Here is a 62,661-nt window from a genome sequence, read left to right on the forward strand (position 1 = left end):
GTCCTTGTCTAAACTGGGGACAGATTGAGAAGGGTCCAGATTCAGATCTTCCAGGCCTGGAAATTCATGTCTGAGTCCCACGTTCCCATGGGACCCCACGCACGGGGGCATTTCCGGAGTCACCTTGGCACCAGGACCTCCGGACCAGTGCCCCCCTTCTGTCCCGAGGGACCTGTCAGGGCGGGGGCAACACATCCCAGCCGTGGGAACGCACCCGATTCCGGCCAGGGATTAAAATTAGCCCGGAAAGTTAAATTTAGCAAGTCAAGCTGGAGCTGGGGGGCCAGGGCTGGGGCTCCCGTGGGTCCTGGCTCTGCATAGTTATGACTGCTCAGAGACCCAGACCAGAGAGAGTGGAGGGCACACCTGGGGTCACACAGCAAGCCAAATACGACAGCGTCTAACACTCCTGGGCCCTGGGACTCTGGAACATTGGGTGGGGGGGTCCCACCCAAACCCCTGGAGCTGGAGTCTGGGAAGCAGGTATGGTTGCTCCTGGAGATGGACCCACATTTTCCTACACTTCCCAAGAACTCATTCCCAAGCCTGTGTCAGGTGCTCTGCATTTCATACCCAGCCCCTCCACAGAACAGCACACTGAGGCCTAGGGAGAGGCCTCCCTTGCTGAGGATTGCCCAGTGGGTCAGAGGCTGTCTGGGACCTGACCGCAGGCCCACCTGACCCTGGGCAGGCCACTCACCGGAAGCCTCAGTCACCTGTGACATGAGAGGGGCCGGGAGGTCATGTGGTCATAGACTTGGTGGAAGGGTCTTGGATGCCTTGGGGTGGCTGTCTGTACAGCGGGATGAATGCTACACGGTGGGCAACGTGACTCCTTCATTCCAAGGAGCCCTGCAAGGGGAGAGCTGGGGAAGGCCTGGACCCGACATGCTGCATATCTTGGGGACATGCTGTCCTCCACAAGTCCATTCTCACCCTTGAGCACGCCTCCAGGGAGATCCAAGGTCCTCAGGAGAAGGGTCCAGGGTTTCTCTCAAGCAGACCTCAGGCCCAAACCCCAGTGGTGAGCTCTAAGCTTGAGGTCTTTTCAGGGTGTCCTGACCTACTCCCACCTGTTATTCTTTTTATTTTTTAAAGATTCATTTGTCCATTTGAGAGAGAGAGAGAGAAAGAGAGAGGGGAGGGACAGAGGGAGAAGGAGAGAAAATCCTCAAGCAGACTCCCCGCTGAACCTGGAACCCCCTGCAGGGCTCAATCCCAGGACCCTGAGATCAGAACCCAAGCTGAAATCAAAAGTCAAATGCTCAACTGACTGAGCCCTCAGGTCCCCCCTGTTATTCTTTTTATTTTTTTAAAGATTTTATTTATTTATTTATTTGACAGAGATAGAGCACAAGCAGGGTGAGGGTCAGACGGAGAAGCAGGCTTCCTGATGAGCAGGGAGCCTGGTGCAGGGCTCGATCCCAGGACCCCAGGATCATGACCTGAGCCAAAGGCATACACTTAACCAACTGAGCCACCCAGGCGCCCCAATTCTTTTTTTTTTATAATTTTTTAAAAAGATTTTATTTATTTATTTGAGAGAGAGCACATGAGAGGGGAGAGGGTCAGAGGGAGAAGCAGATTCCCCGCCGAGCAGGGAGCCCGATGCGGGACTCGATCCAGGGACTCCAGGATCATGACCTGAGCCGAAGGCAGTCGCTTAGCCAACTGAGCCACCCAGGCACCCGCCCCAATTCTTTTTAAATGGATATAATCTATAATCACTGAGAGGGGAAAGTTAGAAAATTCAGATAATCAAAAAGGGAAGGAAAAAAAAAAGACACCAAAGGTCACACATTGTACGTTTCCATTTACATGAAACCTCTAGAACGCACACGTCCATAGTGACAGCAGATCTGTGGTTGCCAGGGTCTGGGGAGGCAGGATGGGGAGTGACTGCTAATACACATGGGGTCTCCTTTTTGGGGGATGAAAACTTTCTGGAGCTAGGTGGAGGTAATGGTTGTACAACAGTGTGAACGCACTAAGTGCCACTGAATTGCACGCTTTAAAATGGTGATTTTTAGGTGGTGCAAATTGCATCTAAATTTTTTACAAAGGGGGAAAAATTCACCCATAAATTTCCACCCAGCAGTGACTCCTATCTTGCTCATTTCCTTCTAGTCTTTTCTACTCTCAATGCAATTTTTAAATATATGTTTTCTTATAACCACAGCCCTTGATCTTGCTTGTTGGGGAGCTGTTTTGAATTGAATGGCTTAAAGGTGTCTGATGTGCGGCGTACCAGGCTTTAAAAATTTTTTTTCCCAGTGGCTCAAGATCAGTGATTCAGTGAGCGATGTTTCCTGAGCGCCGCCAGGTATCGGCATCAGATGTCCATCCAACCTGGCCCGTCAAGGGCTTTTAGGCTGTTGCTAGTATTCAGAACAGCAGTGCATATGTAGCATCTTCTGTGTGCTGGACGGATCTGAATGCTGCACGTGGGTTAGCTCACTTTATCTCCCAACAACACCGGGCTGTGCGTGACACTGTTATCCCCACTGCACACACACAGGGGCTTAGGAAGGTCAGGCTCCCCCGAGGTCCCACAATTACCAGCTTGTTTTGTTTTGGAGGCAGGGGTGGGGCATCTGTACCCCGATCCTTTGCCCTCGATTAGCCTTCTCTTCATGTGGAATTGGTCCAAAGGTGTTCACTGAGCATCTACTGCATCTGGGGCCAGTTGAGAGTGGGGATTGTGGGGGGGACCCAGCCTGCCTTGATTTCCCCCCATCATCTCCCCCTCAGAGCTTGGCAGGGGCAGGTGGAAGACAGAAGGGAGGCTGGGTGTCCGGTCTCACTTTCCATCCACCCACTCTGTCCTCTTTTCCTTCCCCGCAAGGCCAAGGTCGCTCCAACCAGCCTGGCACAATGGGGAGGAAAAAAATCCAGATCTCCCGCATTCTGGACCAAAGGAATCGGCAGGTGAGTTCACTGGGCGGGGAACAGTGGCTGGGGGAAAGGTGTTCTTGGCAGCAGACCCAGCCTGGGCAAAGGCCTGTCCATTTGGGGGAGCTGCAAGGGCATGGGGAGTCCGGAGTTTGATATGTAGCATTTGCTCATCTTCATGATGATTTATTCATTTATTCTCCCTGACGACTGGAGCCCCAGTCACGGGAGAGATGAAGTTTGACACAAACCCACCCAACTCAGAGGGCTGGTCCAGAGGGAGGCACAGAACTGACGAAGCTCAGAGAAGGAATTTGGGCCCTGTCCTGGAGACCCAGGAAAACTTCCCAAAGGAGAGGACATTTGGACAAGGTTTTGAAGCACCAATAGGAGTTGGCCGGGTTGAGAGGTGAGAAGTAGGGGAGCAGCCAGGAAGGACAGCATGCACAAGGCACAGAATCTTGAGGCATGCTCAGGGAACAGTTAGGCCCCTCCATCTCCTCCTTGCCACCCCCAATCCATGTCTTCTCCCACCCCGTCTGTGCGTCCCGGCTCCAGGTGACATTTACTAAGCGGAAGTTCGGGCTGATGAAGAAGGCCTATGAGCTGAGCGTGCTCTGCGATTGTGAGATCGCCCTCATCATCTTCAACAGCGCCAACCGCCTCTTCCAGTATGCCAGCACGGACATGGACCGCGTGCTCCTGAAGTACACGGAGTACAGCGAGCCCCACGAGAGCCGCACCAACACCGACATCCTTGAGGTACCCCTGAGGCACTCCTCCCAGCGCCCTGCGCCTGCTCCGAGCCTAGGGACTCCTGGCACAAAAGATGAATGTTGCAACCTGGCTTTACTGCTGGTAAAAGCAGCTTTGAGGCAATGTGGGGTCTCTCCGAGGGGCAGCTGCCCCCACAGTAGAGATAAAAACATCCACTGTGTGCCCCGCACACACTTCATCTCACTGAATCCTGTCCCCTGTTTGGTGAGGGCAGAGAGCAAGCAGACCTCACGGAGGGCCCGGAGTGTTTTTGTCTGAGCTGCTGTGTCCCCAGGAGAAAGAGACAGAAGCAGCCGGGCACTAGCTGATTCGTCCCCCACACCCGCCACTCAGGCTGGGCGAGATCACTTCCCTTTGGACATGGGAATCTTTTCCCAAGATGGGAAGCTGAAGCCCCAGAGATGGAGATGGAGAGACCAGCAGGCCTAGGGCTGCACATGGTGACCCCTAATGTTTCAGGAGGGTGGGGGAGAAGCTGTCAAAGGAGAGGCAGGGCTCCAGGAGTGTGCAGGTCCTGGGGGAAGCAGCTCAGGAAAGCCTAGAAGGTTGTCCTCCAACATTTATGAAACACCTACTGCACTCCAGGCACGGAGGCTGCACTCCAGTGCGGAACGGAGGTAGCAGGGTCGTATTCAGGAGGAGTGTTAGGACAGTGCCAGCAGGGCCAGTGGATCTTGGCCCCCACTGTGTGACCTGGGCCTCTCTGGTCCCAGGGCAGGACAGTCCCTCTCTCACACACATTTGGAATTTGCTAGATGATAACTCACTAGGGTTTTTGATCAATGGGATTTGGCTGGAACAGGCTGTGCCTGCACTCCGATCCACCCACAGAGCTGGGCGGGGTAGATCTCTTCCCTCTCCCATAGAACCAGGTTCCCTGGCTAGGATCGGGGGAGGGTCACCCTGTTGTCTCCTCTCCCCACAGACACTGAAGCGGCGGGGTGTGGGCCTCGATGGACCAGAGCTGGAGCCAGATGAAGGGCCTGACGGGCCAGGAGAGAAGCTGCGAAGGTTGGCAGGTGATGGGGGTGACCCAGCCTTGCCCCGGCCCCGGCTCTATGTAAGTGACTTCCTGCACCACCACGAAGGGGCCCTCCCTCACCTCCTAGGCCCAAGTGGTCAAGGCTGAGACTCAGACAAGGACCTAAGGCCAAGAAGCCTAGAGTTAGGGAGCAGGTCTCTGCCTAGGTGGGAAGGGAAGCTTTCCTGGAGGAGTGGGCATTATAGTTGGGGTTTTGAAGGATGAATAAGAGTTCAATGGACAGCCATTTCTTCCTCCTTTATTTCTTTGATTCATCAAACACCCTGGGAAGCCCCCTCAGTGCCAACCCCATGCTGAGCAAGAAGCCTCAGCTCTGGGCCTGTCAGTGAGTGATAGCACCAGACAAAGGCTCCTTCCATCATGTGGGGTTAGGCCAGAGGGAGGAGTAGCAAGGGCTTCCAGAGGTGGAGGCTGCCCCTGATTTTCTGTCTTGGATTTAATGTCCTCATCTCCATGTTCCTCCAACCAATCCCGTCCTCTCTGCCCTCAGCCAGCAGCCCCTACTATGCCCAGCCCGGACATGGTATATGGGGCCCTGCCCCCACCAGGCTGCGACCCCAGTGGGCTTGGGGAGGCCCTCCCCGCCCAGAGCCGCCCATCCCCTTTCCGGCCAGCAGCCCCCAAAGCTGGGCCCCCAGGTGAGCATGGGCCACAGGCCCTGGGGCAAAAGGGAGTGGGAATCCAAGGGGGGCTTGTAGAGGGATCTTGGCTCAGGCACTGCTTGTCTGTGTGTATTACCTCTGGACCTCAGACTTCATTAGATTACATGGCCACATGCCCTCTCTCTGGGGGTTTCCTGCTCCTCAGGCCTGGCACACCCTCTCTTCTCACCGAGCCACCTTGCCAGCAAGACACCACCACCCCTGTACCTGGCAGCAGATGGGCGGAGGCCAGACCTGCCTGCTAGCCTGTCGGGGGCCCGAGGGGGACTGAGCACCTCAGTGAGTGAGGGGAAGGTGTAGCAGGGCTGTTGGGGGAGGGCAGGATGGCCTGGGTGTGGGCCTCAGTTTCCCCTTTACCCTGTCTCCCCACAGAGAGGCCTCTATGGTAGCCTACAGAGTCCATGCTCTGCCACAGCTCCGGGACCCCCACTCGGGAGTTTCCCCTTCCTCCCTGCAGGCCCCCCAGGTATGCACCCCCCCATGTTCCCTGCCATGGGAGGCATCCATACACCTGCCTGCTGGGGGTGAGGGGTGGGGGGGTGGTCAGCATTTCCCCACCCACCAGGACTGAAAACTGGCTGGTGGGATAGGTCAAGCTTGGGCAAGGGGCTCCCTGAGGTCAGGGCCTCAGTTTATTCCTCCTACCCCCCAGATTATGGCCTGGGAGACCCACCTCCGCCCCCTGGCCTGCTGCAGCCCCCCACCCTGGCCCCCTGGCAGCATTCCAGGGGTGATGGGCCCCCAGCCGCCCCTCCCCAGCCCAGGTAAGTGCCCCAATTGCCCCTCCTCTCTCCCCTCCGTATTTCGGGTCGTTGTGGGGGTCCCTCCAAGTCTTCCGAAGCCCCTAGCCACTGCTGACCTCTGGTGGCCACTCCTGGTTCTACACTCAGCCCCTCCCGTCTGTTCTTGGTGGGATGGGTGGCTATTTTGGAAACCCCAAGAGGGACCGCCACCCCCTCCTTTCCCAAGGTCCTCCCGCCGAGCCTTTGCCCAAGCCATACCACCTCCCTGGCTTTCCTCCCTTCCTTGCTGAGCTCACAACCCTCCTTCTCTCTCTCTCTCTCCCTGCAGTGGGAGCCGAAGCCTGAGTGAGGAGGGTCCCCCTGCCCGTGGCGCCTCCCCACCAACCCCCCCAGTCAGCATCAAGTCCGAGCGCCTCTCGCCAGCCCCTGGGGGCCCCGGCGACTTTCCCAAGACTTTCCCCTATCCCTTGCTCCTGTCCCGGCCCCTGGCAGAGCCCCTACGGCCCGGACCCCCCCTACGCCGTCTGCCCACTGCCGACGGCTGGGCTCGGTAGTGGACCCAGGGGTGGCATGGGTCCTTCCTCCCACGCGGGGCGAGGGCACGTGGGGTCCCAGTCTCCCTCCCCGCGTCGTTAGAGAAGAGCCAGCAGTTAACGTCCCTCCAAAGTGAGGGCCTGGAGTTCAGATCCACGGTCGGGGGTGCTCCTTTCTCCCTTTCCTGTGTGTGTATCCACCAATAAAACACGCGTGGTGTCCATGGACGAAACTATCTGTCGCTACTCAGAACCACCACCACGTCCGGGTCCTCCCATCTCTTCCCAAGAGGTCTGTCTTGCCTTGTCTCGGTTTGGAGTACCCCCTTCAGAATCCTATCCTGAGACTAGGATTCAAAGGTGGGTATCCCGGAGGAAGGCAGTTGAGGGGTAGGGACGTGCCGGGGAAGAGCCCTGCAGGGGGCAGCAGCGAGCAGGTGACTTCGTGGGCAGCGCTGCCCACCTCCTCCGCCCCTGGGGACCCTGGGGGAGCGCTTAGAGCACGCACCTAAAGTGGTTCCGCTTCAGGGTTGAGAGGCTGGGCTACCACCTCCTGAGGATGTCAAGTCGTGTGCTCAAGGGGAAGTTTCCAGGCTGGGTTGCAATCACTTGCAGCAAGAAGCAGCTGGGAATCTTGAACATTGTTCAATGGGGCAGTCACTACACCATTCATCTTTTAATGGGCATATCCCTTGATCCCTTGACCCAGCAATTTCGATCCACCAGAGGCAGGAGGGAGCCGGGCGTTTATCTACCCACTGGGGGGGGGGGGCACAAACTCCCCCCACTCTGGCGGGCATCCTGAGGGCAGACTTGGGTGTCCAGGAGCCAGAGGGAGCTCCATCTGCTTCTCCTGTCCAGTCACTCCCCAAGGTGGTCTTGTGGGATGTTTATAACACTCAGATCTGATCCCTGACCTTTCCGAGCTCCTCAGCTGCCCCCACCCCTCTACTCCGTCTGCCCCTGTCACCCACCATGTCCCCTGCCGTGAGTCCCCCTAGAAATACTTCCAGTCCCAAGCCTTGGTGGGGTGAAATGGAGGCAAGGCTGGAGAGGGTCCCTTCTTAGCCTCTGGATCTCACCCTCATGGGGGACAAGAAGCCAGGCCAGTCCCTGAAGTTAGTGCCCACAGGTTAAGCACCCCGTGTCGGGTTCTTAAAAATGTAGGCTGCTTTCAAAGATTGGGAGGTGGGGGCACGGGCGGGTGGGTATGGTTCTGCATGCCCATCCTGGGAGACTGCACTTTCGCCACCATCCATTAGGTGGCGCCCAATAGTGTGCTTTGGATTCTGCACTCCCCGCTCAAAAGTAAAAAATAAAATAGAAATAGTAATTAAAAAAAATAAAATCCCTCTTGGCTTTCAGGGGCTTCATCCCATGTTTTCAGGGTCTGAGCCTGGGGACTCAGAAAGGTCTGTGTCACCTGTTGCCTGCATATGTATAATTACACTGTAGAGCATGGGGTGTCCCCCAGGACATGAAAGGTCAGTGAGCAGGCTACTGGCTTCTGGAAACACCTTTGGTCCAAACTCTAGCTCTGCACCTGCTGGCTCTGTGGGGGTGTGTGTGTGGGGGGGGGTGGAGCAGCGAGGGTTGTGTGAAAGTGTCCTCTACCAGCCTTTCTAAGGACACCGTGGTGATGTCAGTCAGGGCTATTGTCACCATCAGAGGGACCCTGAGTCTCCCAGGAGCTCAGTCACTGGTTGAAAGCATCATGGGAATTGTGGCACAAATGCAGTCATGGAAGTCTGTGTGTATGATGTATACATATACAGGGGCCTGGAGGTATGAGAGATGCATTTTCAAAAGCATCACACATACAGAGATGGTGGAATGGTCAATGTGGAGAGAGAGTGTGGACTTCAGTGTAGTCAGAGAGGCTGGGCTGTTAATGCAGACAGACATAGGGAGTGTCTTGAGGATCAGGGACCATGGAGTACCCAATGCAGGACAGAGAATGTGGATTCGCCCAGTGGAGAATGGAGAACAAGGAACGTCCAATGTGGAACAGACAACATGCACATCCAACGTAGAATAGAGAGTGAGGAGTGTCCATTTTAGAACAGAGGAGGGACATTGGCTAAGTGTTAAGAGGTGTCCTTAAGCTGCTCTGGGGGAAAATAGACTGTGGGGGCTGAGGTGAGGTGTAGGGGTGGAAGCCAGAGATCGGGGAGCTGGGGACTGCAGGGGAGACATGATGGAAGTTGATTGGGTGGAGGTTGTGGGGTTGGTGAGACTGGCCACACTTGGAAGGTGCAACCATCATCAGGAGGGGCTGATAGATCAGGTATGGGCGAGAGAGGAGTCAAGGCCATCTCCAGAGCTTGTGGATAACCTGGAGGATGAGGAGTTGCGGGAGGGAAGATGAGGACCTCCTGAGATGAGGACGTGTGAATTTCCTGTGGTTCACCACATGGGCGCCGCTGTGACACCTAAACTCATAAGCCCTGGGTGCAGGAGGAGAGGTCAAGGTGTGCCGTAGAGATTTGGGTCTCCCAGAGCCTCAGTGTCTTCATCAGTGAAATGGAGATGATTGTCCTGCCACCTCAGCATACTGGAAGGAGCACATGAATCAACCACCCCACCTCCCCAGCCTGGTATGCAGTGGACCTGCAGCAAATGCCTCTCCTTTCTTTCTCGGTCCCTTTCTCTGACACCCTCCCCAAATCCCAGCTTCCCTGGATCCCTCATGGATTCATAGATTGGCTCATGGCCCGCATGTTGGTCCAGGGAAATCCCAGTGACCCTCACCACCACTGTCACCTATACTCTCTCCAGGGGACACTCTGAGTCCAGAAGACCAAGCCACAGTGAATCCCCTGCAAACAGACATCCACATGCGCTCATAAACAAAGACAAAAACACCCACAGAGACAAGGTAATCAACTATACGGGCCCCACTCACAGGCCCCATAAAAACCCTCAGACATCTGGGGCGCCTGGGTGGCTCAGTCAGTTAAGCGTCTGGGCTCAGGTCATGATCTCTGGGTCCTGGGATCAAGCGCCACACTGGGCTCCCTGCTCAGCGGGAAGTCGGCTTGTTCCTCTCCCTCTGCCCCTCCCCCCAGCTCGGGCTCTCTCTCACTTGCTCTGTCTCACAAAAAAATAATTAAAATCTTTTTTTTAAATATATTTTTTTAAAGATTTTATTATTTATTTGAGAGAGAGAGAATGAGAGAGAGCACATGAGAGGGGGGAGGGTCAGAGGGAGAAGCAGACTCCCTGCCGAGCAGGGAGCCCGATGCGGGACTCGATCCAGGGACTCCAGGATCATGACCTGAGCCGAAGGCAGTCGCTTAACCAACTGAGCCACCCAGGCGCCCTAAAGTCTTTTTTTTTTAATTAAAAAAAACACCTCAGACACCTAGTCACACCCACATATATGTCCACATTCAGGCAGACACACTTTATCCATAAAAATGCAGATGGCAAAACTTAGGTACCCATGCTAGAAGCCCTTTCCTCCAAGCCTCGAAACTCAAAACATCAGATTCTTGAGACTGACGCTTTTTTGTCCTTGATCTAGACATGCCTGAAGCTCACTATGCTTTTAAGAGTTTTTTGTCACAAAATTTCCCCCCTTTTTTTGCTAGAGCCCATTTGAGTTAGTGTATGTGTGTGTGTGTGTGTGTTCAGAGTCCTGGCTGATAGAGATGAATAAGGCTTTGCTAAATGAAAAAGATTGAGAAAGGAGGTATTCCAAGATGAAAGATAGCATTTACAGGGGCCTGGAGGTATGAGATAGCACGGCCAGTGGCAAGCTGTATTACAGTGTGTACGATAGTGCTGGCGGCCGATTGAAGTCAGGTAGAGGTGTAAGAATTCAGTCTGAGCACTTGGGAGTCTAGTCAGTGGGAGCCACCGAATGTTCTTGATCAGGGGAGTTCCACACTCAGAACTCTCCAGCGGGAGGCAGTGCGTGGATAAATGAATGTATTTGCCTCAGACCTGCGCAATAGGTGCGGATGCTAGGAGACTGAATCTCAGAGAGGACAGCCACACAGGGTACCAGAGAGTCCTGACTCAACCGACGTCTGAGCTTGCCGAGCGTCTTCGAACTACAACTTCCGGCATGCAACGCGAGCGACCTCGCGTCCCTCGTGGTTTGTTCCAGCTGCAAGCCTGACGATTGGTCTTAGGGGCTGTTTGTCAGAACAGAATCGGGCTCTGATTGGTTGTATTCCTGCGAGGTGCCCGGAGCCTCAGGTTGGTCGACCGCGCTCCCGCCGGCGACATGGTGAGCCGGCAGCCAGCCACATGGGGGGTCCTTGCCTGAAGGGCAGGAGGTTCCGCTGAGGGGGTCCAGGGAGACACCGAGGGGATTGGGATCCCTTTGTGGGGATTGAGAGCTCTGAGGGACTCTGGGTCGCGCTGAAGGCCGTGTGTCCCTCTCTGGGTTCAGTCTCCCTGTGGGACCTACGTGGGGGTTGGGGGTTCTGTCTAGGGGACTGGATGCCCCTGAGCATTCGGGAATTCTGGAAAATCCCTGGGGGCCCTCTAGGGGCCTGGGGTCCTGCCGAGGGGTCGCAGCCCCGCGGAGGGGACTGGGAACGTACGGATCCTCGCTGGAGAGGTTGGGGGTCCCTCTGGAGCCCACGCTGGCGACGTGGGTCCTGTGGAAGCATGGGGTCGCTGCGTGTATTGAGGTGTGTGGAAGGGCCAGGGAGAGCCCTGAGAGGAGGAGCCAGGCCAAGGGGATGTGGATGGCCTCGGGGAGGGCGAGGGTCCCAGAATTGGAGACAGCACAGTTGGAACCTTCAGGTCTCACGCGGCTCTGGGTCCAACCTATTGAGTTTATTCTTCAGACTTAGCCTGGCCACTGCAGGGCGAGAACGGGAAGTCCCAACCCCTAAATGTTCGGACTGGGCAGAGGGAGGGGCCCTGGAGGACGACCCGACCCTGCCTGGAGGATTCCCCAAGGACGGGCGTTGGAAGTGCACCTGAACATGAAAAGTGGACGTGGTTCCAGGCCTGGGTGCCGGAAGCAATGGGAGATGAGAGGAAGGGTTCTTGAGAACAGGATGGAGGAAAGTCTCATTGCTGTTAGCAGGTAGCAGGATTCTCCTATTCTCGGATTGTAGGTCCAGGGAAAGACTTTGAGCAGGAAAGGGACGTGGTCTGATGGGAGGCTCCAGATATCTTTGGAAATCTGCAGAGCCAGGACCTCAAGACCAGGGGCTGCTGGGGGGTGAGGCTTGAAAAACATCCTTGGACCGACCTCAAGAGCCTCAGGTGGAGGGATGCTTTTCTTTCTTCCCTCCTTCCCTTCTCCTCCCCTTCCTCTTTGCTCATTCTTCCCTCCCTCTCTCCTTCCTTCCTTCTGTCCTTCCTCTCCTAGGTGCTGGGACCGAAGTTTGAACAACAGTCCCCTCCCTGGGAGGTGTCAGAGGGTGATAGGGGTCTGCAATGGAGAGCCCAAGGATCTAGAAGGGCCTCTGAGACCCAGTAGTTTGACGCAGGGAGGGCTACCTAGAGAGCCGGGCAGTGAGGCAGGGTGTCTTGAGCTGGGCCCTCCAGGCGTTGCAGACTGCGAAAAGGAGTTGGATATTGACTGACCTCATGACTCGCTGGAAAGGGCCGAATGCTGTGTCCGTGGGAGTGACAGGCGGGTACTGGGGACTCCTGAGATGATGGCGTGCAAAGCATAGAGGTCCAGGCTAGAGGTGCTGCTGTGCTGGGGTCATGCTGGGCCGTCGGTGTTTAAAAACCTAGCAGGAGATTGAGTCACAGGGTGGAGGCCATGGAGGGAAGAGGAAAGTCAGCAGGGGAGCCCCAGGATCTGATGTCTGGAGAGGCGCCAATGGGAGGCTCTGGGGTGTGGGAAGGGGCTGAAGAGGATCCTAGGAGGAGGCCTGGGCCCTCGGACACCCGCCTCACTGGGCTTGGAAGGTGTTCCCTGACCAAGACCGTGCCCACGGTCTTTAGTGACCAATAGCCAGTCTGCACTTGGGGGTTAGGGAGGGCGAGCAGTGAGAACAGGAGATTAGTGAGATTTAAAGACCAGAAAGATAGTGCGCCGACCTCATTACTGAGAAAATGTTTCTGGTTTACAAGTTACAGGCATAGAGAAAATATCCTGTTTGTTATCTTAATGATGCATTTCTCAGCAGTCATTCTGAATTACTGTGTTGGCCAGATACCCATCACACTAGAGCTTTTCCTATTAAAGTTAGTATATTCTTGCCTGATTAAAGGATAATTTTAATAATTAATTTTAATATTAAAGTAATCTTTATTTCACTTTAGTTGTTAATTATAATATCATAATACTAGTCGACAGCGCTCCTGAGCACATAATTTTATATAATTACATAATTACTGATACCAAATTGGTATTTACTGCATTGAAGCAGGAAAACCCAGCTTCAGACTGATTACCAAAAGCATTTCTTCTAAAACGTTTTAAAACTAATATATGAAAACGTGTTATGAATTGGTAAAAAGTTTGTTATGTAGAACTTAGTGAGAAATTCCTAATTTAAAAAGTTATCCCACTCATATGTGTAAGTCTTTGTCCTGAAACTGGTAGTGGCCAGAAATAGGCTTTCCAAGGAGGTTGATTACCCAGGGAGGGAGGAGGAGAGGGCGATGGGATCATCAGGCTAATTTCCGGTGGGAAAGACGAGACTGAGCTGCCAGGGGGAACTATGATGTGTGGGTGGGACCGTGGGAGGGGAGCCTCTTTCACTGGCTGTGCTCCTTGTAGGTCCGGATGGTGGTCTTGACAGCACATGAAACAAAACAGGCAGCGCCCCATTTCCAGATGGGGAAACTGAGGCCTCAGGGAGATGAATACCTGAAATCCATAGCAAAGGCCAGAAGTGAACCCCAGCGTGTGCTCTCCGCCACCCCACATACCCCAGCTAGGTGGTGGTGGTAGGGAGTGCGGGAATCCACACACAGCAGGGGCTCCCAGGGTTGAGGCTGAGCCCACCCCAGGCCCCTCCTTCAAGATGCCGCTGGAGCCCCGGAGGCCCTCCCTCCCTAACCTGGCCCCAGCCTCTCTATAAATAGCCTGAGTTCCGAGGCACGGAGCTTGTGACCTTCTGGCAGGCACTGCCCTTCCTGTCCCCTCCCCGCAGGCGGTCCTGGGAGTGCAGCTGGTGGTGACCCTACTCACCGCCACCCTCATGCACAGGCTGGCGCCACACTGCTCCTTCGCCCGCTGGTTGCTCTGCAATGGCAGGTGAGCCACAGCCCCGCCCCGGGCGGTGGGAGGAGCCCCACCGGGCCCCGCCCCCTCTGCTTCCTCCAAACCCCGCCGCGTGCCCTCCAGAGTGTTTAGTTTTTTTAAAGAAAAAACAACTATTCAGATATAACTGACATACAATAAACTGCAAATATTTGAAGCACACAGTTGGATCAGTTTTGACAGGGGTACGCACACCCATGAGACTGCCTTTCCACACTGGGAAGAGCAGCTGCTTTCCCCTACTCCTGCTTCCAGCAATCTAACCCCCCCTTCCACACTCCTCTTGCTGTAGATCTGTTCCCTGCAGTGCTTTTTGTCCCTGTTCGGATCTCGGACCCTTTCTGAGACCTGGTGGAAACTGTGAACTTTCCCTTCAGAACAATGCACACGCCTGCTCCGCCAGAAGAGCTAGCCAACAGATTCAGGGGTGTCCGGGACTCTGGGCCACCCTGCCCTCTGCCCGTAGCTTCTCAGTGCACTCCCCCCCCGCAAACCCCCAGCCCACCCCCCAGGCCTTCCCCTGGCCTTGCATGGCCCCTGCCCATCCTGTCCCCATGCATTTCGGGTCCAGCTCTCCCCCTGACTCCAGTCCTGGGTTTGAGGATTCACTGCCTTGAGCCCTCCACGCCGCGGGAGCTTTCCTGACTTCCCGTCTTTGCCCTCAGTCTCTTCCGATACAAGCACCCTACTGAGGAAGAGCTTCGGGCTCTGGAGGGAAAGCCGAGGCCCAGAGGCAGGAAGGAGCGGTGAGTGAGCCCCCAGCCTTAGGGGAGCCGCTCCCCTTCCAGGCGCATGCAGTTCTGGGCACCTAGGAGAGTGGTGGACACCCCAGGTTGAGATGTCACTGTCATTCATTGGTTGCCTTGGACTGACAGCTAACGCTTATTGCTTATTGGAAGTTTGCTCTGGGCCATCCCTGTGAGCGGCGGCGTCTGCAGCCTGGTGTGCGGAGACCCAGGCTGGGGAGAAGGTAACTCCCAAACCAGCTCCTCCTGTGCTCTGAGGGTGGCACGGTGGAACCTTCCAGGCTGGTGTGGGGCGGGCCGCCATGTCTGGCTGGGGAGGAGAGAACAGAGGATGCATTCCCCCTCCCCTGACCGCCTCCCCCCCCCAACAGGTGGGCCAATGGCTATAGTGAAGAAAAGCCCTTGTCTGTGCCCCGAGATGCCCCTTTCCAGCTGGAGACCTGCCCCCTCACAGCGGTTGATGCCCTCGGTAACAGCCCGGCTGGGTCCCCGACGTCCCACCCTCAGCCCACACCCGGCAGCATTGGCGAGGGGGCTGTCCTGCGCTGGGCTGCAGACTGAGCCGCCCGCTCCCCGCAGTCTTGCGCTTCTTCCTGGAGTACCAGTGGTTCGTGGACTTCGCCGTGTACTCGGGTGGCGTGTATGTCTTCACAGAGGCCTACTACTATGTGCTGGGCCCGGCCAAGGAGACCAACATCGCCGTGGTCTGGTGTCTGCTCACCGTCGCCTTCTCCGTGTATCCTTCCTCAGGCTGCCCAGCGGGTCAGGGAGTAGGGAGGCATGTGGGAGCGGGACTCGAGCTTTCCTTTATCCCCTGTCCCCAAATTGGCATATCAGCTATTGTCTGCTGTCCCACAAAACTCCCCAAAACTGGGTGGTGTAAAATGGTCACTATTTCATTCGCTCTCCTCCTGGGGTGGGCTCAGCCCAGCCGCCTTATCTCTGCTCTAAGAGGGCCCACCTTCCAGCAGGCCAAGCCAAGCTTCCTCCTGGTAGCAGAAATACCAGCAAGGAAGAAGGGGTGCTGTGGGCCTCCTAAGGCTTTGCAGGAAGTTGGTCCACCCCCATCCCTGTCCATTCTCTTGGTCAAAGCAAGTCACCAGCCCAGATGCAGGGGCAGGAAAAGAGATGCCCCCTCTGCTATGTTTTTTTGTTTGTTTTTTAAAAATTATTTTTAATTTTTTAAAAGAGATTTTATTTGTTTGTTTGTTTGTTTATTTATTTGACACAGAGAGAGAGAACAAGCAGGGAGAGTGGCAGGCAGAGGGAGAGGGAAAAGCAGGCTTCTCGCGGAGCTGGGAGCCCGATGTGGGGCTCGATCCCAGGACCCTGGGATCATGACCTGAGCCCAAGGCAGATGGTTAACTGACTGAGCCACCTAGGTGCCCCTCTGCTATGTTTTTTTATGAAGCTGCCCAGGGAACAGAGGCAAACCTCTGACATTGAGAACCCAAGTCTGAGAAAATGCCCTTGTGGGATGGGCTTGTGAAGAAAAGTCCATCTTGAAGCCCACACTGGTCTGGAAAGCCCCATGGGTCTCTTTGAGGACAGATTCGAGATACAGCCCTCGTATCTCTGATAGCTTCTTAGAGGAGCCGGAAATTCACCTGCTGTGAATGCAGCCAGGCTAGGTGGGTCAGGGAGGCCAGACCTCCTGAAGAGACAGACTTGCTGGCTCTTTCAGGGAGAAATGGCCACAGGTAGGGGTGCCTGGGTGGCTCATTTGGTTGAGTGTCCAATTCTTGGCTTCAGCTGCGGTCATGGTCTCGGTGTCGTGGGATGGAACCCCCTGATTTGGGCTCTGAGCTTGGCATAGAGTCTGCCTGAGATTCTTTCCCCCTTCCCCTCCCTCCTCCTCTGCTCCTCCCCCCACTTGCTGTCTCTAAAATAAATAAATGGAAGGAAGGAGGGAAGGAAGAATTAAAGAAAAGAAAGAAAGAGCCACAGGTAGTGTGCTGAGGCCGAGCCGGAGGCCCAGGTGCTCCTGCCACCCACACACCGCAAGCCTGCTGACAGAGGCGTGAGCAGTGCTGGACCTTGTGTCCTGGGCTTGTGCGGCGGCTCACTCTTCTCCTTGGTCACCGCCCTGCTCCCCGAGACTCCAAACCCCAACGCTGGTGTTTGGGTTCTGGAGCTGGGGGAGTCCCTGGCTGGGAGTGGGGCACTGCAGCTGCTCAGGGCTTCCTTAGCCCTGCGCCCAGCAAGATGTTCCTGGTGGTGACCCGGTTGTACTTCAGTGCAGAGGAGGGGGGCGAACGCTCTGTCTGCCTCACCTTTGCCTTCCTCTTCCTGCTCCTGGCCATGCTGGTGCAGGTGGTCCAGGAGGAGACTCTCGAGCTGGGCCTGGAACCAGGTATGTGCGGCGTTTGGGGCACGGGGTCACCACGCGGATCACTCCCTCGTGGAAGTGGGGTTAAGTGGCTCGTTCCACCAGCACATAATGGGTGAAGGGGGAGGTACTCCTTGGGCCTGAGCAGTCTCTGTGGCTGCTTGCTGCCCTGCGCATCTCCTGGGGCTTTGGGGCAAGAGGATATCTGGTCTCGCTGCCTCTGAGAGCTGCCTGCAGCTGCAGTTCTTCGCAGGGCACTTCTGTGCCCCCCATCTGCCCTGTCCCCGGCAGCCATAATGATTTAATATTTACCCATTCTAATTTAACTTGGTGAAGGAAATGGGTAAATGGCACAACATTCATAAAGTACAAGAGACTATACATAGAGTAAAAATCACCCACCCTGATTAGCTCTCCTTCCAAGAGGAAAACTGGGAGACCACTTTCCTTTTTCCCCATAAAATGGTAGTGTTTATGGCTCTCCACCTTGTCTTTTTCCCTTAAAAACATTAATTTGGAGGTTGTCCCTTGATGCTACATACAGTGCGGGTTGGTTTATTTGTTTTGTAATACCCACATAGTATTTCATTTTATGGAAGTTCCATGATTATTTAACCAGTCCCCTACTTCTGGACATCTAAGTCTTTCACTATTAAATGTTGTTCAAAACCACGTTGTGTTACAACAGTGTCGTATGGGAATAGCCCTGCACATGCAGCCCTGTGCGAGGAAGTGCATTTGTAATTTTGATAATGTTGTAAATTGCCATTTAGGAAAAGATTAATGAAGTGCCTATTTCCCCACATTCTCTCCAATGTGTTTCCTCAGACTTTTTTTTTTTTTCCTTGGGTAACCTGATGGGTGAAAATATAAGCGAGGTTGAGCATCTTTTCCTATGTGGACAATTCATTTCTATCTGCCTTCCAGAAAAGGTCTGTTCTTTTGCCCAGTTTTCTACTGAGTTGTTGACCCTTCTATTGATTTGTAGGAGCTCTTTATATATTAGAGACATTAGGCTTTGTGTGTGATAGTAGTTGGAAATATTTTTCTTAGTTTCCCATTTTTCTTTTGAGTTTATTTATTCTTTGGATGATCTTTAAAAATATAATTTGGATCACATCACTTCTCTGATACCAGATTCTAGTGGTCTTTGGATAAAGAGCAAATCCTTGACCTTTATCTTCACCAATTCTCCCTGCTTTTCAATTAAAAAAAAATATATATTTTATTTATTTATTTGACAGAGAGAGATAGTGAGAGCAGGAACACAAGCAGGGGGAGTGGGAGAGGGAGAAGCAGGCCTCCTACCAAGCAGGGAGCCTGATGCGGGGCTCAATCCCAGGACCCTGGGATCATGACCTGAACCGAAGGCAGACGCCTAACGACTGAGCCACCCAGGTGCCCGAGCACATCTTCATATGCTTGTTGGTCATCTGTATATCTTCTTTGGAGAAATTATCTATTTTTTTTTCTTTTACAAAGATTTTATTTTTTTAAAAGATTTTATTTATTTATTTGACAGAGAGAGACACAGCGAGAGAGGGAACACAAGCAGGGGGAGTGGGAGAGGGAGAAGCAGGCTTCCCGCGGAGCAGGGAGCCCGATGCGGGGCTTGATCCCTGGACCCTGGGGTCATGACCTGAGCTGAAGGCAGATGCCTAACAACTAAGCCACCCAGGTGCCCCCAAAGATTTTATTTTTAAGTAATCTCTGCACCCAATGCGGGGCTCAAACTTATGACCCCGAGATCAAGAGTCACATGTCCCACCAACCAAGCCAGCCAGGTGCTTCCTTTGCCTATTTTTGAACCTGTTTTTTTTTTTTTTTTTTGTGATGAGTTTTAGGAGTTCTGTGTATATATTCGGGATATTCATCCCTTATCAGATATATGATTTGCAAATTTTTTTCCCATTCTGTGGGTTACCTTTTTACTCCATTAGTATTATCTTTTGATGTACAAATTTTTTTAAATTTCCATGAGTCCAGTTTGTCTATATTTTCTTTTGTGGCTCATACGTTCGGTGCTAGATCTGACATCATCACCAAATCCAACGTTATGTAGCTTTTCTGGGCTGTATATCTTTACTATTTTTTTTTCTTGTTGATTTGTAGGGTTTCTTTATATATTGTGGGAACTGATCCTTTGTTACGTGTGTGGCACATACTTCCTCCTATCAAATCTGACACACCATTATTTCCTGAACCACAGAAAAGAGATTAAAAGCACTGTTATTTAAACTATTGCATGCCATCAATGGTCATGTGTATCTCAATTTTAAAGAAGTTAAAATGGGGGGCAGTGTATCTTCAAATTTGTGGCAGGGCTTTTCACTTTCTTTGTGGTTTTTTTTTTTTTTGCCTCTTAAAAAAATTGTGGGGAGGGCGCCTGGGTGGCTCAGTTGGTTAGGCGACTGCCTTCGGCTCGGGTCATGATCCTGGAGTCCTGGGATCGAGTCCCACATCGGGCTCCCCGCTCAGTGGGGAGTCTGCTTCTCCCTCTGACCCTCCCCCTTCTTGTGCTCTCTCTCTCTCAAATAAATAAATAAAATCTTTTAAAAAAAAATTATGGGGCATCTGTCTGGCTCAGTCGGTGTAGCATGTGACTCTCGATCTCGGGGCTGTGAGTTCGAGCCCCATGTTGAGTGTAGAGATTGCTTAAAAATAAAATCTTTTTTTTTTTTTTAAGGTTTTATTTATTTATTTGACAGAGAGAGACACAGCAAGAGAGGGAACACAAGCAGGGGGAGCGGGAGAGGGAGAAGCAGGCTTCCCGCTGAGCAGGGAGCCCGATGCGGGGCTCGATCCCAGGACCCTGGGATCATGACCTGAGCCAAAGGCAGACGCTTAACAACTGAGCCAACCAGGCGCCCCTTAAAAATAAAATCTTAAAAAAAATTGTCCTCAAATGTTTTATTTTGAAAAATTCCAAACCTGCAGAATGGTTGGAAGAATCCTCTAATGAACTCCCATATGCCCTTGACCTAGATTCATTTAGCCATGTTTGCATTATTCTCTGCACATGCACACACCACACTTTTTTGGGCTCAGCCACTGAATACAGTTGCAGCCCTCCCCTCTGGTTTCTTTTGATGAATAGCAGTTCCTTATTTTAGTTGATTTCTGTGTTGAAGATATTCCCCACAATCAGAAAGCCATTTTATATTTTCCAACACAATATTTCAATTTTGCCTTTCACATAAGCCCTTAAGCTCCTGGTCGTTCACTACTGTCTTATGAGGTAGGGATCAAACTGAGTGTTTTCCATGGGATAACCTTGTTGTACAATTGTATTTTTAGTGAATTGTGGGTTCTTTTGATTTTTGTTTCATCTTTTCCAATCTTTTTTGTGTGGCTAGGACCTCTGGCTTTTATAGCACTATTCTGGTAGGCTTCTTTTTCTTGTTTCCAATTTCTTTTTTTTTTTTTTAAAGATTTTATTTATTTGACAGAGAGAGAGAGAGAGATAGCAAGAGAGGGAACACAAGCAGGGGGAGTGGGAGAGGGAGAAGCAGGCTTCCCACGGAGCAGGGAGCCCGATGCGGGGCTCGATCCCAGGACCCTGGGATCATGACCTGAGCCAAAGGCAGACGCTCAATGACTGAGCCACCCAGGCACCCCACTTTTTTTTTTTAAAGATTTTATTTATTTATTTGACAGAGAGAGACACAGTGAGAGAGGGAACACAAGCAGGGGGAGTGGGAGAGGGAGAAGCAGGCTTCCCGCTGAGCAGGGAGCCTGATGCGGGGCTCAATCCCAGGACCCTGGGATCACGACCTGAGCCGAAGGCAGACGCTTAATGACTGAGCCACCCAGGCACCCCTTGTTTTCAATTTCTTAGTTGGCTATTTAGCTCACTAATTTTCAGCTTCTTCTATTTCTCTTTCTAGCATTTCTAGCATGAAGGCTATATACTAAGTCCCACTTTTGTCCACTTCTTAAGTTTTGACTTGTAATTTTCATTATCAGGCAGTTCTGGATATTTTTAAGTTTCCATTGTGATTTCTTTCTTTTTCTTTCTTTCTTTTTTTTTTTAGAGAGGGGAAGGGGCAAAAAGAGAGGGAGTGAGAGAATCCCAAGCAAGCTCCATGCCCAGTGCTGAGCCCGGTGCGGGGCTCGATCTCACAACCTTGAGATCATGACCTGAGCTGAAATCAAGAGTTGGATGCTTAACTGACTGAGCCACCCAGGCGCCTTAGTCAGTGTTTTCTTTGTATGTTTTGTGGCTAATTGACAAGGTGATTACAAGTATAGAATTTCTATATATACCTGGTGAATCAACCATTTTATCATGGTATATTGACCACTTCTGATTCTAATAATACTTCTGTCTTACTCTAGTTTATCTGGTCGTAATATAGACTTTTCAGCTTTCTTTTTTTTTTTTTAAGTTGAGATATAATTGACATATAACATTTTTAGTTTTAGGTATACAATATAATGATTCAATATTTGTATGTATTACAAAACAATCACCACAATAAATCTGCTTAACATCCACCACCATACATATACAACTTTTTTTCTTCTGATGAAAACTTTTAAGATCTACTTTTAGCAACTCTCAAATATACAATACCACCTTTCTTTTGATTAGTATCTGTCATATCTTTTTAACATCCCTTTTCTCTCAACCATACAGGAACCTTGTGTTGAGGTATGTCTCCTTTAAAAAACATACAGCTAGGGGCGCCTGGGTGGCTCAGTCATTGAGCATCTGCCTTCGGCTCGGGGTCCTGGGACCGAGCCCCGCATCGGGCTCCCTGCTCTGCGGGAAGCCTGCTTCTCCCTCTCCCGCTCCCCCTGCTTGTGTTCCCTCTCTCGCTGTGTTTCTCTCTGTCAAATAAATAAATAAAATCTTTAAAAAAACAACCACCACACAGCTAGATATTTTCAAGTCTGACAGTCTCTGTCATTTAACTTCAAAGTTTAACCCACTTACATTTATTATCACCGACATATTTGGCATTGTTTCTACCATCTTACCTTTTCACCTTCTTTTTGTTCTTTTTCTGTGATTACTGTTGACATTGGCTGCCAGTCTAATTGTCTTTCCTCTATAGATGATCTATCTTAAATCCCTGGCTGCTTTACGATCTCTTTGTTTTTGGTGTTCCAGTTTCACTACAGTGTCTAGGTATGGATTTCTTTGTATTATTCTGGTTTGATATACTTTGTGTGTGTCATTCATTCCACAGTCTTTTCAACTATTCTATTCCAAATCTCCTCTCCTCCTTCATTCTCTCTTCCCTTCTCTCTCTGGGGCTCTTATTTGACTTATGCTGGACTTTCTATTCTGTCCTCCTTATCTCTTAATCTCCCTTCATATTTCCTACATTTTATCTTTCTGAGTTGGAATCTGAGTGATTTCTTCAGATCCAATTCATTCATTCCTCCTTTGCTGTTTTGAATATGCCATTTTACAACCTATCATTTCAATAATTGTATTTTCCCTTTGGAAGAGCTTAATTGGTTCCTTTGCAAATATATCTGGTCATCTGAGGTAGCCTCATGTTGCCTGTTCTGTGATCCACCTTTTATTTTCCTCAATAACTTCACACATGATAACACCTGCAAAATTTCTGTAGTCAGTAGGGTCTAAACTTGTCTTTTTTTTTTTTCCCCCCCCTGCTTTATGGTGATTTGTTCCCTGGTGTGTTTGGTGATTTGGGTTGTGAGCTCATTTTTATTTGCTTTTACTCTATGGAAAATCTGAAGGCCTGAACTGAGGATTCTTTCCAGGACTTTGACTTTAACCTATGGGAGTCCTTCATGCCCCTCTGGAATCCTGGTATAATCCAGGAAGCTCAGACGCAGTGGTCCACCGCCCCCCGCCCCTTTCTCCCAGTCCAATCAAGGGTGTCTGCCTGGTACATTTTCCTATTCTTTAAAACAAAAAAACCATAACCAAAACAAAAAAACACATAATCAGAGCACAACAAAAGTTTTCCTTTTGCCTGGCCCTGGGCCTGGCACCCACTGGTGTATTCCTACCTGGGGAGCAAAAGTCTATCTGGTAGGGGGGCAGAGCAGACACTGAGGCTCCAGGGGTCTATTAAACACTGCCCTCTCCTTGTCTTCCCCAGGCCTGGCCAGTATGACCCAGAACTTGGAGCCACTTCTGAAGACGCAGGGCTGGGACTGGGCGTGAGTCCTGGGAAGTGAGGTGGGGCAAGGGCAGTCTGGGACTTGTAGGGGGCTTGCTGACGGGCTTTGGGGCCTCCTGACCCTTCTCTTCTCCCCCAGGCTCCCTCTGGTCAAGCTGGCCATCCGCATAGGGTTGGCATTTGTGGGATCCATGCTGGGTGCCTTCCTCACCTTTCCAGGCCTGCGGCTGGCTCAGACACACCTGGACGCACTGAGCATGTCGGAAGACCGGCCCATGCTGCAGTTATGCAGACTGCCAGATGGGTGGTGGTGTGGGGGGTGGGAATCTAAAGGAGAGGCTAGGGGGATGGTGGGTGCCCGGGGCCTCACTCTTCTGTGCCCTTGTTCTTAGGTTCCTTCTGCATACCAGCTTCCTGTCCCCTCTGATCATCCTGTGGCTCTGGACCAAACCCATTGCACGGGACTTCCTGCACCAGGCACCCCTGGGGGAGGTGCCCTTCTCCCTGTGCGCATGGGGGGTGGGTGGGAGGGAGAGCAGTGGGGGCCCTTCTGTGTACCCCAGTCTCTGAGGCTCAGGGAGGAGCCTTGGATCCTGGGGGAGATCCTGCAGCAGGGGCGGCCTCCCTAGCCCCCTCACTCCCCTCCCCAACAGGCTGTCTGACTCAGCCTTCGACTCACTGCGCCTCTGGCTGCTGGTGGCCTTGTGCCTGCTAAGGCTGGCCGTGACCAGGCCCCACCTGCAGGCCTACCTGTGCCTGGCCAAGGCCCGTGTGGAGCAGCTGCGGCGGGAGGCCGGCCGCATAGAGGCCCGTGAGATCCAGAGGCGGGTATGGGCACCGAAGGTTGGGAGGGAACATGGGGCGGAGGGTCCCCCCACCCACCACGTAGTCACGGCTACCGGCCTACCAGGTGGTGCGAGTCTACTGCTACGTGACAGTGGTGAGCCTCCAGTACCTGACGCCGCTCATCCTCACCCTCAGCTGCACGCTGCTGCTCAAGACGCTGGGTGAGGAGCGGCACGGGGCGGGGGCCTGGTGCGGGGAGGTCGGGGCGGCGGGGAGCGACGCCGGGTGGGGATGGAGGCGAGCGAGGTGGCGCCAGGGCGGGACTTGGTAATACTGGGGGGGAGGGAGCCTGGAGGGCCCGGAGGAAGGGAGAGTAGGAGGCGGGGCCCGAAGTTGGGGTGGGGGCAGGAGATAGAGTTGGGGGGGGGGGGGGGGGTAGGAGGTGGAGCCTAGGGCTAGGCGGGGGTCCCAGAGGTCAAACCCCGCCTGCATCTCTACCCATCCCTCCCTCCACCCTCCGCTTCCCACAGGCGGCTACTCCTGGGGCCCGGGCCCGGTCCCCATGCTGTCCCCCGCCCGGTCCTCAGCCCAGGATCGCCTGGGGGGCCCCGGGGAGGATGAGGCCCAGCAGACGGCGGCCCGGATCGCTGGGGCGCTGGGCAGCCTGCTCACGCCCCTCTTCCTCCGCGCGGTCCTCACCTTCCTCATCTGGTGGACCGCAGCCTGCCAACTGCTCTCCAGCCTCTTCGGCCTCTACTTCCACCGGCACCTGGCGGGCTCCTAGCCGCCTGCAGACGTCCCTAGGCCCCAAGGTCCCGGCCTGAGCTAGCGGCTTAAGGACCGTCTCCTCCGTGTGTGCCTGTGTCCTCAGGTGCAAGGTGGGCCCGGGAGCCCCCGCAGCACCTGCTGGGCCCGCCCACTTCACCGCAGTGCCTGAGCCCTGGCCCCCTCGGATCCCACGCTTCTGCCTCCAAACTGTTGCCCCGGGCCCAGGGCCACTGTTCTCGGATTGCATGCCCTGCCTCCCCCGCATTTGAGACAGAGGTCGCGGGTCATTCTTCTGAACAAATAAAAGAACAGGCTGATTTCTACTATCAGGATTGGAGTGGTTTGGGAGGTGGCTTTCTGCATGTTGGCGTTTGGTGCTGAGTGAAGGGAATGACCCGGAAGAGCACAGGGCGATCCAGACAGTAAGCAAAGGCCTGGGAGCAAGAAGTGAAGGGGGGGCAGGAGGAAGAGGGGTTCCGGGCTGAGAGGGTGGTAAGGAGAAGAGGGTGGGGAAGAGCGCAGGGAGGGGCCTTGAGGATGAGAAGGGAGGGAGATGGAGATGACAGATAAAGTTGTAGAAATCTTGCAGGAGGGGGCGCCTGGGTGGCTCAGCCGTAGGGGGTCTGCCTTTGGCTCAGGTCATGATCCCAACCCTGCTCCACAGGAAGCCTGCTTCTCCCTCTCCCACTCCCCCTGCTCGTGTCCCTTCTCTAGCTTGGTCTCTCTCTGTCAAAGGAATAAAATCTTAAAAAAAAAAAAAAAGAGGGCGCCTGGGTGGCTCAGTTGGTTAAGCGACTGCCTTCGGCTCAGGTCATGATCCTGGAGTCCCTGGATCGAGTCCCGCATCTGGCTCCCTGCTCGGTAGGGAGTCTGCTTCTCCCTCTGACCCTCCTCCCTCTCATGCTCTCTGTCTCTCATTCTCTCTGTCTCAAATAAATAAATAAAATCTTTAAAAAAAAAAAAAAGAAATCTTGCAGGACGAACAAAATGATAAAAGATGGAAAACAAAGGGGTGGGGGTGGGTGCCAAGGAAATCAGAGAACTGGCCCAGAAAAATCTTCCAAAGAAAGAGAGTTCTGGGAAGAGGCACCGGAGCAGAGGGGGACCCCGATGGGACCAGGTGATGGGAATCCCCTGGGACCCCAAGCTTCCAGGCGCTGCGGGACAAGAGCCCCATCCCAAGGCACGTGTCTGGGAAGTTCCAGAATGAAGACCAGCTCCCCGCCAGGACAGAACGGGTCACACCTGGAATCAGGAGATGACGGAGCGTTGTCTCCCAGTTCTGCCCATTCCACACTGTGGCCGGTACCCCAGGGATCCCTGAAACCGGAGCCCCCCTCACCCCTGCACCGGCATCCGCTGCAGCGGTGGTGCCTCTGGTCACCTGGCCCTTTGCTTGCTCAGCCAGGGCCATGCGTGCTCTCTGCTCTCAGAGCACAACACCCTGGGGTTCAGGGACACAGAGGAAGGTGGAGACACGCAAAGAAAAGCAAGAGCGTGAGTGGCACCGTGCCAGGCGCAGCGGGGGCGATGGGGTGCGGCGCCCCCTGGATGGCCACCGGCTCTCACTGCCGTGGCTTAAACCACAGACATCTTACATGTTCCCTTTGGGACACATTTCACAGTTTAAAAAAAAAATGAGAGAAACAAGGTGGAACCACAATCAGAGAAAAATCGGGAAGATAGAAGGGGCTGGTCAGGGTGCTGTGTTTTCAGGGGCAGTATTACATTTCCGTTAAGTGGCATCAGTGATCACCACCACCCATGGGCGCTTCCGCACAGGAGGGGATGATTCTGCCCCAAAGGGACACTAGTCAGTGTCTGGAGACATTTTTCTGGAGACAGTTTTGGTTGTCACGACTGAGGGGAACAGGGACGCTACTGCATCTGGGGGGGGGGGGTGGAGGCCAAGAATGCTGCTCGGCACCCTGAGGTGCCCAGATGTCAGCGGTGCCCAGGCCCAGAAGCCCTGTGTTACAAGAAACAGAGGTATCAGGGCGCCTGGGGGGGCTCAGGTTGTGATCCCGGGCTCCTGGGATGGAGCCATGCGTCGCACTCCCTGCTCAGCGGGGAGTCTGCTTGTCCCTCTGCTGGTCTCCCTGTTTGTGCTCTCTCTCTAATAAATAAATAAAATCTTGAAAGAGAGAGGAAAGAAAGAAAGAGAAAAAGAAAAGAAAGAAGGAAGGAAGGAGAGAGAAAGAAAGAAAGAAAAAGAAAAAGAAAAAAAAAATCCAATGACAAGTCAAACTTTCAACTCCAGAGAAGTGAGCAAAGGAAAAAACCAGTGGAAAAAAAGACACAAACCAGAAGCGGGACCCAAGATGCACCCACACACCTCGCGCCTCGGATCCACTCTCGTCCAGGTCCCTGGGACCTCCACCTGGTCAAGCCCTTGGGCATCCTGACCTTGCTGTCTCTTCCCCTGTGGCCGCCTGGTCACCACCCAGCCCCTGGCCGCCCTGCTGCTTCCCTGTCAGAATCGTGAAGATCTACAAGGCTGGTGACCGGCTGTTGGTGAGGGGAATTACATTCCCGCGCTGAATTATGTTCTCCCCAAATTCTATGTTGAGGTCCTAACCCCTGGGATCTCAGGATGGGACTATATGTGGATACTGAGTCTTTAAAGACGTGATTAGGTTAAAATGAAGTCATTAAGATGGGCCCTGATCCAGCAGGACTTACATTTTTTTTTTCTTCTTTTCTTCATTATAAGAAAATTGGACACAGACATGCCCAGAGGGAAGACAATGTGAAGACAGCCGTCTGACCAGCTGCAAGCCGAGAGGCCTGAACAGACCCTTCCCTCATGGCCTCGGAAGGAATCAAACCTGCTGACACCTTGGTTTTGCACTTCTGGTCTCCAGAACTATAAACGGAATAAACTGGTTTTCAGTCCCCAGGACGGTGCTCTGTTACGGCGGCCGCAGGAAACTCAAGACAGCGAGGGTATGCGCTATAAATGCTCCCGTCGGGGCGCCTGGGTGGCTCAGTTGGTGAAGTGGCCAACTCTTGGTTTCGGCTCAGGTCATGGTCTCAGGGTCCTGAGATCTGGCTCGGCTCAGCGGGGAGTCCGCTCAAGGATTTTCTCTCTCTCCCTCAGCCCCTCGCCCTGCTCATGCGTGTGCACACTCTCTCTCTCTCAAATAAATGAATAAATCTTTTTTAAAAAATGCTACCATCTCCTTACAGGAATATCTGGCATTTGTATTCATCTCTGGATAGATCCCCCCCCCCAAAGGTGACCCTGTCATGAGGACTCAGGGCCCATGGTTTACCTGGGAGCTCACCCCAGGGAGACTCTTTGGGGGCAGAGACATGAAATAGGGAGGAGCCCTGTGGGGGTGCCAATGAACAGGTGACTAAGCGGAAAACCTGGGCTTGGTCCTGTTGGGGGCCTCGGGGGACAGTGTGGATCTCACTTGAGTGACCCACTCCAGTGGGGAGGGGCTGTCCGCAGCCATTGGCCAAGGGCCGCTCCTGAGGTGTCGGGTCATGCTCCTTGGGGGAGGCCCCCAGACCGGGTTGAGCGGCTTACAGCCAAAAGCAGCTGGGCTTAGGGAGGGGCACTGGCTGCGTCAGCGAACACAGTCCCTGATCTTTACTTAGCAGTTTGTTCCTGGAACACCACACACTCGTGCATGAATGCAAAGAGGCACATACAAGATCTGTTTCAGAAAGTGCCAGGAAGCTCAACCCTAACTGTCTTCAATAAACAGAATAAAGCCATTCCTATTGCCGGAAGTTGAGAGGCAGCTGAAAGCTTCAGGCAAAGCTGGATCCAGCAGCCCAGACAATGTCACCAATAATCCAACTCCTTTCTTCATCTCTGCTCCATTTTCTGTGGTGTCAGCTTCACCCTGGGATCGCTTCCTATCTTGTGAACACAGGATAGTCCCAACAATTGCCTGTGCTGGTGTTTCTTCCCTTAGGGCCAGTGGGAGAGACGGAGGGTGCTTCCAGAAGCTCTCCCTGGAAGTGCTTAGCAAACATCTCTGCTGTCCTGGGCCCAAATGGGGTCACGTGCCCACCTCTATATTTTACGGGATGCCATGGTGATTGGGGGGAAATGGGGAATTGACCCCCACCCTCCCAGGCTCAGGGGCTGGGACTGCCCAGAAATCGGTAGGACGGGAGAGGCAAGCTGGGCAGGCCCCAGGAGCCGCTACCACGTTGTCATGGCAACAGATCACTGATAATCCCGATGGCCATCAATAAAGGATGGGTAGATGTCATCACAGGCCACCACCCCGGGGAAACACCCAACTGTTCCTAAACAATGAGACAAACCATACACACAAGGAGCCAAGGTGTACGAATCCGGTGGGATGAAAACAGCAGGCAAGCGGCTCCGGCCCCGCGGGGCAGAACATACGTGAAGCACCGCCCCCTGCAGACTGCGCCCGCCCACGAGAGGCGCACGTGCTCACCCAGTCGCCCCTCCCCTGGCATGTGGAGGCTCCCACTCCCCGCCTCTGGTCGGGGCGGCCCTACAAGTTGGTCCAGGAGATGGGCTGCAGCGGAGCAAGTCTGCATGGCCACCGTGAGACCTCTGGTGGCCTCGATCTCGGGCCCCCGCAGACAGCCACACTCGCTCCTAAAGCCTCAACCGGCCGAAGCCGGGAGGCCCTGGCACTCGACAGGCGGGCAGGGCACCGGAGACAAACAACAGGACTTGGCGGCCCTGCTCGCTGCGGCAGGATGCAACCCATTCCGACTGGTGACGTGGCTCGCCCCGTATGTCCTCAGAAGGGACAAGTGTTTATGCACAGGATGTCTCCGGAAGGACACGTGAGAAACTGGTAAAAGAAGACACCTTGGCGGAGGGAACTGGCAGGCCGACCTTCTCACCACAACCCTTTTGTGCAGCTGGAGTTTTCTAGAAGACCTGTATGTAGTAATAATTCAAACAAGAAACACAGTAAAAAGGCTTATTCAAGGAGTGCCTGGCTGGCTCAGTCCATAGAGTACGCGGGCTCTTTTTTCTTTTTCTCAGCGAGGGAGAGGTAGGGGTGGGGCAGAGAGAGCCTCCCAAGCAGGCTGCAGGCCCAGCACAGAGCCTGAGGCAGGGCTCGATCCCACAACCTTGAGATCACCACCTGAGCCGGAACCAAGAGTCGAAACCAAGAGCCGGACGCTTAACCAACTGAGTCATCCAGGTACTCTGAGCAAGAGACTCTTGACCTCAGGGTCTTGAGCTCAAGCCCCACATTGGGCGTGGGGCCTACTTAAAAAAAAAAAAAAAGTATATTCAAGAATATATTAAAAAATCTGTCAAAATAGCCTCAACCCTAACCCTGTTTTTGGTTCACAGGGGGTGGAGGTTGGGGTTTAGAGCCGAAGAAGGACAGAAAAAAACGTCATTTTAATTTTTATTAAATATACTCTCTTGGCACAAATCTTTAAAATATATAAACATTATATATAAACAAAGTGTCTTCATGGCATCAAAATGTAACTCCATATCAGGATGGACACCAGTGGGAGGGGTGTAGCCGCGGAGGGCACTGCCCAGCTGTGTGCAGGGCTGGGGGGGGGTTGCTGCTGAGGCTCACTCGGCTGAGAGCCACCTCGAGGAGGCACACCAGGGCCAGCAGGACCTGGGGGCCCTCCGCTCTGCGGCTCAGAGAAGGGTGCCGCCCAACCATTCATTTGGTCTCACCTGCCGGGGGTGGCCCCCCAGCCCATCTCCCTGTGAGGGGTCCCTGCCTCTCCTGCCTCTCTGGGCCCTGGGCACTGGGCACTGGGCAAGGCCGGCAGAGGAGGTGGGACGCCCCCCCAACAGAACAGCCATGGGACCCTGGGGACGAGCCTCAGGCCGGCCAGTGGACACATGCAAGGAAGGACAGAGAGGGGTCTTCACACCCGTAGGTCCAAGGTAAGAACAGTAATGGGACAGAACGCAAGGGAGAAATGAAAGTCACGACTGGAAATGTGCGTGGGGCAAACACGCCCTCTCAGACCCTTTCACGCAGGGTGGCTGTGGAGCGATCTGGTCACCCCCCGTCACTCTCCGCCTGGAACCAGATGGGGCCGGTCAGGGTTTACGGTGACGAGACCCAGGGGCAGCCAGATTGAAAAGCAAAACCAAAAGAAATCAAGAAACTCCACACGTCATTCGGAAATGGGCGTTTCTGCGTCCCTGTGACACCTGGCAGACCCCAGGGGACTTCTCCATGAGATCTGCTCCCTGGGGGTGCCCTAGGGTACCCCAATTCCCACCCCCAGGCCACATACCGTCTCAGGGGCTCCCACTTTGGGAGGATCAAGGCTGCCAGTCGCCTCCAAGCACTCTCTTCACAGCAATCAGACCACCCTTTGTGCCTTCAACTGCCCTGAGTCCTGGCCAAGCGCCTGCTCAGGTGGGGAGCCAGGGACGTGCAAGATGCCACGGGCCCCCCCAGGAGCCGCTGTGCCTAGGAGCTGAGGGTTAGGGCCTGAGGCCTGGCCTCTGTTGGTGCGGCCTGTGGACAGGGGTGGGAGCTTCCTGGCCCAGAGGAGGTGACCTGGGTCCCCAGTTCTCAGCAGATGCCTCCAGGTTAGGACTCACACCCAAACCCATGGCGATTCCTCACACCCTGCTGCCTGGAGGAGGCGTGACCCTCCTGGGAACATCACACTGGGTGGGTAGGCAACAGAGGGGAAGACCCACTCCTGGGGCCCTACTTTGGCCATGGAGTCCAGGATCCAAATAATGCTTTTGGGAGAAGGCTGTTCCCGAGCAGGAGGCTCTGGTGACACAGGAGTCATGTCACCTGGGAAGTGACAAAGGCAGGACAGGTGGGGTGGGGGTGGGGGTGGGGCAAGAGGCTGTTTTTCTAGCCGCAGCTGAGCAGGAGGCTGGCCCTACCTCACCAGGGCCCGGAGGCGCCTCTCTGTACACCGTGGGGCTCCCTCCCCTCTGTGGGCACAGGGGCAGGCAGAGTCGGGCTCTGGGCCCAGTGGGCATGGGGTCACTAGAACCAGGAGCACGTCCAAGGTCACAGAGCGCCAGGAGGTGGCGCTGGTCACTTCCAGCTCAGGGCATTTGGGGCAAGCCCTCCAGGAGGCAGGGCCAGCCCTGGGGAGGAGGGCTGGGGAGAGTGCGAGAGCCCCGCCCACCAGTCCCAACATTGCACTTCAAGGGCCGCTGGCTTTGGGGACCGAGGCCAGGCTCCCCAGCTTATTCTACGAGTTGCTCCGACGACGCGGTTCCCAGGGTGGAACCGATTACGCCGTCACTCCACAGGCTCAGAAAACAAAAGGGGTCAGTGGTCCACCGGCCGCACGTGGACACTCGGTTCCCTGTCTCGAGAGCTGCCGGCCCGCAGGGTCTCTAGCTCTGCAGGTGCCGCAGCAGGATCTGCATGAGGTCGAAGGTGGTGAAGCTGATGCCCACGGCGATGGGGCCCTTGAGCCAGTTCATGCTCAGGCCCTTGTAGAGGCCACGCACAGCGCCCTCCTCCCGCACAATGGCACGCAGCGTGTGCATGATGGAGGCATGCGGGTGACCCATGACCCCAGCCGTCTGCATGCGCCGCCGCACCACGTCCAGCGGGTACGAGGCTGACTGCCCGATGAGGCCGGCACAGGCCCCAAATATCATGCGCTCGAAGGGGTAGGGCTGTGGGCGGCCGCTGTACTCTGCGGGCGAGGGACAGAGGGGCCGCGTAAGCATGTGGCTGGGGGCAGGCACGCACCCCGTGCTGAATCCGCCCCGCACCTGCCGCTCACAATCCTTCACTGCTTTGGATCCAGACCCCCTGGCTCCCCGGGGCCTTCCCGCCCCAGCCTCCTCACCTCCCTGCCATTCCTTTTGAGAAGAAGTTTTTAAAAAGGCAGAAATGCACTAATAGTCATTTAACCAAGTCCCACCAGCCAGAGCGAGCTCATGTCTAATCACTCTCGTTCCCGTCTGCAGCCCTCTCCACCGCCCCCCCAAGCCTGCTCCGTGGGCACCCTCTGCAGGGATGCAGGGGCGTGGTGAGGCGAGCAGCTGCCAGGACAGGACATGTGGGCGGGATGGAGGAGGGCGCAGCAACCAAACAACAGGGTTCTTTAAAAATGTGTGCTTGTCAATTTAACGCGAGGCACTGACTCCAGTGAGACCACACTCTTCACTCGGCACACCGGCCGAACATGAAGGAATCTGCCCGCACCCGAGTGGGGTGGGTGCGTGGGCACAGGGCTGGGGAGAGCGGCAAGTGGAGTAAATCCCAAAACCTGGGGCTCACACCCAACACGCAGGGAGGCGCTCCGGGGTGTCTGCGGATCACTGACAACCTGGAAACACGTAAGGGCCCCCCCAGCAGGGGAGGCCCACTCTACCGCTCAAAGGACAACAGGACAGACCTTGGAAAGGGCGGTGGGATGGACTCAGAGGTGGCCTGGGGCCCTGCAGAGGGAGCGGGGCTGGGGGCGGGGAACACAGGACTTCAGAGTCACCTGGAACATGTGCTTTCTTTAACAAAAACCATCTTGGAACACTGTTGACACCTGGCCGCCCGGGGCAGCAGGTTCGGGCAGCGGTATACGGTTCTCTGTGCTTTTCTGCGCTGAGTTTCTCAAAATTACTACCACCCAAGAGGGCTCTTCCTCTTCCGGCTAGGTTGTACCCGGCTGCTCTGGGCACAAGGGGCTGCCACTGCGCTTGGTGACACTCAGGACTTCACCAAGCTGGTCTTAAAACTCGGCACGGGAGGTTGGGAGTCCAGCTGCCTCCGTGGTGGCTCGGTGTCTGTCTCATTCTGATTCGGACCTTGGCCGGGAGCCCGTCCCTCCCAGCGCAGGGACCTCAGTGGCCCGCCTCTGAGTCTGTGCGGCCCGCGCTCCCGGCTCCTTACCTCTGTGCAGGCTCTTGAGCGTCTCATAGGTGAAGAAGCTCAGCCCCGCGTAGGGAATGACCCCCAGCACGGTGGGCGTGAATCCGTGGTAGAGGGTCTTCAGGCCCTCTTCTCGGGAGATGCGGATGAAGACGTGAAAGATGTTGCTGTACCTGCAGGGCAGAGGGACGAGCGGGTGGGCTGTGGGCACAAAGAGGGGCCGCCGGCCTCAACTGAGCTCAGCCCCCTCCCGGAGTCCGGCGGGCCGGGGGCTGGATGCGGGTGCTTGCTTTAAGGAACACAACCGCGTCGCAAAAGCCTTGGCACTGGAGGTGGGGGGCAATGCGTGCCTCAGGCCGTATCCCACCTTCGCTGCCAGATCACTGGGGGAAAGGCCCTTGTCTTAACCACGGGCATTTGTAACCTATCTGTGCTAATTCAAAATGAAGACTTTGGGGGGCGCCTGGGCGGCGCAGTCGGTTAAACATCCAACTCTTGGTTTCGGCTCCGGTCATGATCTCGGGGTCGTGATCAGGCCCGTGTCAGGCTCCCCGCTCGGTGTGGGGTCTGCCTGGGATTCTCTCTCCCTCTCCCTCCGCCCCTGCCCCCCACCCTAATCTCTCTCTAAAAATGGATGCATAAATCTTAAAAAAAAAAAAGGAAGACTTTCGGTTCGATGTAAGTAGAAGATGACCCTTAGGGTGAAAGAACAATTACTGCTTTTCTGGGGCAGCTGCAGAACGGCACGCCTGGCCCGGGAACTCACATTTCTTTTGGGGTCACGGCCATCCTGGCTCGGACCAGGTCCAGGGGGTAGGTCAGAGAAGCAGCGGTCGTTCCAGCCAGTGCGCCCGCAAGGAGGCGGGGCCCAGGCGGCAGGGCTCTGAAAGAGGGGGCGGAGAGAAAGTGAGACCCCCCTCAAGATTTGGGGTGCCCACAGGTCTCGGCCAGTGGGGAGAACCAAGGAATGGCCAGGGGCTGGCTTCCTCATGGCCAAGCGATGGGGTCTCTTGAGTGGATGTCATTTTGAGGTTCCCATGGCTGCCTTTCCTTCCCGTCGGCTTGTGTGGGTGAATGAATGAAGCGCTCCTTCCCTCAGACACTGGGGGGGCACGGCTGGGATCACGGGTCCCGCTGGGACTTAGGTTCTGAGGGAAGAGCAGGCAAAGGACAGGACTTCTGCCATGGTGAGCGTGCGGAAGACAGGAGGGCAGGTGATGGGGTAGAGCCGAGAGGGTTTTGGGGGGCGGCTGGGGGCGGGCACTCACTCTCCGCGGAAGCCGTAGTAGCGGCCTAGGATGCGCTTGTACTCCTCGTGGGCGCTGAACTGGATGGCGGCGTAGGGCACCACGCGCACCATGGTGGCCGAGTTCCCGCGCCACAGGCTGAAGAAGCCCTCGTTGAGGTAGGTGAAGTAGAGGAGCCTAAAGGCCTCCTGGGGGGGAGGGGCACGGTCAATGCCCTTGCCTGCACCTCTCCCTGCTCCGCGGTGAACTGTGACTGGGGCCCACATTATCGATCCCACCACACCTTGCCTCCCCCATATTCTCTGGGCCCCATGTGGGGACCCCTCTCTCCCTAGTCCCCTAACCTTATGAACAGTAAAGTGAGCCAGGGCAAACCAGGTTTGCAGGTGACAGCCCCACACAGAGGGTGTTTGATTGGTCTGTCTGGTAGTCTAGCTTCTAAAGATATTCTTTATCTTTTCCCAAGAAGGTAATGCCTGCTCTCTGTTTAAAAATGAATCAAATGTGGGACGTCTGGGTGGCTCAGTTGGTTTTAAGTGTCTGCCTTCGGCTCAGGTCATGATTCCAGGGTCCTGGGATCGAGCCCCGCATCGGGCTCCCTGCTCAGCGGGGAGCCTGCTTCTCCCTCCGTCCCTCCCCCTCCCCCTGCTCTTGCATTTGCACTTTCTCTCTCTCTAACAAATAAATAAAATCTTTAAAAGAAATGAATCAAATGTGAAATCATGGGTTTATACCTCAAAGTCCTCTCCCCACCCCAAGGATGAGGCCAGAGTGGACTACATCCAGGCAGAGCTTGGGGTGCCAAGGGGCCTGGTGGGGGAGGCCTCGGTCCCCTGGCAGCTCGGGGAACTGGCTTGTGGGGGAACCAGAGGGAAAAAACACGTTGAAAAGCCTCTCCCTCCACCCCTGGGCCGTGTGCCTCCACCACCTCCTGCCAGCCTAGCAGGGCACATGGTGATGGCCTCAGAGCCAGGAGTTGGTGACCTAGTGGCTTACCTTGGCAGAAAATCTTTTTGAAGACACTGCAAAAAAAAAAAACAAACACAACAGAGACCATTAGATGTGAAGGACGGGACCTGGGTCTATGGGACCCCTAATGCAGGGGTCGGGTCTGAGCACGGGGAGTGAGAACAGGCACTGTGGAGGCTCCCCCGACAGGGGCCGACGTGCGGGGCATTCCCGATCACGGTCGCCCTCCTCCAGGGAACCTCCTCACCTGCTACGCCCCGCACCCCGGGGCCCAGGGCCCCTGGTACGTCAACTTATCCCCAGGCAGGGGAGCTGAGCTGCCACCTCCCTCCTGGGAAAAGTGAGGGTCTCTGCAGAGGCCTGTGCCTCTTGGGGTTGACATTCAGCACCCCGCACCCGGCTGGACCCCAATTCAACCAAACCCCTTTGAGAAAGGCCTCCTAGCCACCAGCCGTGCAGAGGAACTGAAGGGCCTGGGCCTCTCAGAACAAGGCCCGGGCGTGTTCGCTGCCGAGAGCCCGCCCTTTCTTCCCACAGGTGTGGGTGTGGCGCCCCACCAGCCTCTCCCACCCTCGCTGGCGGCTACCTCGCTCCCCGATGCCACGAGCGCTCCGCTGGCAGCCCCCCAACCCCCTGAGCCGCTGCAGCCAGCAGGGATCGTGGTCTTGCAGCCTCCCTCTCCTCGCTCCCGCAGCGTTGCGGAGTGTCTGCTGAGCTCCCAAGACACCCTCGTACCCGCATCCGTGCGGACGTGTATACACACTGAGGCCACCAGAGCTAAGCCCAGCTCCCTGCAGGGCGCTACGCTTTGCATTCGCTCCAGGTGACAAGGCTGCCGACGCATGGGGAGGCGGGTGCCCAGCCGCATGCCCTTTCCCACACCGGCTCGCTCCTTATGGAGGTTGATATTAACGTCCTGTTTTGTGGATGGGGAAACGGAGGCATGGGGAGGCTAAGGGACCAGCTCATGCAAGGGGGACGGCCTGGCTTGAATCTGCAGTCCCTTCCTCCCAAACAGTGGAAGGGCAGGGGTCCCAGCTTGTGACTGCCCTCTTGTAGGCACTGGTCACTGTCTGTGGGACAGAAAGGCCTCATCTCAGGGGACCCTGTGGCTGCTCAACCCAAGGAGGGAGCGTGATGGTCCCCAAAGGATATGTCTGTGTCCTTGAGCCCAGTACAAGTAAAGGTGACTTTATTTGGAAACAGGTCTTTGCAGATGTAATTAAATTAAGATGAGGTCATACTGGAGTGCAGTGGGCCCTAAATCCAATGACAAGTGTCCTTCTAAGAGGAGAAGACACAGACACGGAGGGGAAAGCAGAGACTGGGGCGCTGTGACCATAAGCCAGAGATGCCTGGAGCCCGGGGCGCTGGAAGAGGCAAGGAGGGCTCCTCCCCTAGAGTCTGCAAAACGAACCGACCCAGCTGGCACCTCGATTTCAGACTTCTGGCCTCTAGAAAGTAAGCTGCTTGGTTTGTGGTACTTTGTGATGGCAGCCCTGGGATGCCAACAGAGTTTCTAAGTCGATTTTAAAGAGGCATTTTTAAAGCCAATTTGCAGTGCAGATCGGCGGCTGTGGAGGAGGGGGGACTGCCGGGAAGCACCTCCATCACACAGGACAGACGGACAGAGAGCATTTACCTTGGAAGATGATTTTGGTTCGGTCCAGGGGAGCTACCGCCGTCTTAGCAAGAGCACCGGCCAGGGCCCCAGACAGGAGGGAGCTGAGAACTTGCCTGTGATCACTCTGCAAGAAAACACAGAATACAGTCTGTCAGGAGAGAGACAGGGACAGGGGTCGGCTCTGCTGGCGACCGCCCCCAGGAGGAGCATCTTCCTTCTGTCCCCTCGAGGGCTGTAAAAGGCAAAACTGTGCAAGCATCACAGCCCTGCTGGGCCCGGGGCAGGCTGTCATGAGTCCACCAGCCACAGAACCTGGGTGGGACATAGTGAAAACCTTCCTGGGGGACAGGGACCATCCGCATGAGAGGTGACCCACTGGCGGGGCTGTCCCATGAGTTTCCAACTTCTCAGAGACAGCCTAGGGCAGGACTGACCCCAAACAGAAGGGTCACCCCCCCCCACCAAGTGCAGACTCTGGCTGTGCCCACTGCCTGTGTGCACTGGACAAGGGCCCCTGTGGTCTGGGGATCAGGCTGATGTCGAGCAAGCAGACCCTGACTGTGTCCGTGTGACCCCATTCCACAACTTTCCATCAGGCCTGCGGTGGCCCGCATCTGTGGTTCTTTATCCAACCAAGGTGAGGGTGGCAGTGATGGTGGCCGGCCTGCATCACGAGGCCAGCCTCGGAGCCAGCACTTTCCCGAGTCTTCTCGACGCGCCCCGTGAGGAGTCTCACAAGAAGTCACCTACTCATCAGGTTGGAGTCTCTGTTTCCCCAGCTGACTCAGCCACAGAACTCTCGCCAAGCAATCACAGGGAGCACTGGGGACGGGAGGGGCTCCCATCTTCCCTGGCTCCACAGTGAGGAAGGACGGTGAGGGGCAGGTCAGTGATCCCAGGAGTCCCTAGAGTCTGACAGGAACCAGGTGCCCTGAGGGGCCTTGGGACACAGTGTGTGTGGGTAGGGAAGTGGGTACAACACCTCCCTGCCCCTGGGGCTGCCAGTCCACAGGGAGAGCCAGACATGAACTAAAGCTTTAGACAAACATGTAGAGGCACCGGGGTGGCTCAGGCGGTTAAGTGTTGACCTTGATTTTGGCTCAGGTCATGATCTCAGGGTCCTGAGATCAAGCCCCACATTGGGCTCCACACTCAGTACAGAGTCTGCTTGTCCCTCTCCCTCTGATCTTCCTCCTGCTCAAGCTCTCGCTCTCAAATAAATAAATAAATAAAATTAAATTACATTAAAATGTGTCGAGTCACCAATCCAGGATGGCTGTAAGGAGGGGCCTTAGGGTCCTGGGAGAACATGGGGTCGGGGGTGAGGGGCTGAGGTTGAAAGATGAGGTGCAGCTAACTGGGATATGTGTGTGTGTGTGTGTGTGTGTGTGCGTGCGTGAGAGAGAGAGATCATACAAGAAGGGGAGGAATGGAAAACCCAGGGGCCCAGGTGAGAAAAAGCCGGGGGTCCTGGGGGACCACAAGAAAGGCAGGGTGGTTGACACAGCAAAAGGGAGGGGGCATAGGGAGGAGAGAGGAGATGAAAGGAGGGTGGGGGCTGGACTCCAAGGAACCTGGGGGCTCAGCAAGCAGGCTGGTGTTTACCCAAAGAGAAATGGAAACGCACAGAAAGTAGACAGGCCATTTTAACTGTAACCAGAGAGGAGGCAGTGCATGCAGAAGCTCAGGGTGGAGAGATGGGGGCTAGGACTAGGGGACGGATAAGGGGCATTTGGGGGGTACAACTAGCAGCCTGGGTCTGAGTGGGCATGATGGGGTCCAGGGCCACTCCCCAGGTTTGCTCAGCTCAGCGGGTGGATCAGGGGTGAAGGGCTGGGCTCCAAGCCTGTCTGCACACCTGGCCTGAATCTGGGCTCTGTCCCGATTGCTTGTAGTGACTGATGGCCTCTCTGATCCTCCTTTCCTCGCCTCTGACACACTGACGTGCTGTCTCCTGGCCGGGTCTGGGTGCTCCCCGGGGCCATGATGCCCTACAACCCGGCCCTGTCCCTGGGGGGCTTCAGCTCCTTTCCCTTAATGTCCCCAGGACTTCCTCCAGCAGCCGGGCCCTCCCCTCCCCAGAGAAGCGATTTCCCACGGCAGTGCTTTCCCTCCTAAGTTTCTGAAGTGGAGCTTCACCTCTGGATTCCAGCTTCTTCCTGCACGGAAGCCTGTCACTGGGGGACCCCTGCCTTTTCTGGATCGCACAGCAAGGTTCTGGAGGTCTGGCTCCACCCGCTTTGTGAAGTGTGGATGTCAGGCGCCAGAAGGTTCGGCGGTGTTCCCGGCACCAGCTCCGAGGCCCAAACGGGTCCCAACCTCCTCTGGGGGTCAGCGTGATGACGGTTCACCTCGTGCACCGCTGGGAGCTGAGGGCGCACCCTACGGACGGTCCCTGCTGCTCTAGAGGCGAAGCCGAGGCGCCCCTTCCACGGCCTTTACTAGGCAGCTTTCTGGGCAGCCTGCGGTGCTCGCGCTCACGGGCCGGGCACGCGTGTCCTTAAACCTCACTCGGGATGTGGCACTCCGGGGATGTGCCGCGAGCCCAACTCCTGTGCTCGCCAGACGAGGCGGCTGCCGCCTTTGGCCAACGCTCCCAGTGACTCTTAAGTGACCAGGGCCAGCTGATTCTTCGAAGAGCTCGACGCTGGCGTCACGGAACCGCCAGGTGCGCCATATGCGTCAGACGGAGAGCGCGCGCAAGCGCAGAACGAGCCAGATGGCCCAGTAGAGAGCGAGCGGGCGATCCACAGACAGGAGCCACGCGGACTGTGAACGCCACGAGAAGATGCTCAGCTCCTTCACCAAAGACATGGGACCGGACACAGTAGGCTCCCCCCATCAGGCTGGCTGAGCGAACCAAGACTGATGGCGGCCGCGCGCGCCAGTGTAGCGGAAAACCAGCACTGGCTGCGTCCCAGAGCACGACGGCCACCGGGTCCGTGGCTGGGCACGTCCGCTCGGTGGGATTCAGCCCGCCCGCCAGGGGCTGGGGTGTTCGCTACACCATGAGGGACAGATGTGCGCGCTCTGGGGTTTGGCCTTGCTCCCGCGCATCCACTCCCAGCATGGCGACGGTGGCCCCACACGCTGACCCTACAAACCAGTCCTCCTGCCCATCTGGTGCTTCCCAGGGTGCCCTAGAATTTGAGGAAAGCTGGGGAAGGCCGGAGGATGATGCCGCTTCGGCCTTTGACCCCGTGGACTTTGAGAATGGCCCGTGGGCCCAGGCGCGGGGTTTCTGCGTGGGGCTGGGTCAGTCTGTGCTCCAGGTTCAGCCAGAAGAGCTTCTACCGGCTTCTTCGGTGAACGAGGACAGGGCTGACCCCATTTCTTTCAAAGGGAATATACCTTTTCTCCGAGAGAAGGGTGGAATCAGAGATGAACCTGAGAGAGGAGACTGGGAGCTGAGAGCACACCCTGCATGCGAGCGCCCGCCCGTGACTAACTCTCTCGTGCTCACAAATCCCAGCGAGAAAAGGAGTTCAAGGACACCTTTTGACTTCCTAGCCAAATTTGGGCGAGGTTCTGGCTTCTTACCAAGTGGCTGGGCAGACTGGATCCACATCACAAACGGGACTTTAAATGGAACAGAAGGAGGCCAACCTCCTGCACCCCCCTCTGCCAACGGCCTCCCGCCAACACAGCTCCACCCAGAGTGTTTGTTGGGGGGGGGCAATTTGCCATGGGGTGCAGGAACACAGAAGAGGGACCTCAGGAAAACGCCCATCGGGGAGGCAGGGTACTTGCCTTGGAATTGACGGGTGAGGGCAGGATGGCCTCGGCATCCTCACGCACACGCGCCGTACTCTCCTTCACACCATTACCCATTCCAGGCCAGCTCTGGGCGGCAGGAGACTCGGTCCTGGGAGAGAGGGGGTACGGTGAGACCTGGCGAGAGGAGGGCCAACCCGACCCGCCTCAGGCCTGTGACTCATCCCTGAGTCACCCGAAGCCAGAACTGCCCTAGCAGGGTGCTCTTCCCAGCCTGGCTTGTTTCCCTGCAGGGGAAGGACGCGGGCACCTGCATCCGAATGGCAGTCCCCAGCGCAGATCGCTTAATCACTGCCAAAAACCCTTCTCATCGGCTCTCTGACTTGATCATTACAAACAGGTCTCCGAGTTGTCTGTTGTTTTTTTTTTTTAACCCAGTACCACCTGGCAGATGGGCTCAGAGAGGTGAAGCCACCTCTGAAGGTCACACAGCAGGAGGCAGAGGTGGCCCCACCTGCCTGGACCCAAGCACCCACTGGGCTTTTGTCAGCTTGGACCTGAGTATCTATCCAAAGAAACACTTAGAAAATTACTCTCTTTCCTACTGCAAGTTTGCCCAATCTTTCTGGCCAGGCTTACAGTAAAGAGTCCTAATATTTGAGGATTCCTCCCCGGAAACCTCCATTTAACCTCTAGGTGGAAGTACCCACAAAGCTCAGGAAAGCTCAGCAAACCACAGTGAGGAGAATAGACAGAAAAAAGGATGAAGGACGAGTGTCACCAAGATGCCAACTGTGCACTGGGGTTCCTGGGGGTCTCGGTTCCCGTGCTTTAAGATTATCCTATAAATCGATGCACTTTCTTGTAAAATGATGCAAATGATGCAGACATCCCCTGAGCGGTCTGTGAAGGCCCCTCCTGCCCTCCAGGTCCTCCTGGGGACCCCACGTCAATGCCGGGGCAGAAGGCCCTAGAAAGCACAAACAGGATTCCCCTCCACTTGTCCTCTGCTGCTGTTTCCCATCTCAACTGGGCCCTGGCTCCAGGAGGAATGGCTGCTTCTAAGACAGGGAGGAATGAGCCCAGAGCACCCTGAGGTGCCAGGGAGGAACCAAACCAATGCGGGTGTGACAATGGGAGGGAAGAGAATCACAGAGCTGCCAGTGGCCAAAGCCGGAACGCTCTGAGCAACAAGCACTGGATTATAGCCCAAGGTATAAAATAAATATCCACAAGTCCACAGTTAGAAATAAATGATTAGGGGAGCCTGGCTGGCTCAGTCAGTGGAGCATGTGACTCTTGAGCTCAGGGTTGTGAGTTTGAGCCACACGTTGGGTGTGGAGATTACTTAAAATCTGGGGCACCTGGGTGGCTCAGTTGTTAGGTGTCTGCCTTCGGCTCAGGTCATGATCCCAGGGTCCTGGGATGGAGCCCCGAATCGGGCTCCCTGCTCCGCGGGAAGCCTGCTTCTCCCTCTCCCGCTCCCCCTGCTTGTGTTCCCTCTCTCACTGTGTCTCTCTCTATCAAGTAAATAAAAAATAAATCTTAAAAAAAAAAATAAAATCTTAAAAAAAAAAAAAGACATGATTGAATTCATAAATAAATGGGAAGAGGCAATCTCCCAGGCAGAAGAATCCCAAATAATTTGTGTAGCTGCTTTGCTCTGGAATAGGGGGAGTTCTCAAAACTGTCAAGGTCATCGAAAACAAGAAAGTCCGAGAAACAGTCTCAGCCCAGAAGAGCCTAAGGAGACGTGACGACTAGATGTCAGGTGGGATTTGGCGACGAGAAAAGGATATTAGGGAAAACTGAGGAAATCTGAATAAACTATGGCCTTTAATTAGTCATCTATCAGTATTTGCTCATTAGTTGTGACGAACGTACCAAAGTGAAGTGTTATTAGCAGGGGAAATTAGGTGTGTGGGGTGTAGGGGAACTGTTACCTTTGCCAATTTTTATATAAATGCCAAACTGTTCACAAACCCACAATGAGAAACTAGGCCCTAGGGAACTTTCCGAGCCAGCTGCTGGGGTATCAGCTTGTGGGGGGCACGGAGACTGTTTCACTCCCACCCGCAGCGTGGACAGCTGTGACTCAGCACCATCCCCAATGCTTTGGACCCCAGGGGACGGTCCCCACATCCAGGCATGCAGACGGATGGTGCAGCCTTCCTTAGGGCTGTGTTGGGGGCGTGGGCACGTTGAATGTGGACACATTCTGTGAAAAGTGCCTTCCTGAGAAAGCATCCAACCCTTTGGTCCCAGCCTCACGCAGCTCTGCTCTGTGGCCTCACCCTCCCTCCAACTCCTGCTCCGAGCTCCCCAAGAGACAAGAGCCGGTTCGAGACCGGCGGGCGGTGCTCTGCGTTGGGCAGACTGTGCAGGTTCAGAGGGGGCTGCCTGTCCAGCCTGGTGGACCTTTCTTCCCTCAGCTGTTTGGCTCCGGGACCTGCTGCGGGAACTCAATGCAGACCATTCACGAGGGGGCTTCAGCGTGGTGGATGCGGACAGAAATGACGTCGCCACACAGAGCCGTCACACCTACGACACCGTGTCACTGCAGGAGACAAAGTGCCCGAAGCAAGTCATGGGAGCCCCCCAGAGACGTCTCCACCCGCAACTTATGATTGGATTCCAGTGCGACTGCAAAAGGGTCTTTGCAGATGTAATTAAGGAAGGGATCGCGACATGACAATCCTGGATCATCCCGCCATCCAACTCGATCTGATCAGACAGAAGAGGAGACAGACAGGAAGGCCATGTGACCGGAGGCAGAGACTGGGGTGATGTGGCCACAAGCCGGGGATCCCCGGGAGTCAGTAGCTGGTACAGACAGGAGCCTGCCCTGGAGCCTTCAGAGACTGCATGGCCACACACACCTCAGTTTTGACCTTTTAACCTCCAGAATTCAGAGACTAAAATTGTGTTGCCTCAGGCCTCTGGTCTGTGGGGACTTGTCAAGGCAGCCACGGGACACTAAGGCTAAGGGCCCTTTTTAGGGAAGGGGGCGCCTAGGGCCCCCCAGCGCCGGAGAGTGGGCAGTCTCAGGCTGCCAGCCACTCACCTGGGTCCAGTGCCTCCTGGCAGCGCTCCAAGGCTCACAGGGTGGAGAGGAGATCCTGGCCCTGGGGGAGCTGGGGGGGGGGGTGGCCGGGGAGGACCTGGTGTTTGTCCCTCAGGCCAAATGCTAAGTTCTCTAAGTAACAAAGAGCTCTTCACTCTTTCAAATCAGTAACAAAACAAAACCAACTCAAGACAAAAAAAAGGGCAAAGAAGCAGCCAGGTCACCAGGAGACTTCTTTAAAATATGACAAAAAAAAAAAGAAGACAGATGCCCGACTGTGCTCGTAACGGAGAAAGGCAGGTGGAACCCTGAGTGAAGGGCTGTTTGCAAGTACGGAGGCAGTAATGAAGTGTGCATGAGGTGGGGGGGGCAAGGAGGGAGGCTGGGGGTGGCACCTCTTGGGGGGGGTCTGGCAAATGCCCTGGAACGTGTGCTCCCCAATACATGAACATGAGGACTCGGGGGCCGCTGAGGCTCCCAGCGAAGGGACAGAGGGAGCACGTGACTCACATCCCCACGGGGGAAGGCCACTCACCCTGTCACTAATGAGCAGACCCCATCTTGACGAAGTGATTAAGGTCAACACCACCGGGGAAAGGGCCCACCGGCAGCTCGCCTCCCCCACATGGTGCCCCAGGACGGACACGTGCCTTCAGCGGGATTCCTCCCAAAGGCGCAGGCTTCAGGCTAATGAGGAAGCAGCGGACAGACCACCCGGAGGGACGCTCCACAACGCCAGACCCACAGTTCTCAGCACAAGTCCAAAGGCTGTGGACGATGATGGAAAGGCCGAGGAGCCATCATGGGTCAGGGGACACGAGGCACATAGGATGACGAGTGCAACGTGGGGGCTTGGACCAGAAGGAGCACGTTAGGGGAAGCTCTGGGGGGGCCACAGTCCAGGCTGGAGGGGAGCCGCCCCATGGCGTCTGCCTATTTTCTAGGCCACATGACTGTATCCTGAATGATGCTAACATGGGGGGCAGCTGGACGAAGTGTCTACTGGAACTCTTAGGATTTCTACCACTGTTCTGTAAGCCTAAAATTATTTCAAAATAAAAAGCTAAAGAAAGGGGCGCCTGGGTGGCTCAGTCGTTAAGCGTCTACCTTCAGCTCAGGTCATGGTCCCAGGGTCCTGGGATCGAGCCCCGCATCGGGCTCCTTCCTCGGGGGGGGGGGGGTGGGGGGGAGCCTGCTTCTCCCTCTTCCACTCCCCCTGCTTGTGTTCCCTCTCTCGCTGTGTCTCTCTCCGTCAAATAAATACATGAAAAATCTTTACAAAAAAAAAAAAGGCTAAAGAAAAAAAATGCCTTATGAAAACCATGAGCTTCTGGATGTGCCAGAGGTTTCGGAGAAACACATTTGTCTGTGGCTGTTGAGGGGCGGGCTGGTGGGCTGATCTGGCTCCTCCTTGTCCACTTGGGGCCTCCAAGCCAGGGGCATAGTGTCTTGGGCTGGGGAAGGGTGCTGGCAGCCATGGGAGCCCTGTGCAAGGGAGTGGGGCTTCTGGTTTGTGGGGAGACCAGTGCCCTTCTTGGCAGGGAGAGGGGCGTCAGGCTGAGGCCTTCACCAAGGGCCCATCTGTGGCTCTGCACACGGGCTGAGAACAGGGTGAAGGCAGACGCTACACACAATGACACCATGGCGGTTTTATTAAATCCCTCTGCCACCGTGCTCGCTAATCCAGCCAGCCTTCACCACTGATATGGGTGCTGCTTTACCGATGGGGAAGTTACGGTAGCACGAGTCCTCTGCTGGAGACCACTATGGTGATAATCGCTGCCACTACCCATTAGGGGTGTCATGGTCACTGGTTTATCTCTTCACTTTGCTGATGCAACACGGAAAAACTTGGGTCAGACCAAGGGCAGAGGGAACTCCAGCCTTGACGCAGGACTCCAAAGTCATGGCCATATCCTTCTCCATGGAGCCCTGGCCCCCTTTCATCCTGAACGGTTCTCCTAGAGAACCACATGCCCCTTAAGACTTTGCTTAACCTGAAGGAACAGCAGGGTAGGGAAAGCAGGGTGGAAGGTCTGGCTGCCCCAATCGTCCCCCGAGGGCAACTTTTAACACAGAACATGGACAACCTGTTCAGAGAAGCGACCCAGACCTAAAGGGACAGCATGGGTTCCTGGGCTGCAATCCAAGGGGCCCAAGGCTCTGACCATGGGACGTGAGCCTGGAAGAGGCAGCCAAGGGCCGGCGGGGCATTCTGCAGGGACAGAAGTCAGAGTCCGCATCACCAAGGTGGGGCCCTGGGTAAGCAGTCCCTGCTGTGGGCTGGCACCTGGCAGAAGGAAGGTATGGGAAGAGGTCCCTGAGGGACCAAGGCCTGATGTCTGGAGGCCCGAGAACTTCCAGTCTTGAACTTGGAAGACAGCCCTGGTCTGCTGGTTCCCACAAGCCTGGAAGAAGCCAGCATAAATCATGTCTGGGAGTTGATACCCTGGGCCTTGCATGATTTGAAAAATCTAATATCCTGGGCACAACCTAAGATAATGAGGCACACGAGCAGGCTGGGCATTTGAAACGCATTTTGAAACACAGACATCTGAAAACACAGACAGAAGGTCTGACTGGGACGAACCCCGGCTGCCCTACCTTCTGCACGTGGGGACTCACATGAAACGTTGCTCAGGGCCTCCGAGGCTCTGGTTCCCTGGCAGTGGAGGTGAATTAGGGGCGGAGAATAGTGACACGTGGTGGTATCTGATAAAACAGAAAAATAAGAAGCAAGGGCCTCTTGAGACCCTCCAGTGCCACGGCCTGAAGAGTCAAGAAGGGCGACCACGAAAAGGGAGCCTGGCCTGAGGTGTTGGCCGTGAAGGGCCTGGGCTGGCCTGGTCAGTGACTGTTATTACGCCTGTTCCAACACGACTGTCCACAGAACTCCAGGCTTCTTTCGGTTTGGCCAGTTATTCCCCCAGTCACCCTTTTCTGCCCCAGAATCCCACCCCCTCGTGCCCTGAGCGCATCTGTCTGAGGTGTTTTCTCACCACGAGCTTGGGGTTGTGTGGTCTCGGGAAGACGTCGGAGGTGAGGAGAGGTGAGCCCTCCTCATGACATTATACCTGGGAGCACAGACTTAATCCAGGTGAGACTGACGTGGACCTCTGGGTTAAGGTGGGGTCGGCCAGCTGTCGGTCCCCCTGCTGAGCGACCCTGTTCCAGACTCTTCTCTTGGAACCAGTGCCCCCTGGGATGGGGGTGCGTGTGTGTGTGACAGGAGTTAAGCTCCCCTCCCAGAGCGGGAGAATTGACATACATGACTAGGAATTCTTACACAAGAACTGTGGTCTCTTCTCCCCAACTGATTTACTTCTTCAGCCATTTATTCAGATCAGTAATGACCTTGTGGATGACCACTTTATGCTCTGGGTTAAAACAAGATGCTCTGTTACTTCCTTGCTGCTCCAATCTTCCAACGCGGGCCACAGGCTGAGATGTCCTCTGCCTACCGCAGGTGGGGGGGCAGGTTTGGTAGGGCAGTGGGGGGGGACGAGGGCAATGGGGGGACTGACCCCACGCAGATGACAAGGGGTAGTCCAAAGGATCCCAGCAGCTGCAGGAGCTGGACCAGGTGTGCTAAAGGACAGGTGTTAATGTGTGCCTGAGGGCCCCAAGACCGATGCAGCAGACGCAAAAGTGAAGCAGGGTGATACACGGCCAGGTGGTGCAGGGCCAGGTGCAAGCTCCTGTCTGAGGCCCAGCTCTGCTGCTCATCATCCTGGCCCTTGTTGCTCCCATGTCTTCTCTCCACTCCACTTGCTCACCGTGTTGCTCTGGCTTGTGGGACCCACCCCCGGCCCTAGTTTCCCCCAGGGCACCCTGGGTTACCCAGTGACTGGGCAGAGGGCACCGAAGGGAATTCACTCCTTTGCTCCCAGTAAGAGGAGCCCACACAAGTTGGAATGGTGCTGCTGGGCAGGGCCAGGGCTTGGCCAGACTGGGAGCCTGTGAGTGGGGGCTAAAGGTTCTAGAATCCTCTTGTTCTGACACTTGGAGGGATGGTTCTAGAAAGGGGAGCCTTAAGGACCGGCCTGCTCTGGTCCAGTATTTACACCCCTCTGGGGTTGAGTCTGATGAACTGTGTGCCTGCTGAGTACACACTCTGGGGAGGTGGCACCGCGGTGGGTGGGGGAGATGGCCTGGGGAGTGTGGGCAAATGGCCCACAGGGATGCTGCTGAGTGGGGCTCTGTGGTGGAGAGATGCAGGGCAGGGTCTGTCCTGGGGTCTGGAAAGGCTTCCTGAGGAATGCACAGGGTGGGAGTGGTGGGAAGGAGCACCCCGGGTGGCCAGAGCAGTGAGAAAGGGGACCCCCAAGGCTGGAGCCAGCTCAGGCTGAGTGCACGGCAGGCCATCTAAGGCTCTGCTCATGGGAGAGCACAAAACACCCCCACCCCACAACACCCCTGCTGGTGCTTCCACCTCTGGACCCCAGCCAGGATGATCCCCCCACGTCTCCCCTAGTGCCTCTCTCAGTGTTGGAGACCCTGAGACCTCATCTGGGAACTCTGAACGTCCTATCTCACAGTGATGTCGAGCACCTTCTGTGAACACCACCCAGACGGCCACCCACAGAATGAGTTCTCGCACGTGGTACAGTCACACGACCGGGTGCCACACAATAACAGAAAAGGACAAGCTGCTGCCACATGCAACGACAGGGACAAGCATCGGACATAATAGTGGAGAACGAGAAGCCAACACGAAAGACTGTGTACCGAATGAGTCTAATCCAAGCACAGTAACAACCTGGTCTGTCCCTACAGTGGCATGTCACTGAGCTTTAAAGAGGAAGGACATTCTGACACATGCTACACCGTGGATGAACCTTGAGGACATCATGCTAAGTGAAATGAACGAGTCACAAAAAGACGGATATTTAATTCCGCTTATATGAGGTCTCTAGAGTCCTCATATTCATAGAGACAGAAACCAGAACAGTGGGTGCCAGGGACTGAGGGAGGGGAGTGGGGAGTTAGGGTTTAATGGGGACCGAGTTTCAGTTTGGGAAGATGGAAAAGTTCTGGAGAGGGATGGTGGTGATGGTTGCACACCAATGTGAATGCACTTAACGTCAATGAACTACACACAAAGCAAAGTTGAAGACAGTACCTTTTACATTATATATATTTTATCACAATTAAAAAAAAATCCAGGGACGTCTGGGTGGCTCAGTCAGTTAAGCATCTGCCTTCGGCTCAGGTCATGATCCCAGGGTCCTGGGATCGAGTCCCGCATCGGGCTCCCTGCTCCGCGGGGAGCCTGCTTCTCGCTCTGCCTCTGTCTCTCTCTCTGTCTCTCATGAATAAATAAATAAAATCTTAAAAAAAAAAAAAAAATCCAGCACAGGGCGCCTGGGTGGCTCAGTCGTTAAGCGTCTGCCTTCGGCTCAGGTCATGATCCCAGGGTCCTGGGACTGAGCCCCACATCGGGCTCCCTGCTCTGCGGGAAGCCTGCTTCTCCCTCTCCCACTCCCCCGGCTTGTGTTCCTGCTCTCGCTATGTCTCTCTCTGTCAAATAAATAAATAAAATCTTAAAAAAAAAAAAAAATCCAGCACATACAATAAAGCATCAGCAGTGATAAAGACCAGACCAGGGTTAGCTTTGGGAGGTAGGAGAGGGAAGGGTCGCGGAGGAGCCAGCTGGGGGCTTGAAACGCTCTGTATCTTGATCTGGTCTCACATGTGAACACACGTGGAAAAGTTCCTTGAGCTGTACAGGAGTCACTCACTTTACTGTACGAAACTTATACCGCAACAAAACAAGTTTAAACATTAAAAAAGAAAAACCCTTGGGACGCCTGGGTGGCTCAGTCGGTTAAGCGTCTGCCTTCAGCTCAGGTCATGATCCCAGGGTCCTGGGATCGAGTCCTGCATCGGGCTCCCTGCTCCGCAGGGAGCCTGCTTCTCCCTCTGCCTCTGCCTCTCTCTCTCTCATGAATAAATAAATAAAATCTTTAAAAAAAAAAAAAAAGAAAAACCCCAAAGCTGCCAGCCTCTCCCAGGCCAACTGACCGTGAGCCTGAGCACTGTGTTCTTAACTCCCAGGGGACCCTACTGACACCAGAGGGACAAGACACACTGCTCACTATTGCTCACCTTCCTCCTCACCTGTGAAGAACACCTGCTGATTATTTTGGCAATGACCAAAAGCCCAGAGGAGATGTCTAAGCTCCTAGAAGGCAGGCCACACGTGCAGTGGACATCTGGCCCCTTCTGGAGATAGCACACAGGGCAGCCACACACTCTGCCTCTGCCACCTTGGAGAAGGGGGAGCTGACCCTTCCCTTGACTCCAGGGTGACCCAGGTGGCCCTCAGTTTGGAGCACCAGACCCAAAGACTGGGAGTTTTGAAGGAGCCACTGGGCCAGAGAAGTCCTCTTTCTCTCAGGAGGGAAAGCAGGTAGGCCCTGAGGGTAGTGACACAGAGCCAAGACCAGGGGGAGGGGGGATGGATGTCTGCTGAGCTGGGGTGTCCTGGGGCCCAGTGGTGCTAGAAGAACCTGGGAGCTACCAAAGAACAAGGAAGGTGCCAGAAGCACTTAGACTTTTCCCACCCCGGAGACCACAAAGTTCCCATTCCAGTTCAGCCAGTTTGAGATGGGTTTCTGTCCCCTGCACCTCCCCCAGAGCCCTGACCCATGTGTTTCCCGAACATTCTTCCAGCCCTGGGCTGCATTTCCAACCATGGACAATGGCCGCAGTGGGCCCAGCCCCAGTATGTTCTCTGGAGGTACCTTTAACAGGTACCCATGAACTGGGATTCAGGCGCCAGAGTCTTCCCCAGCGGCAGGGTTAAGAATGAGGGGTCAAGTGCAGTGGGCTACCTCTGCCCCACATACCACCAGCAGGCAGCAGTCACAGACCAGCCCTAATGAACAAAAATTCATTTTTTCATATCATATTTCTGTTCAAGCAATCTTTCCACTCATCAAAAAGCGAAGCAAAGCAAAGCAAAGCAGGATGGAGGGCAATTCCGCAACCTAACATACTGAACAGCATTGTCTAGGAAACGGGCACCTGCGGTTCTGGGATCTTAAGTAGCCCAGTCTGTGAGCACCCCCGCTGCAGCAGCTCCCCGTGTGCATCCATCCTGATACACACACACACACACACACACACACACGTGCCTGACTCCCTCAGAAGCTCCCTGGCCGGGGCCACCATTCCTGCTGGTGAGTGCTGCATGCGCCAGCCCGCGGGACGGAGGAAATGTTTGCACAAACGGGGGCGTTTCTCAGTTGATGGAGTTTACAAGCAGTCCCAGAACAGATCCTGTAATCTCTCAGTAAACGGAAGCCAATTAACATCCTATCTGCCTGCTGATAAAGGCTGTTTTCTTTTCCAGTTAATGGGCATTAACTTCTGCTATTAAGAGAGCGGTAGCATCTTACATAATGGCTGTGCCGGTTAACCCAGACCCGACCAGCTGTCTCTCCCTGCTGCACTCCCTTCTACTTGGGCCTTTCAGACCAACTGGCCTCTGCAACCTTGTGCTGCCGTCTCTACGGGTCAGACACTCAGGCATTCGCGTCCTGCAAGATGCAGAACATCCTACTGTCAATCACTGTCCCGGGTCCTTGCAACACAGGGCTGCTGACACCTGTTACCAACTGCACTTGGGTGACCTACAACAAACCAAGGCCCTCAACACTACTCACAGCCCTCTGATAAGAGGGTGCACTTGTGTAAAGCCCTCACCCCAAAAGTCTTGTGTTTTCGCCACGGGGAGCCTAGCACAGTGCTTGCATCTACTCAGTTATTTGCTGGATGAGGTAATTAATTTTTTGGACATACCAAGTTTTGCTTTGGCTGTAGTCTGTCCACCCTGTGCCTGGCAAACTCCTCCGCATTCTTCAAAGCCCTTCCTAAATGTCCTGGCCTCCCCTCCCAAAACTTAGTTGCTCTGCCCTATATTGAGCACTCTATGGTTCCCTGCTGCACGAGACGGGGCCACTTTCCACTGGCTTCCCCTGCTGGGCTGGGGGGCGCGGGTGTCCGTGGAGGGCAATGGCCTGGGCTATGCTCAGGGTCCTTGCTTAGCAAGCAGTCAGAGACATATAACTGCCAACAGGGGCTTTTGCCATCTGTCTTTGGCCCTTCAAGCACCCTTCCCACGGCAGCAGAAACGTACTTCTAGCCTGTCTGCCTAATTCCCCAAGTAGGAGCATGTACAGGCTCCCAGCCACACCATGCTGGTGTTATGGGAAGATGGGGTCCAGCTTGTGACCTTGGCCATGTTACTAAACCTCCCCAGGCCTCCGTTTCCATCCGTTACTATATTCCCGGGGTGGCAATGCTCAAGTGGGTCATGGGTGTGGGTAAGTATCATTCTGCCTTATAAGGAGTCAGACGGAGCTGGGATGGAGCCCATCTCACACCACCCGGCCCTATTGAGCAGGCCTCACCAGTTCCTAGATCTCACCGTTCAGCCTGCATCCCCCACGCCAGGGCCTCTGAAAGAGCTAAGCATTGGTCTTGGGTGTCTAGCATCCCTCCACCCGCTTTCTCCAGGTTCATCTCCCCAGAGTGTTAAACAGAAGCCGGCTGGCGGCGCCCTGCTGCCCCCACCTGACAACGGGGCCAAGCGCCTGCCGATGCGAGCGCCCCTGTCTGGGACAGCGGGCGGCGATGTCTCCCACTCTGACATTCAGGCTAACCGACGCCTGGCTTTGACCCGTGTGCTCCAGGCCAAAGGGGCTGCTCACAGCCCCCAAACCTATCCCTTCTTCAAGGCCTGGCTCCTACATGCCCCCTTGCCAGCCCAAGGCTAGACCAGCCACTGGCTAAGGCCTGACCAGTAATGGGTCCTGTCTGCCCGTGGCGCCGGAAGCCAGGCCCGCCAGCCCTGCTCCCTGCTCAGTGGGGAGTCTGCTTCTCCCTCTGCCTGCCGCTCCCCCTGCCTGTGCTCTCTCTCTCTGACAAATAAATAAAATCTTTTAAAAAAAAAAGAAACATATATATTGTCTTTTTCCACTCATCCCATGGCAAAGGCACGTGACCTAGAGATGGAATAACAGTGATGACTGTTATCTGTCAGGAGCGCTCCAGGGGCACATTTCATCAGGGAAGGCTTGCAACTGGTCACAAGGTGTCTCCTGTCCTGGTCCTGGTCCCCTGTGCTGGGGAAGCAAGCACAGGCTGCTATGGGCTCTAAGCTCAGGCATGGTGACCATGCCTTGCTGGCAGCAGCCTTGAGGTGAGTCCCCTCCTGTGCCTGTCATGGGCTCCATGGACCAGGTCCCTCAATCTCCTCTCAAGCTCAGTGCCTTGGGCCTAAAAATACCCAGGCTCTCTTGTTCCCTTTGCTTATAATTCTTTGCCATCTAGCTAACTCCTTGCTGGCTTCAGATCTCTAAGAACATTCCCCTCCCTGAGTTAGCATCCCAATCCTCTGCTAGAACTCATCAATTACAGAGCCCCAATCACTTGGTGAGATCTGCGTCCCCTACCCTTCTGAGCCCCAGTGTTTCTGCCTCCTCTGCACCTGTCCCTGTCCCACAGGTGTTTACAGACTGTAGAAGAACGGTATGGTCACCCAGGCTCCAGGCACCGTGGTGGTGTTTCGCTGTGGCTTACAGAAGCCCACGTCTAGCAGTGGCAGAAAGCATGAGTGCCACCGGTGACTTGCTTAAGGGACAGGGGTCTGGATTCTGGCTGACCTACATCCATCTTGGCTCCCCTTATGTTCTCCCCTTGGTGACCCTCTATAAACTGGGATGATCTAGGACCAAGCTCACAGTTTGGTAAGCACATGCCAAGGGAGGGCAAAGAGCAAAACATACATATACATTCACTTGCCTGGGTCCTTGCTAGCTCTGGGTAGATGCCTCCACCTTCCAGTAGGACGGCAGGTGAATGAGGGGCTGCACTCTCCAACGCTACCAGCCCTGTTTTGCCTGAAACAGCAGAGGTGGCTAGACAAGCACTTCTTTGAATAACATCCTGGCAGAATTTCTGGCTTCACAGCTGGAGGGGTTAAATGGTGTCCCCCACCAAAGTTCATGGCCATCCAGAACCTCAGAAGGTCACCATATTTGGAAATAGGGTCTCTGCAGGTGAAATGAGTTAAGGATATTGAGATGAGATCATACTGAATTTATGGTGGGCCCTAAATCCCATGATGGGTGTCCTTGTAAGAAGAAAAACACACAGGAAAGAACGTGGGTGTGAAGATGGAGGCAGAGAATGGGATGATGTGGCTGCAAGCCAAAACCCCAAGGACTGCCAACAGCTACCAAACCAGGAGAGGGGCCCAGTAAGATTCTCCCTCAGACCCCCAGTAGGAAATGACCCTGCAGTCTTAGACTGTTTTGGCCAGTGACAGAAGACTGTAGACTGGGTGGCGTCTAGACAACAGAAACCTATGTCTCACAGTTCTGGAGGCTGGGAAGTCCATGATCAAGGCGCCAGCAGACTGGGTGTCTGGTGAGAGCCCTCTCCCTGGTCCACAGATGCCTTCTTGCTGTGGCTCACAAAGCAGAAGGGGTGAGGGCCTTTTTTATACGGGCATTAATCCCATTCAGGAGGGCTCCACCTTCATGACCTAATCACCTCCTCAAGGCTCCACCTCCTAATGCCATCACGTTGGGGATTAGCTTTCAACATACGAATTTTAAGGAGATAGAAACATTCCATCTCTAGCACCTGCTAACGCCTTGATTGTTACAGCAGCCCCAGGACACTAACATGACTTGGAGTCTAAGACAACGCTCCTGGTACTGGCTGGTGACCTGCCCATGGCCCTGAGGTCACTCCCCCCACTCCCCCCCGCCCCCCGCCGGACCTCTCAGGCCGCCCTCCTGACACAGCTCCGACAGAAAACCGGGCTTCTGCTGATCTTTGCTGAGACCCTGGAATCCAAGCACTCAGCTGCAGCAAAAGGTACTCAGGGAAGAAAACAAACGTTGACAAGCATATTTTAAAAATAGCGCAGTGACCAGGGAGGGGCTGCTGGGGGCCATGTTCTACTTCTTCAGCTAAGTGTTAGCTTTGTTATCCTTTACACTCTCTTCTCATGTGCACATTATAAACTTTTTATTAACAAGTATCTCGCACTTCAAATAAAGAATATAATGCATTTTTAAAAGAGCTGGTTTGCAAAACCCAATCAAGCTAATAGTTCCGATCATCTCAGTATTCCTCTAGTGTCTAACCAAGTGCCAAAACAGAAGAACAAAAACAGGATGACAGGTAGGAAAAGGCCTGACCTCAGTCTGATGATGCCCTCCACCTGGCACCAATAGTGGGAAATAGCGGACAACTTCCCCAAAAGATTTAACATCTGATTTATCACAATCTCAACTGACAGTCAAATTCTTTTGCCGGATCCAAGTGGAAAAACAACAACTTAGTAACAGCCAACTTTTTAAACCTCCCCTGCCAGGACTATGGCCAATGCCCATGTCTCTCTCTTGCAAGGAACGCCCCCGCCCCCCAAACCCAAGGTTTCCTCCAGAGCTCCACAGAGGAGGGACTCAAATATTCCTTGGACTGAACTTTAGTCCAGCTGGGGAAGAGAAACAGAGATACAATGTTTAATCACCACTGCACAGGCCAGAACACAAGAGTTGAACAGAAAGCCCAGAAGTGGTGTTCAAAAGATCTCTCGGGCTGCGCTTTACCTATCAGATTGGAGAAACCAGGACACTTGATAGTAACTGTTCTGGCCGCTGGGAGAGGAAATAAGCAATCCAGTTTCACAGCTGAGAGAAAACTGATGGCAGCACAAACTCTCTGGAGGAACATTAACCATTTCAATGGACATACCCTTTGGCCTGGCCACTCCTAGGAAACTCCCCGAAGACCAGGTTTCGTAAGTATCTGGGCTCGAGCCCCACACACGTTCATTGCATATTTGCTCATGCATGCGTCCATCTATTCATTTCACCTCAGTTTGTAGGAGAAAATATGAGTGACAACTTCAGCAGTCGTCAGTAAGGGACTGGCTGTAACTCTGGCACACCCATTTGATAAAAATCTCATGTAAATTTAACAGGGGCTTAAAAGAGGTGGGGGATATACATCCCCTCCCCTCAAGCCATAGACTATCTCTGGAAGGAAATGGGGCAAGTTAACAATGGATGCTTCCGGAAGGGTACTAGGTGCAGACAAACCTGCTTGGTTTTCACTGTATGTCCTTTTGTACTTTTTTTTTTTACCATGTACATCAATTACCTTATCAAAGTTTACATATTTGCATATGTATATATATGTAACGTGTATACATTTGTAGTATATAAAACGTGAGTACGTGTACAGATGAACGTGTACATGTATACACCTACATCTACATACACATGCACATACATAAACACACACATTTTAAATGACTCCTTTTGAATGTGGGCAGAAAACCCCATTGGCTTTAGTTTCTTTTTTTTTTTTTTAAAGATTTTATTTATTTGAGAGAGAATGAGAGAGAGCACATGAGAGGGGGGAGGGTCAGAGGGAGAAGCAGACTCCCTGCCGAGCAGGGAGCCCGATGCGGGACTCGATCCCGGGACTCCAGGATCACGACCCGAGCCGAAGGCAGTCGCTTAACCGACTGAGCCACCCAGGCGCCCCTGGCTTTAGTTTCTACAGGAGAAGGTGACGGTGACATGACCCTTTGGCTCATTCTGGTGGGAGAGACAGAGGGGGGTAAGAGGTGCTATGCAAACCTTACAGGAAACCGCACCATGTTATTACTTTTCCACAACAAAGCTACCGTCTTCTTCTATGCTGCACACTTGCAAATCATACTCCAGGGAACTTCTAAAGTTCCAGAAAAATTATTATTCCCAGCACCTCACCAGGCTCCAGTTTTACAGTTTGGCTCTAGGTGGCTGTTAACATTAGCTCTCCTCACTCTGAAGAGTGTTTCCTTACTCTCTAGGTTTATCGGCTTTAAGGGCCCCAGGAGTTCTTGAGGGTCAGCAAGGGGCTTCGGTCTGCAAGAGCTGGGGCCAGAGCCTGGAAGCTGGCACCTCCCTTGGGTGCCACTGGAGGCACCCAAGGTGTTGAAGTCCCGCTCCTGCAGTGTCCCCGCCCCCACCCAGCCCCAGGACACAGAGACACGTGCTACAGCAACGTTCAGGGGCCCCCCCTTCCAGCTCAGTCTTTCCGGACTCAAAGTCATGACTCCTGAGGAACAGCTGCAGGGAAGGAGGGGGTCCCCTCCCCTGCCAGCCCCTCAGAGATAAGCACAACAGATGGGCAAAAATGGGGAAGGTCTACAGAGAAGGGTCAGCAATGCTCAGGGAGGGATGGGCTCTGCCTCCCCAGTTCAAGTCTCTTTAGGTTTTGTTGCTGGTCAAATGGAGATAATTCTAGTTTCGCCTGGCCAAAGGGATTATTGTAAGCCTGGAAATCACTTTACAGACTGTCATAAATGAAAAGATAACATCTGGGTGGGCTTTTCTTTTGGGTGGGGGAGGGTGCAGTTATCCTGAGAGAGCTAGGCTCGGGTGAATGTTGGGGAACCTGGGTGGGGGGGGTGCGGTTCAAGGATTACAGAGAGGCACAAACATAGGTACACATGTAAGAAAGTACGGGTGGGGGACAGACTGGGGGTGTGTCATGGAGAGAGGGCCTGGAAAGGCACAGAGCAGGTGGAGGGGTGGGGGAGAGTACTGAGGGCCCTGACCCAAGTGGCTGAAGGGAGGAAGCAAGAGAGAGGGGAGCAGACCTGGATGTGAGCAAAATCAGTGAGGGGATATAACCCCGCCCAGGTGTGAGTGGGGGGCCACGAGTTCAGCATCATAGGCTCAGGCATGGGTGGAGGGGGTGTACGCCCAGTGGCAGAGGTGGGGGTGCATGGCTCTGGGTGTGGAGGTTTCATCAAGAGGAACAATTTTAGGTGATGTGGGGGGTGTCCATGAGTGCGGGGGCGGTGGCAGGTGTGTGGGGGAGAATATTGGTGGGGACATGAACTCAAGTGCGTGTGGGTGTGAAGATCCAACTATGCCGAGCGCCTGGGGACACGGCCCCAGAGGTGTGGGGGATGTCAGCGAGGTGGACAGTCTCAGGTGTATGGGGGGGGTGTTGTCAACAAGAAGGGACGTGGTGTCAGGCGTGTGTGGACTGACCGTGAGGGTTCAGATCCGGCTGGGAGGGTCCCCAAGGAGCACCAGACGCGGGGTGTACGGGAGGGCTTTAACCTCTCCCTACCCCTGCGACGCTGCTGTCACGCCCTGCCTCGCCCGCCCCCGCCCCAGGACCCACGACAAGACCGTGCCTCGCCCTGGCTCGGCCCGAGGGGCGCGGGCCCCCGGGCGCCTGCGCCACCCCGCGCCCTCTGCTCCCCCTTACCGGCTAGGACGCGTCGCCTTCACCACCACCACCGCCGCCGCCGCCGCCGCCGCCTCGGGCCACCACGGCCCCGCCTCGCGCACCCCCAGCGCGCGCTGCGGGAGGGGTTCACGCCACGCTCCGATTGGCTGCACGCTGGCCAATCGGCGTTGGGGAACACAGAGATTGATTGGCATGAAACAGACGGGCAGCCCCTAGAGCCAATCACTGAAGGGTAGAGGCGGGCTATTGGGTGAGGTTTTTCATCCCAGAGGTGGTCCCGCAGGGTGCGAGGTGCTGGGAGGTGAGGGCCGGGAGGTAGGCGAGGATTGGAGCTCTGGCAGAAGACGAGCAGCCCTGACGACCAATCCCTGGGGGGCAAGGGCAGGGCTCCGAAGTGGCTGGCGCGGCTGGCGCGAGAACGGAGGGCGTAGCCTAGAGGGCGATGAGGATTGGCTGCGACGCCGAAGACGGACAGGCCCTGCGGCCGGTCGCAGGGGCCGTGAGCGGTGTGCCTCCGGCCAAGGAAGGAGAGCGCAAGGTGCTGAGTTTGGCCGGGAGTGCGGCGGCCGTAGGCGGCCGCAGACGCCCCGGGCGGGGTACTCTGGTGCTGTGTCGTAGAGGCCGGCCCTTGGACCTCGCCGCGTAGAAGCAGGACCTCCAACTCTGGCTGTGAACATGGGTCATCGCAGCTGAAAGACTCCTGGATAATTTTACATTCCTTCACTCCCCGCTATTTCCCTGCCAATGACACGGAGAAGGCAGACTCTCTGAGGTCACTCAGGCTCGTCCTCTGAAGCTCCAGGTTGTGAAGATGTGGAAGCAGGTGGAATCCTACCCATGAGCTTTGTGGCTTTCTGGAAGTGTTGGACTTTTCTGATTTCAAGCTTTCTCCTTTACGGGATCCAGTGACATCCCCATCCAGCCTCCTCCCGGATAAGCCTTTTGTGAATCAACTGAAAACTAACCACTATCTCATGAGGTCAAAGCGACCACTGGCCATATTTTACAGAAACCAGAGTGCAGAGAGGTCTAGCTCCTCGCCCACAGCGCTTCAAGTGGCTGAATCTGGAGGTGAATTTAGAGCAGCCTGCTGTTTGGAAGCGGGGTAAGACAGTGTCAGAAAAGAGCCACCAGGGGCCTGAGCGATCTGGGTCAAATCCATGTCCAGCCACTGGCCCACTACATAACCTTGGGCAATGGTTGTGGATCGGTTTCCTCAGGGACAATGATCCCTACACCTTGATCTTTCCTCTTTTGGGCTGCTCCCCTGGGAGAACTTATATCCTAGCCCTTGCCTTGACCTTCTGGTGAAAGCATTTGACTCTCTGCAGGACCATCTGACCTGTGAGCCTCAGCTTCTCCGTGAGGTGAAGTTCATGGGATTCTTTGCAGACAGATGCCAGCAGTTTAGAGAAGACACCTGCCATCCAGTGCCCCTCTGTGTCACTGGCACTCCTCCCAAGTCCACCCAGTTCTCTGACTCACCAAGTGCACTCTCCTAATCTCCAGCGCAGAGAGGGTTACAAATGTTCCCAGATACTGGCTCTTATTTCCTCTAGGCACTGGCTAGGGTTGGTGGAGATCAAGTTCAGAACCAGGGAATGCTGGGAGGGAGCAAACCGAAGCTAGGCCTTAATAAGGGTTCACATTTCAGGGCGGGGCAAGCCCCCTGTGCTTAATCCACAACATCTTGAAGGGCTCCCAGTATGGAGGACTATGGAGGACAGGGAAAACACTGAGGCTCACACTGTTGATGTCACTAGCCTGAGGCCACCATCTGACTCACAATATTCCCATGATATTCCCACCTGGGCCTCTCTCCCATACCTCCCTGCTTCCCAGGTTTGCTCCCCAGCCAACTTCCAGGCCCTGGTCTCCATTCTGCTCTCTGGACAAGAGGACACTGAGGTCCATTAAACACACAATGGGTGTCAGGTCCTTACTGGGCCAAAGACCATCTCAGGACTGAATTTCCAGGTGGTGGGGGGAAGGGACAGCACCTACTCTGCAGATGAGAAAATTGATCCTCATACTGCAAGTGTTCCTTGCTGAAAGGGCCGGAAGCCGGGTTTGAATCTCTGCTGTTTTTTACTTGCTGGCCACCAGACCTTCAACAAGTGACTCAAGTTCTCTGACTTAGTTTCTCCAACTACCTCCCAGGGTTGAAGGCAGCACTAACGAGATGAATGGAAGTTAAAACACTCACAACTTCGCTGGTCCACAGCCAGCACTTGCTGAGTGTTGGTGATGGATAAACTGTTCTCCGGGCCTGTTTCCCTTTCTGTAAATAGCGCTTCATGGAATGTGGACATAGACCAACTATGGGTGGGGTTTGCCACCCAGAGAGAGATATTTATGCTACAGAAGTCCCTACTCACAGCACCCACCTGCCAGGCCCTGGGAGGGAGGCAGCAAGCTCCTGGAAGGTCCCAGGGTACCCCTAGGGACAGTGCCAACTGAGGCAAGGGTCAGGCAGCAGCCCAACACCAGGCTGCCTCTCCTGAGGGTGCCAAAGACAATGCCTGGGCTCTGGCCTCTGTTTGCTTGTCAGCATGCTGGCGCCGGCCAAGCTCCCTGCTGCCTTCCAACAATGGCCAGTAATGCCCCTTGGCATCAGCAACTGACACTCCCACTGTGGGCACTTCAGCTGTGCCTGGCCAGGGTGCCTGGGATCCCAGCTCTTCCGTGTCAGCCTGGCTGGCTCTGGGCAGGACACTGTCTCTCTGCCCCCCAGTCTCCTCTACCTCTCGGGGATCCCTGGAATCATCTGACATGATGGCTATGAGCCAGGCCTGGGCAGAGTGACAGGGCTTAATCAACAGAGGCCAGAGAGCCATTTGCCCAAGGTCAGGTTAGCAACGCTGGCAAGAGAGGAGGGGCGTGGAGGCAGGCCAAGCTGGGTTCTCATCCCACTGAGGCCCCTCAAAGGCTGGCGAGTCTATTTCTCATCTGGAAAATGGGGTTTGTAGGCCCTGCCTCTCAAAGATGTGTTCATAAGCCAGGAACCTGGGTCCTTCCCTGGCTGGAGGGATACCTGCTGAAGGCAACAGTGATGTCAACCACGCCCAGCTGGTTTCAAGGCAGTTTCACTCAGCCTCCCAGAGACTCAGAGAGGCTGCGCGGTATGGGCACAGCCTGAATGTGCGGGCCCCTCCCTTGCAGTTTTCTCCCGGGCGCCGGTATCCATGTCATCAACGAGGATGGCAAGCACTCAGAGAGGGGCCGTGGGCCTTGCTGGGGGCTGTGGTCCTGTGTAGCAATCCACTTAACCTGTTTTCAGGAGAGGAGGCTGAGGTTCACCTGAGGTGGCAGAGCAGGGACTGGAACCCAGGCTTGGCCAACCTCAGTGATATGCCTGCAAACCCTGTGGATTTCCAAACAGCCCCTGAGCCACGCCCACTGACGAAGCCCCATTCTTCGGATTAAGGTGGAAAGGACTGATAAGCTGGAGCCCTGCCTCCCCAGAGCAGCCTGCAGCTGTAGGAGGGCTGGCCAGGAGCTCAGGGGAGCAGAGCACTAGGCCTTCCCTCCAAACCACCCCTTTATTATTTAGGTGTATATTCAAAAACATTTACAGGAAGCTGGAGCAGAGCAGGGAGACAGGAGCCTGCCTACATGCAACTCATGGGCAGTAGAGGACAAACACAAAAACACATCAGCATATAGGCTCAGAGCTCAGTGACACAGCACAGAGGTGATGGGACCAGGGCACCAGTGAAGGGCAACAGAAGGGGATCTCCCCATGGAGGCAACATGTGAGCTAGAACCTGGTGCCAGGGAGGAGCCAGCCATGGGGAGGGCTGGGGGAGAGGTGCTCCAGGCAAGGACAGCATGTGCAAAGGCCTTACGGGGGGGAAGCTGATGTGGCTAGAAAGACAACCAGAAGAGAATGTAGGGAACATGAGGTTGGGAGGTGGGCAGGGCCTGGAGGACAGTTGGTTTTATGGAGAGGGCAATGGGGAGCCTTGGGCAGATCGAGAGCAGAGCTGGGGCAGGAATTACAGGAAGAACACCTCAGGCTTCCCCAGAAATGGGCTGGCACCACCCACCTCCCACAAGACAGATGATGATACATGAGGCTCACAGGGCTTACAGACTACCCTGAGGTCACATGGGTGGCAGAAGTCAAGGCAAGGCAGCCTGAAGCAGGTGCAAGATCCTTCTACATACTGGGTGAGTTCCTGGTGGGGGATGACCGGGTCAGAGGTTCATGTCAGCCCCCCTGAGCTGGCAAGGCCCTCCCAGCCAGGAGTAGGGAACAATTTGCCACCACAGGGAGTTAGGACCAGGGTGATGCTACCCACCCCTGCCAGCTATTCACATTAGCCATGGAAATTAGGAGGCTTCTAGGAAAGGGCTTGAGCTGATATCAAGGACCAAATTCAGGC

The 62,661-nt window shown here is 54.9% G+C and overlaps 3 protein-coding genes across 3 annotated transcripts in view; 2 read left to right on the forward strand and 1 right to left on the reverse strand.

Annotated features, from left to right (window-relative positions):
• The window catches only part of MEF2B (myocyte enhancer factor 2B), a 16,932-nt gene extending 10,176 nt beyond the window's left edge, over nucleotides 1–6,756 (forward strand). Inside the window, exons 2-9 of the mRNA XM_021683089.2 lie at nucleotides 2,846–2,928; nucleotides 3,451–3,654; nucleotides 4,595–4,729; nucleotides 5,202–5,349; nucleotides 5,519–5,652; nucleotides 5,746–5,839; nucleotides 6,026–6,137; nucleotides 6,445–6,756. Of these exons, the coding sequence (XP_021538764.1) occupies nucleotides 2,875–2,928; nucleotides 3,451–3,654; nucleotides 4,595–4,729; nucleotides 5,202–5,349; nucleotides 5,519–5,652; nucleotides 5,746–5,839; nucleotides 6,026–6,137; nucleotides 6,445–6,670 (1,107 nt within the window). The 5' untranslated portion in view covers nucleotides 2,846–2,874 and the 3' untranslated portion in view covers nucleotides 6,671–6,756. The remainder of the gene's footprint in view (nucleotides 1–2,845; nucleotides 2,929–3,450; nucleotides 3,655–4,594; nucleotides 4,730–5,201; nucleotides 5,350–5,518; nucleotides 5,653–5,745; nucleotides 5,840–6,025; nucleotides 6,138–6,444) is intronic.
• A 4,114-nt stretch (nucleotides 6,757–10,870) lies between these two features.
• Nucleotides 10,871–25,117, forward strand: TMEM161A (transmembrane protein 161A). Its single transcript, XM_021683090.1, has 12 exons — nucleotides 10,871–10,886; nucleotides 13,732–13,835; nucleotides 14,507–14,587; nucleotides 14,959–15,056; nucleotides 15,167–15,323; nucleotides 16,789–16,940; nucleotides 23,000–23,060; nucleotides 23,160–23,303; nucleotides 23,413–23,526; nucleotides 23,674–23,848; nucleotides 23,931–24,027; nucleotides 24,337–25,117. The coding sequence occupies exons 1-12, from the start codon at nucleotides 10,884–10,886 to the stop codon at nucleotides 24,588–24,590; spliced, it is 1,440 nt and encodes a 479-aa protein (XP_021538765.1). The 5' UTR covers nucleotides 10,871–10,883; the 3' UTR covers nucleotides 24,591–25,117.
• Nucleotides 25,118–31,583: 6,466 nt separating this feature from the next.
• On the reverse strand, nucleotides 31,584–58,319 carry SLC25A42 (solute carrier family 25 member 42). The gene is made up of 8 exons (XM_021683091.1): nucleotides 58,292–58,319; nucleotides 40,963–41,077; nucleotides 37,231–37,336; nucleotides 35,616–35,641; nucleotides 34,641–34,807; nucleotides 34,139–34,255; nucleotides 33,394–33,545; nucleotides 31,584–32,194 (listed from the first exon to the last, which is right to left on the reverse strand). Exons 2-8 carry the CDS (start codon nucleotides 41,041–41,043, stop codon nucleotides 31,887–31,889), a joined length of 957 nt encoding a protein of 318 aa, XP_021538766.1. The 5' UTR covers nucleotides 41,044–41,077; nucleotides 58,292–58,319; the 3' UTR covers nucleotides 31,584–31,886.
• Between the last annotated feature and the right edge of the window lie 4,342 nt (nucleotides 58,320–62,661).

Source organism: Neomonachus schauinslandi, chromosome 1 (assembly GCF_002201575.2).
Source record: "Neomonachus schauinslandi chromosome 1, ASM220157v2, whole genome shotgun sequence".
Classification (NCBI taxonomy): domain Eukaryota; kingdom Metazoa; phylum Chordata; class Mammalia; order Carnivora; family Phocidae; genus Neomonachus; species Neomonachus schauinslandi.

Bases quoted from the DNA above. Each gene is read 5' to 3' on its own strand.
- SLC25A42 (XM_021683091.1), bottom strand. From the start codon at position 41,043: ATGGGTAATGGTGTGAAGGAGAGTACGGCGCGTGTGCGTGAGGATGCC. The intron at 37,337-40,962 runs GCAAGTACCCTG...GTTTTCTTGCAG, and splicing joins CCTCACCCGTCAATTCCAAG to AGTGATCACAGGCAAGTTCT. The intron at 34,256-34,640 runs GTGAGTGCCCGC...CCCCTCTTTCAG, and splicing joins TACTACGGCTTCCGCGGAGA to AGCCCTGCCGCCTGGGCCCC.
- TMEM161A (XM_021683090.1), top strand. The intron at 13,836-14,506 runs GTGAGCCACAGC...CTTTGCCCTCAG, and splicing joins TGGTTGCTCTGCAATGGCAG to TCTCTTCCGATACAAGCACC. The intron at 16,941-22,999 runs GTATGTGCGGCG...TGTCTTCCCCAG, and splicing joins CGAGCTGGGCCTGGAACCAG to GCCTGGCCAGTATGACCCAG.